Raw genomic sequence first — 72089 nt, forward strand, 5'->3', positions numbered from 1 at the left:
TCCATATTGCAACAAGTGCTTGAAGTGACAGAAATGCTGCAAAATAAGTATTTACACTGCATCACGCATTGTCGTATATATTGTACTGCTGCCAATTGCAAGATATCAACTACTTCGGACAAGGAAAAAGGGAAAATAATTCACGGGATAGAATAAGGACAGGAGGAAGTCCGGAATTACCTGAGCTCTCAAATGTATCCAGGTGACGTGTGGGAAAGGCCTAGGGCTGCATGGCGCTCAATGGATGGAAGCTGGAGACGTCGCGGTAACCTGCCTGGGGAGTCGTTGGCCCGCGGGGGGCATATCCCTCATATCTAATGTTCTTAGAATATTGCAAAGCGCGCGTCTGTTACATTCTTGCTGCGGAGCATTGCGAGAGATGTTTCGATCGGGTGAAGCGATCTTGGAAGGCCTGCAGCCTGCGCTGCTTCTGGTCTCTTTTCCGACGAGTTTTTTTGCACCCAATGGTACCTCTTGAATAACGTTGACAAATTTCAAATAAACCCATTCCCCTTTTCTCTATTCTTTCCGTAAGAAACACAGCTCACTAGGTTCCTAGCACACGCGCACAGTGACTTTGGGAGTAACACAGCAGGCCCGACTGACCGGATTTCTCCAAGTGACAAGCACGTGCGTTGATGAAATGACAACTGGAACAAGGGGAGTATCAGACATGGCGAGCGACTTGAGAATATTAAAAAAAACTGCGCTTTAAGGCACAGACACGTGGGCAACTTACAAGGAAAAATGGCATGCATCGGTGCGATGAAGGCGGCGGAAATCGTTTCTTACTGCAGTTTAAAGAATTTTCGCGAAAGAGGTTTCTTTTTGTACATCTTCGCAACTGCGTCCTTTAATGTTGTGTCAAGAGCAAGGAGTGTTAGCAACGGGATGAACAATTCTTGCATGTAATATGCAGCAGTGCTTCCCTGTGGCCGTCATCCTTGTTCTCACAGGTTAGAACAGGCAAACCCGTGACTTTATTTACATTATTTAACTAGTGTAAATAAAGTTTCTAGCTGGAATTTATAGCTATCTACATATATATAAACTGGAAATTTAAGTTTCTAGCTGGAATTCGTTATTTTCCAGCTGAAAAAGTTCCAGCTGGAATTTCTTGTTTTCCAGCTGGAAAATTGTGCCTTTCCAGCTGGAAATGAAGCTTCCATTTTCATCTGGGTTGTAGAGCAAGCATGTGTCCAGTGGCCTTTGAAGATGCGTTCGGTCTTTGGGTATATCGACGATCTTCTTGAGGCCATGTAACACTCTTCAGAGCGCTCACGTCGGCTAAAAGAGTCCACCCCTGTCTTGTTGGGCAGTCAAACTGTCTACAGTATATAGCATTTCCTTGGCTGGAAATGCAAGGTACGAACTGCAGAGTAGTTTGATGTACTTGGCTGCCAGTTTTTTCCTCTAATTACCTTGAGCCGTCTTTCCCGGAGTTCTAAGTCGGCAGGAATTTCATGGAACGAAACCCCGAGTTTATTGTTTCGCTGACTGGACATGCAAAACGGAAAGCAACAGCAACAGCAACAGCAACAGCAACTCGCCACTCCCTCCAGCAACTGCAGTCATCAACGCGTGACTTGTCAAACGGTAACACTAAACACACCACACTAATAATACAAGAAACAGCGCACCAGAAGGCATAATTTTTGTTGCAACGGCAGTCACAAGAAAATTTTGTGCTGCCTGCGTGCTAGATGGATGGATGAATGGGTGGATACGGCTGAACCCTTTAAATCGGGCGGTGGCTAAAACCACCTAGCCATGACTTATGAAATTTTACTCTTCTCTTGATTTTAGCCACCAATGAGATAACCTTCGCTTGGTTAATTCTACCCGCTTAAAATCTACTTTCTAGAGGGTCCTTTGACAGCGCCGCCATACGACGGACGCGCGCTTTACGGCGGGCAGAAAAACTTCTGACGCTTCAGGCATGTTCTTCAGAAGGCATTGTTTTGAGCAATCCACGCGTTTACCGACGCTCCCAGGTACCGCCACCGTCGCATTAAATAGATCGTCCCAATTGGCTCTACGGAATGTCACACACTTACGTAGCAACCAATACCAGAGAGACCAAAAGTCCAAGCCCTTTCGCGCGGTTGCGTCGGTTGCGTAGTCACGTGCAGCTAGGCTTTGGCGGGTAGCTTTGTTCGCGTTGGGTAACACATTTCGAGATGTTCGTGTACATCGAATATCAATCTAGCCTCAAGACGGCAGTGGTCGAACACACGCAGATTCAGACTATACACTCTAATAAAAAGGAGGCATTTAACCCATTGGACGCGGACGACTTCGAGCCGGCCGACACCTACCGCGTTCACTCGTGCAATGGAGACAACTCGGACTGTGAATACGTCAATGTCAAGATCATCCATATGACAGGTAAGCTGCGAGACGCGGTGTGAAAGACGTGTAATGAATGACTGTAATCAAGCACGATAGTGCGCACGTGCAGAGACACTAGTCGGAATGCACGCTGTCTGATAGCGCTGTGGGTGACAGTTGACAATGCCGACCTGCTTGCGCTTTTCACTGTGTGAATGGCGTCTTCGACATGGCGGCTTCGGTGCGAGTGTAATGCCGGCCCGCAAGCCGAAGTGAGAGCGACGCTCGTCGCAGACACGCGAGGCATTCAGATAAAAACAGATACGCTTCAGCATATATTAATGCCGAATTACTCAGACCGGCGCGCATTTAAAAAAAAGAAACAATTAGTTATTTGGTACGAGAAACGAAAAAAAAAAATCTCCCATTCGCCGTGTTCTGTTGCTTCCTTCCTTGCTTGATTGTGGACGGCCATTTCGTATTCGAGCTCGCTTGCGTTAGAAATTAGCTGGTAATCGTGCCGGTCCTTTACACGCCACCCTCACTTGATCCCGATATCAAATTTGGAGCGATTCTAGCCCGTATATCAATGCCTGCGTGAAAAAAGAAAAAGCTGCGGTTTAACTACTGCTGAACTTGGTCAGAGAGCGAAAGCTGTGTAACGTTGTGTGCGTTCCGCACACTGGATAGGCAGCGCGTTCACCCTGGCAGTTGATCGCGAAAGGTATAGGTCACCCAATGAACGCTGCGGCCTATTGCTGCAGTGCCGCGTGTCTGGCATAACGTCAGCGCTAATGCATGCAGTATAAGTGGTTTTTATTAAAGTAATGATGAAAAGGAAATATTTTTGCTAGCCCGGCATCTGCCATCGATACTGAAGCACCTGAGCTGGGGCAGCGGAAATAAAGGATAGCAGGCAGAATGGAGAAGTTAAATGAGAGGTGAGGGGACAGAAAGAGAGAATAGGGGGAGAAATATTATAGACAAACTATTTACACAATAAGAAATATGTGCAGGTTCTGCGTGCGATTAGTTCATGATGGAGTACAATGCATGCAGCCCACATCTTTCTCACCACCACGACACCACATACATCAAAGGGCGATTTTCCACCGAGGTGAATAGTTATTGTGATATGAAAAGCTTCTTGATTTAAGTGCACGAATGTCACTGTATGCATGCATACTCCTAACATGGATATTGTGCTTTGTTGAAATATGAGGTCCGTTCAATTCACCTGCACTACGTGAACTGGTTCTCGCGGTGCTGCACTTTGCCATTCGTTTTAGCGGTGCAAGATGGTGCCATCTGCACGACGCCATTCGTTTAAAAAATGTGCAGACATTGTGCAGGTCTAGTTCAGGAAAGTGCAGGAAAACTGTGCACCTCCTCAATGGTTGGTGCCGAAACGGTGCAGCTGCAGCCGCCATGGAAGCAGACGACGGCTTGCGCTTTGTGATAAGCGGCGGATATGCTCAAATTATTCCACTCGTCGATGATAACAGTGCCTCACACGGGCCCGCCGACTCTCATGGAACGTGAGTGGCCACCCGAGAAGGTGGGGACGGCAACCCTCTCCGGTACCTTGCATATCTCGATCATCGTGCTCTCGACGGACCCGTAACCGGCGTCTCTACTAATAAAGTTATGTTAGTACTCGAAGCCGGTTATGCTAACTAAAAAGCAATACACGTGCATGCAGTGCATGATGCATGTTGTTGCAACAACCGCTTAGCATGCAAGTCGGCGCGCGCACACATCAGTCGTGTTCAGTAAAAGAACACACGTGCGTTTCGCTTAGCTGCCATGAGGTTGCATCGAGGCTGAGTCATGGAAACACTTTGCTGCGATGTGCTGTTTGAAAATTCTTCACGCGGTTCTGGAAGCTGGCGCCTGTTGATTTGGGCGCCACGCTGCTGGCTGCAATTTGGTGGCAACGCCAAGGCTAGCAGACAACCAGGCCTGCACTCGACCATTCGTTTTTGAAGTAGGCAGCACTTGAACTGCTGGAACTGGCGCTGCACGCTCGCGGCACCGTCACGACACCGCTGCGGAACTTTACAGAACTGGTGCAGGGAGTGCAGGCGAATCGAACGGACCTATAAACATGTTGTGAAGGCACTCCATGGACTTCCTGTCGAGGCTCAGTCCTATCTCGAAACGTCCTTGTGTGGCTGTGTTAGCCGAGGAGCTAATGTTCACTATCACGAGTTTTTTAACATCTCTAGAGAGCAGGTGTAGTTTCCTTCATGGGCATTAGATAAACAGGCTTCGCAGTCACTTCCAACACGTTAGCGAGCCTCTCTGTAACTCATCCATGGGGTTCCTGAGTAAGAGAAGTAATTAATACATTGGAAGTGCAAACAGCAATTGTGTTTGTACTAGTATGAGGCTGTCTGTACTCATTCTGTGCAAAAAAAAAAAACACACCTCGTGTGTTTTATGGTTCCTTAAGTTTATACTCTTATTTGCAGAAACCCTGGAGGAAATGGTTTTATATAGAGCAAAGCGGCCCAGGATGTCAGTTGTCCAAGAAGAGGTTGACTCGCAGAAGCCCAGGGAAGAGGTAAGGACCACACTGAGTCTCACTGGTGAAAAGTTGGAAGTGGATTTCTTGCAACAGTAGCCTGCCTACCTCAGTAGCTTCCTTCTACTGGCCGAGTGCTTGCTGCCTTTCTTCGGCATGTAGTTTTTATCATGTGGCCTTGTTGTATCATGTCACATATTTTGCCTGTGTGGCCTTGACACTTTGTTTGTAGCGTTTAATTACTGAGAACTTTGGTAGCGATTATCATGCCAATAAATCAACAGTTATTACCATGCCGAAAGAGTGTTCCACACGCCAGCTTTGTTCACCCTCTGGTGAATCGCGGCTATACTCGGCAGTCATCTTTTTTAGAATTTCCCTTGTCGGCCAAGTGGTTATCACGTACTTCTCTGCTTCAGTCGCATGTAGAGCACTAGAATTACGCTGCCTTGTTTACGTTGGAGTCATTACAAGTAAATCGGGACCCGTGTAAAATGCACATGTAGGATAGCATGCTTTTCCTAGACCGAGGCTGCTTAGAAGTCAAGCTAACACTGCACACTGTTATGTTTGTGCGCTCTAGACAAATGTGTGGGAGACTGTGTGGAATATGACCCGCATTTATTGGAGGTCCCGATAGCCGTGGCTGTGAGCCGGCGGTGTGGGCCATTGACGTTGCTGGCCAGGCTGGTTGCCGAATGTGTTCTGTTCTTTTCTGCACGAGCGAGGCCAAGCTCCCAGCTTCATCTTCATCAGCGCCGCTACAGGTGGTCACCCCCTAGCGTGATGCGCGATTTAAAAAAAAGAATAAAAACAGGATCTACAAGTTTCTTCATGTCAGTATAGTTCGGGTCAGAGCTTGGGAAGGCTGTCGGGCAGGAGAAACGAGCCCGGGCGGTCGAGCCTGGCTGCTTCACAAAGGGCGAGGGGAGCAAAAGATGATGATGATGGAAGGAACGGCGGGAAAAGTCATCGAGGAATGGGAGGCGAGCTAGGCGTGCTTCAGTCGTACAGCCTATGGGTGGGGCCGGCAGTTAGGTTGAAGTGGGCCAGGAAATGCCGATACAGAAAATACAGCCGCTTAGGGATTTACGGGGAGAATGCAATGTTCGCTGGCCCAATCTGTGTAAACGAAGGGATGGCTTGGGGAAACTGCAGCCGTAGAAGTGGAGGCAATGCGTTGGCCGCTGGCGATGGCGAAACAACGGCGGACGGCACTGGGCTTGAGGTCTGCTGCGTGGGACACGGGCTGCCTTGTTAGGAAGTAGTCGAAGCGGGCGACGGCATGTACCGACCGCCTGCAAAAGTGAGCCCATTGTGTCGTTGGGACCGCTTGCTGGAAACAAAGCACAAGTCTGGGACGTGGCGCTCGGTATGGGAAGAAAGCAGTCGTACTGAGTCCATTGGCGGTGTTGGATGAGGCACGCTGTAATGTGTCACAAGCATGGCACCTCCTTCGATGACTGTTTTGTCTGTCGCAAAGGCACAGTCACTTCTGAAGACGCTAGGTGGGCAGGGATCCTTTTTAGGCAGTTCGGGTTGTGCAGGATGCGCGACAAGGCTCGGGTGTGGCTTGCATGCGTGCCCCACGACAAGGACAGATGGGCTCACGGGGGTTGGGCATGAGGTGGCAGAAGAACATGGGACTAGAAGCGAGTTGGGGCCCGGATCGAGAGAGGGTTTTTCTGGTGATGGTCCAAGCGCCGCAGTTGGCAAGCAGGGCTGAGCAGGAGGCGCCCTGGGACGGGAGCTCGCAGGTGGATGGCCGTCCGTAGGGGCCGGTAGAGCAAACTTGGGAGAGACGGGAGTGTAGGTTGAGGCAGCTGGTTGAGAAGGTTGACGCGTGCGTCCGTGGCACTTGCCGAACTGTAAGTGGGGGCACATTCGGTGGTGGCGATAGTGGACAGACCAGTGTGGGGAGCCGCTCCGGTGGAGTAGCTGGCAGAGGGAAAACCGAAGCAGGTGTGACGGGGGATTTGGCCAGTGGTCGCAAGTTGAGTAGCGCCGCAGCTTCTGAGTCTGGAACAGGAGTGCAGGAAGGCGGCGGGAGCTCCAAGCCAAAGTAAGGCTTCGGGCCGCTCTTGAAGTCGGCATAAATGTCTGGGCCAGGAGGCGGCAACCGCAGCTTTGCCAGGAGTCTGGGTGGGAGTTCGCTCGCAGCTGGCGTGCTGATAGCACAACAGCTGGCTGAACACATGGTTGACATGAAAGTGCTAGTCCAGCAGCACCAGCCACAAAACGGGGTCCCTGGCATAAAACGCTGGCAGGCCGGGCAGCCAAGAAAGGAAGGAGCGCTGATACGGCTGGAGGAGTTCAACGGATGCGATGGTAGGCCCGTACATGCAGCGAGAAGATGCTGCCGAAAGCCGGGTGCGAACAGCAGATGTGCAGCAGCAAGGCCAAGTGGAGGGACAGGACGGGCAGGAGCTCAGAGCTGGTGGGAGCGGCGTTGCGTGCGTCGAAGCTATTGTCCAGAGTCACCAGATGTGGAAGCGAACCACATTTATTGGAGGCCGCGGCTGGTGAGCCGACGGAGTGGGCCGTCGACGTTGCTGGCCAGGCCAGTTGCCGATTGTGTTCTGTTCTTTTCTTCTTTTTTTTTAAAATTCGAGAAGTGTGCCATGAGGCATAAGTTGAAAAAAAAAAGGAAGGGGGGAAGGAATGCACGAGATTGAAAGTTAAAAGAAGGAGTGAAGACCTGTTACGCTGAGGTAGTCGCAGAGGTTGCTGATGAAACGGTTGTTCTTTTCTGCGCGAGCGATGTCGAGCTCCGAGCTTCACCTTCATCAGCGCCGCTGGTCACTCCAGCGCCGCTACAACTGAACTGATGCAGCTGTGTGAATGGGAAGAGGAAATTTTGAAGCATCTGTGGAGAGAGGGTGCCTATTGTCATCTGAGTGCAAAAAGAACATGAGCTGGCCTGCTTTAACAACATGCATTTTTGATGCGAAATCATGTTTCAAGATCAACGCATAAATTAGGCAACGTCTGGCGTGCTTTGTAACAGTGCTTTTATACAGCCTTTGAGTACCGTCTGATGGTGCAGCAGCAGTTTACAGCAGCAACATTCTACTGTAGCACTGTCCCACCGTGCTCAACGTATGCATTTTAGCACTGTATAACGTTGAGAAAGGTCTGATCCCGCCTTCATCATGAAAGTAGGCGACGAGTTCACAGTGCTCTCAGCCCTGGATGCCACAAAGCTTAGTGCAGTGGTGCCACTCGTGAGCACGGTGGATGACAGCACTCTGGCGGTGCTGGGCCTAGGTTGTTGCTCATCAATGGGCAGTGCTTTTAATGCGAATAAATACTGCGCGAAGTCGACGGGACAAGGAAAGACACAAAGACGCAAGCACAAAGCGCAGATTCGCATCAACTGAGAACCGAGTAGCCCAACTTCATGTCCTACTTCAGTGCTTTAGAGTTGGCCAGTGCTGTAGGAAAGGATCGAGTCATGGTACTACCTTAATGTCAACCTCGTAATCTCAAAAAAAAAAATAAAGATATGATTGATATCAGTGCTGCCTTAGCAGCTGAGCTAGCGTAGCAGCAGACTGGGTGTGCCACTCCACAGCAACGATGCACTTTAAGCAGAAAATTGCTTATATTGCAGTTGTTACTCCCATCAGAAACTCAGTTATGAGCCAGTCATCCTCAAGACAGATCCATTTTTGACATTCCTTTATCCTGGGACTTATTATTTTCGAGAATAACAAATTTTAGCACACTTTTCTGGTGATGGTGCCAGGGATCTGCCATAGAGAAGGTGTTGGCTTGGTCCGGGTGGCTTGTGGGAGGCTCGGCATGGGAGGCAGTGCTATCAGTGCTGTCATTGGATGGCACTTGAGCATACTGTTGCTGTGCTGTTGGATGACACTGCGTTACATAACTAAGATATCTCCGTGTGCAGCTTCGATCTGCTGGTCACTACGTCACTTTGTTTCTTGCACCCAAGGGGCCATTGGCTGCCGTGACTGAGAACGGTGGCGAGCCGTGTGACAGTGGCAAACCGCGATCCTCAATAACTACAGTTGAGTTTGGTAACCGCGATTAGACTTGTGTGTTTAGTATCCATCAGGCACAGTTCCTACCTGTGTATGAGGACTAGGGGAACCAATCACAATTCTGAAAGTGGCTTTCGTATGTGCGAAAATGGGAAGTGGACCTGGTGTTCCATATTTCCGAGGGTGACAGCCAGGATTCGAGGAGACAACATTTGACTTCATGCCGCACGTCCTGGAAATACTTCAGCTTTTCCGTTTGGCTCATGTGTATGCACAGTGTGGGATGACCTACAGGAAAACAGTCTGCTGGGTTCTGAGCAAGTTACGTTGGTGGTCATGTTTAAAATGAGGTTGCTATAGAAGGATTATTCAATCTGAACTGCAATTCAAACAAACACAGCTTTGAAAAATGTGTCATCATGGAAGGAGCCTAGTGTAAGCTTTACCATTTTGCCGAGGTGGTTCACAAAAGATGGTCAAGTCTTACGGTTGTCTTGAAAGACAAAAGTTTGCTTTTTCCCTGCTCCATCATGGCATACCACCCACCACCTGCCCGGGAATAGAGTTTGCTTGTTTATGTTCACTAGTGTGTAAACTGTAATGCCTCGATACCAGCACTGCATGTGTGGAGCTCTCGGCAGCATTGAATATGCATGTGGGATGTTTTTTCAGTTCTAGCTTACGTGTTTCTGGATGGTCCACTTTTTCCGTTAGTCCTCGCAACAACTGACTTGGAGAAGGCTGTAGATTTTTCTTTTTTGCTATCTCTGCTGATATTCTTAATCACCTCCTTGCATTTTTATTCCTTGTTATTCTGGTGGTTTTGATAGCAACAATCTCAATATTTGGGCAAAATCTAGCCAGGTGGTCAAAAAAAACTTGTGAAAGGAAAAGTCTGGCTACTAAAAGGGAATCAAAAGAAATTGCCTTTGGTTAGTGTGTTTGTCTTTTCATTATAGTTTGAGGCTTCCGACAACACCTGAATACAATGTGGTAATAGCAGACAGTGACTACCAATGGTCTGCTGACCTTGCTGTAGCATGTTTCTTTTTTGGGGGGGGGGATCTGCTAGCGTGGCATGACTTTGCAGCAAATTCAATCTGTTGGGGGCTGCTGATACATATTGAATTCTTGCATTTGCTTAGATGAGTACTCACTCTGCACAGCAGCCACAAGGTCCAGGCAAGAAGTCCAGGTCATTTGCTCATTTACACATATTTGCATCACTAACTTGCGTATTCAGTTTGCATACCAGAAGGGCCTTGTGAGAGGGGCATTGAATGGGGAAGGAGGTATTATTAAGCTGCATTCAACAATCCACCCCGTAGCTGCCCAAAGCCTGACTGCGCTGTACTGGTGGTTGTGCGGGATGGCTTCAAGCCCGATGTTTCTGTCCGCGTTCTTTTTTTTTCCTCTGTGGCCGAATATAACCAGTTTCTTGATTCTAATTAACGAGAATTGAGAACAATCACATTGGTCGCCGTGAAACAGCGGTAGCAGCGCATGCAGGCAGCAAGTTCGCATGAACCCTCCACAATCCTGGACGCTGCCGGGTGCTCCGCATCTCTTATCGCAGTGATCTAAAAGGAGAGGATTGCTGCTAGTCCGGTTCACTGCCAGTTGTCGATGGGATTGTGGCATGATGCAGTGACTCTTCTCACGGCCGCGCTGCAGTGGCTCGCGATGGCTGTCGGGTGTTTTCATTTATGTGAGGCCTCGCATTAGCGCGTGCAGCGTTTTGCCTCGTGCTGTTAGTCGATTCTCAGAGGAACGGGCAAGTTAACTCGCATCACGAAGTGCTAGATACTGCCATTTGGAGATCTCGGTGATGTTCTGCCAGGAGTTCAGATGATCAAGACATTCGTAATTTCTTAGTGTTAGGGCGGGTCGAATAGTGAATGTGATGCGAACTTAATACTAAATACTATTTGCGCTATCTTAGTAATTAGATTAAGCATCTGAAACGAAGCAGTGACATACAGAGCATGCAATAAAACTTACAAAGTGACCAAACAGGTACGATGCTACGCACAGTAATCTGATATGTGCGCAATTAGAAATAAGCTCATACATTTAAAGTACAGCTGGCTTACTTTTCACGATGTGTACGACTTGGTGGGTCGATTCATTTATTGTCCGAAGGCCTGTGTTCTGTGTGATGTCAGTGCACGTTAAAGAACCCCTGGTGGTCAAAATTCCCGGAGCCCTTCACTACTGTGTCTCTCATAGCCTGAGTCGCTTTGGAACGCTAAACCCCCATAAACCATCATATAGGATCCTGCTTTTAAGATTTCCAATACTCTTTTAGCATTGTATTGCTCATGCCGTTTGCTTTGCTCCTATGGCCATCGCCACACAATCTTACTGTGACGTTTACATTTCTAGGGACCACAGCCCTCCCGGCCATCAGCACGGCGGCAGGAGAGAGGCCATGCTAAGTGGGTGCAGAGGCAGCGGCTGATTGAACGCGTCCTGCGCGACTATGAGATGGAGCCCATGCCTGCGAATAACCCCAAAGCCTTGGAAAATAGGCTGCGGGCCATGGAAGAGCAGCTGAGCAGAGCGAAGCCTGGCGAACATGGTCAGAGTTCACCAAGTGCAACCGGGAGTGGCGACAGCGTGCCCAAAAGTGCCTACGCAGTCCTCAGACAGAAATATGAGGCTTTGCAGCGGGACATTGAAGAGCTCCGGGCTCAAAACTCTGATCTCGAGAAAAGCCTCAAGTCTAAAATTTCCGAAGGCGGTAAGTGCTTGCGGCGGGATATGGGAGGAAAGGCTGCACCAGAGAGCACTTTGTGTACAAGATTTGTGACTTAGTGGATGGTTATGAGAGAAAGAAAAGGCACTTTGACGCAATAACAAGATTCCCAGTGCAGGAGTAGGATATATTTTACTAAAATGAACTCTTAGCTTTAGCAAAACAACACTCCATCAGAATAGTACTTTCAGGGCATAAGCAACAAAGATGTTCAGCACTTTATAAAAACACGTAGGCGTATTTCGTTAGCAATGCAAGCCCTAAATTGAGCGTGAATGTGAAATGTGCTATCATTTGGGGCAGCATTATCATGTACGGTAGCAATGCATGCTATGGGACTATGTCTTCTTACATTTCCACTTGACTTGTTGCCGTAATTCTGCACTGTTCCCACAGTTGTCTGCTCCAATTTGGATATCACTGTAATGTATCTTTTTGTGGCCACCTCCAGTGTCTGGCATGATTCGAACTCTTGTGAGGTTTCGTCAGCACTAGAGATGTAAAACTTCAAGCCATTTTGAAAGCTCGGAACGTTTTTTTTTTCCAGAAAAATTCATAATTTTAGAAAAAAAAAAACTAATGCATACCTTCTTTAACCACATTTATTTCACAATTCACGAGTAAGTAAGCTGTTCTGAAGCCTTTTCTGGAAAAGATGGTGACGTACTGCGTACAGTACAATCGACACATAGCATCAGTCTGACTTGTCACTGCTGGATAAGGAAATGCCCGCATGTGCTTTCCCACAAGCCTGTTGCACAGCTTCGTAGCCACATTACCTTTATGCAACTAGTTTCTTTCATTTGCCAGAGATGATGAAAGAAAAAATGACATGCGACTGACATCAGCAATTCGTCGCTACAAAGACCTTGCCACCATGTCGATGGCTCCAGATGCTGAGCAGACTTCGAAACAGCACATTTAGACCTCATGTTACAGTGTTTAGTGAGGTGATACAGTGCAGAAAACTTTGTTTGGAAATTTTAGTTTTTTTTCTTGTCGGCAATGAAAACCGATAAGTTGTTTTTTTTTCTCAGGAACTCTCATTTCTAGTCTGGTTCCTCGCTTAGCGCTGGAGTTCACGAGGTCTACCAGCGCTGGCCTCACTCATATGCGGGATGGTCAGTGGCACCTCACCGTGGTGAAAAATGGAAATTTTTGGAAGCATAAATGCGCCAGACGTGTAGGTGGTGTAGTAGTGCTAATATTCCACAAAGAGACAAATTGCAGCATTGACAAGTCCACTCAACTGACATTGGTATGTGTAATCACGTGGCCCTGCTTAAACGCTGTCCTACACCCGGCGATAAAGTGGCTGTAATTTCTATCAGGTGGAAGTGGGGGATGGTAATTGACATGGGCGATCTGCTGGAGCTTTCGGCGAGAGCACTGCCTCTAGGTAATATTGAGAAACTCTGTGCAAACCAGCGCCACCTGTCAGGCTGTACCCAGCATTTGGTGAGCGCAGCTTATGGAGATGAAAGTTAGTAAAATAGGCTTCACTGAAAATTACGGTCAAACAGAAGTTGTGCCAGCTTGTCTTGACTGTGATCCTGTGTTCCTGGTACTCCTGGACAGCATTTGCTTTCTTTATGTGCTGCTTTATTGCTATTCTTTTCTCTTTGGAAGACTAACTCTAATGTGAGGTTGCCTTGAAGCGGGGGTCTTGCACCCAACAGGATGTTGTTATGCGCCCCTACCATTTTCAATGCCTTTCCACTGCTGTAAAACGACGGGAACACATTCAGATGAACCACTACATGCTTGTTACTAAGGCACTGAGGGCAGCTTCATACGAGTGCGGTTGATATGTTTATATCATTTTCATCTTTTTTTTCTAGCTTATAAAAGCTGTTTTATCAATTAATATAGCTTCTGTCATTAGAATGTGGTAATCTATCGATACAGGCCAACTTCAGTGTCTCCTCGGTGGCTCTAACAAATGCATGCAGTGTAATCCACTTATAACGGTGCCAGATACAGTAAAGCCCGCTTATAACGAACATGAGCGTCACACGGCGTCCGTTCGTTATATCCTGAAGTTCGTAGTAAGTGGACCACAGCTTTAAAGACAGTTGCTTGTCAAAACACACATTTTTTTTTTTTTTTGCGAAAAAGTCCGTATTGGACGTCTGTTTTTTCAGTGCAGATCCGATGAGGGAGGTTTCCAGTTTATTTGAAGCAAAAGCGTGCTCTTTGCCAAGGCCCTTGGCATAGACAAGTTGTCTAAGGCTCTCTATGTAGCCCATTGCTACAGGCGTGCTTATGGGTGCTGGCTCCGAAGTTTCATCCTCATCTGATTCCCCCGCGTCACTCTTGTCCCGCACTTCAGAAACGATGCCTTCGTCCATGCACGGTTTTGCGGTGTCACTGTTGTCATCGGCAGAAATAAAATCACTCCAAGCAATGCCATGACCCCTCATGTCGGAGTCGATGACGCGCTGCCACAAATCGCCGCTGAGCTGGTCATCTTCCGAAGCATCAGGCATGGCATGAGATGCTGTGTCGACAAAGCCGGCCTTGCGGAAGCAGTTCCGCTCGCCAGTGGCCGTCACCTCCGCCCTGGCCGCTTTCATCATCTCTACCCCTGAATACAATGGAAATGGGCACAGTGTTCCCGTCCGCCATCCTGAATTACAACCAGGGCTCGAGATTTGAACGAAGCCAATGAATGTCCGCACCACAACAAGAGCGACAAAGGCACGCGGTGGTGTAAACGTGCAACATATACAGGTGGCAATCAAGCCATTCAAGCTAAAGATGCAGACGCACAGCGCCAGCGGAGAGACCAAGGGCGTCTGTGAGCGTCAGTGCAGCCACCTCTTGTCCCCGACTGAAGGCCTGCTTCACGGAGCGTGGCCTCCGCGATTGGCACCGGCGGCGGCGCGGTTGATCGCGGAGACCATGCGTGGATTTGCAAGAGAGTGAGGAGAGGGGAGCGGAGTTGTGAGGAGGGGCGGGAGGGCGATCTTGCAAGGGGGAAAGGGTAGCTCGCTTGAGAGTGGCATGAAATGGGGCTGATAGGGCGGCCATTTCGCCCGCGATGAGGCTCAAGAAAACATGCCGCGTACCGGGCGCACAAAGGGTTTGGAGGCAGGTTATCTCGCATCGCGGCGCCGGGTTTACACCATCCGTTCGCTGTAACCGATCAGCAGGGCTCAATGACATTCATTATACGTGTGATTTTGGGCCATTGAAACAATGCATATTTTGACGGTCGCGCAAGTCTCATTTGTTATAAGTGGAAGTTCGTCTTAAGTGGGGCCGTTATATGTGGGCTCGACTGTATAACAATATATTGCTCATAACGATTGAGTTCTTTAGAATTATCAATTCTCTTATTGCCCCTATGTAAAAATAAACCATATACAGTAAAAGCTCATTAATTCGAACTGAGGCCCAGTTCCCAGCACAGCCCTCTGCATTCTAATACGGGAAAACTGCCGCTAATTCGAACAAGTCGGCATCCGCTACGAACTAGGAGCCACTGGCTGACGCCGCTCCTCGTAGACAGAAGTTGATCCATAGCGAGTACAACGTGCTGCAGATTTACTAGAGGTGTAAAACAAAATGGAAAAGAAAAATATCCGAGCACACGAGGCTGGTGGAGCCTGCGCTCCGGTGCATGCCGAAGCAGGCTTTTGCTGCCGAGCACTCGCCCGCGCCACTGACGCAAGCCGTTAGAGGTTTTCAGTGTGCCGCGGTTGCTGGGTCGTGATCATGTGGTGTACACAACACAGTATGGCGGTTTGGGCGTGGACGTCATGCTTTTTGTTGGTGCTGTGAGCTACGTGGACAGCAGTGTGGAGCTGTTGGAGCCCTCTAGCGACACCGATATAATTGAGGCAGCATACTGTCAGCAGGTGCCACAGGGCTCACGGGTGGTGAGCATAGCCGACAGTGATGAGTCCGACTGCGGCGACGAGCCTATGCCACCGCCAAGTGTGTGTAGTGCACGTAAAGTTGCATCGGCGCTCGATATTGCAACACGCTACTTCTCTGCCGGTGAGAACTCGGAGTTGCGCTGCAGCTCTTGGACAAGCTGCAAATGGTGCTGATGAAGTCTCAGCAGAAGAAACGGAAGCAAATGGACATCACTGATTACTTTTTATTTTGACAACCCTTACCCGTAAACAAACGTGTTTTGGACCATAAATGGCGTCCTATATTCTAGCACTAATGCTTGCTGCTGAAGCGACTCCTAATGAGTCTGATGTGACTGCTTCGGATTCTGCCATGCAGTGGGGCGCAATGCCTGCTCATTCTAGCGCTCACTTGATAATTCGAACAATTTTCCGGTCCCCTTCGAGTTCGAATTAACGAGCTTTTACTGTGTCAACACAATTATCGGCTAAATAATGGATACAGTGATAGGATTCTGGCCGCCCGGAAGGTGTTTACGGCCAGAATTGGTTTTAGAGTTTGATAAAAATAAAATACATTGAAGCGAATGACGTAAAAACTCCGCAAACGGACCCGCGTGGTGAAATCTGGGAAGGAGCATTGCTTACAACCTAGGAAACCAAGAGCGATCGTAGTAGCAATCGCTGGTGGGTGGAGCTTGCTTGTCGACCACCATGCCAAGCTGCCTCACACAAACGTATAGTTTCCGCTCGTTCTTGCATTCCTGAACTGGGTAGCCCCCCACCTCCCCCACGACCACCACTGTTGTTGACATGGTTGAGGATTTACTTTTTTTTTTTTTTTCAAGGCATTAGCTTTTCTTGCATGTTTCCAGGGTTCGCATTGTCCGCAGTGCAGACCTTGGCACCACGCCTTGATGCTGTGTGCAGATAACATCATGGCATGTTTATCTTTTGATGGGAGCTCCAGAGGGGGTGGGGGCGGTTCTCTCTGTGAACTTGGCAGAGTGCCAAGACGCTGTGTGCCCTTGACAGGAGCACGAGCGGTGGTGACTATATGTGGGGTAATACCTACATGCATGTCGGAATATTTGCGTGTGTTCTTTTTGCGCTTTTTTGCCAGTCATGATACAACGATAATCGGTTATAACGATTGGATTTTTTGGTTTTCTCAAATCGTTATGAGTGGATTGCAATGTAGTTGGCTTTTCCGTGATGATATTCCCAGCATGTAAATGAAATGGTGCACCATTTCAGAGGGAAGCCCTGTCGGCACCGCTAGGAGTGGAGCCCGTGAGAGCACTGTCCCTGTGCAGACACCTGCTGCCCAAGAATCAAATGGCAAGTTGCAATTTTTTAGTTTGAGATTTCTGGTTGGCATGAGTGTGATATAAACAGCACTGTGTTCGTTAGGGTGCCCCATTCAAGCTGGTATCTGCAGGCAGCGTGAAAACATACGCTTGCTCTAACTGGAGCTCCTCTAAATGTATGCCATGACTGTTTGAATTATTCCTTCTTCCCAATGACAATTGTCGAATGAATTCAGTAACGAGGCTGATACACGAAACTTGGTAGTGCTGTTTGAAAGAGGCCTCAACTAGGTTGTGCAGGATCGTTTTGCTTCTGTATTGTATGCTGGTGTATTTGTTATGCCATGATCTTATACTGGATCGTGGTCTGTACAAATAAATAAATGAATAAATTGATCAAGGTTTAACACACAGTTTGGGCTCGGTTACGCCAAGAACTGTCATGCATTTCTTTGTGCACAACCAAGCCAGCAGGGCAGAAATAGATTTAACGCCAGCTATTTAATTCCTCAATAATTGAACTCCCATTAATCTTGAAATTTGGACTACCACTCGACTTATAGACCTCCTGCATGTTTGTAAACAAACGAGGTGGCGCTGCAGTCGCTAGTGAGCTAGTGGTAGGCAAAAGGTCGGGGAGTGGCGTCGCAGATAGGTGTTGAGCGCGGGTTTTCAAGGCTTGTAGGCGCGTTTCCAGTTTCTGCGAAACATAGCAATGGTCGATGCTTCCAACTTAATAATTTGTTGAAGTACACAAGCTCGCGTTGGCCACGTGCGGCCTATAAAGAGAAATAGTTTGCACTGTATTGTATATATGGTTAGTAGTAAACATGTAGAAAGCGTCCCTGCCGTTTATTTATGCGATAGGCATTGAATAAAACAAGTTTTGACACTCTGCACTAGCCGGAATGATTTTACTTCGGGACAATAGTGAGGGGAAGTGCTGGCCCTGTTTCGTTTGGAGCAGACATGCGCTCATTGTCTGCTGACATACGTACGTGTCGCGCTGAGCGATAAGTGGGGACAGCGTCGTGTCCCTGATCTCCTGTCTCGCTTAGCGCTGTTTTTAGCCGTATGATCACGCACCAGCCAGCCCGACTTGTCATCTTGTTAAGCTGGTCGATTCGGTGAAAATGTTTGATTTCTAGAGTTATTTTCTTTCCTAGCCCTGAAGTCTAGTTTCGTGACGAAAAATTATAGCAAAATATTGAGTACAAATTTATAAATTACGCTTTTTAGAAGTGTGGTCGTCAAAAATTGTGAGGTAATTTCTTTGATTTCAGTGCCGCATTTCTTTGACCAAAGCGAAAGCGAAGATGCCATAAACAAGGGAATAAACTTTAAGGTTCGTTTTGCGACCTCTCAGATTTTCTGCGACTGGATCACTCACCTTCGTAAATCGCATGAAAATAAAATGATTCCATTCGTCGCAAACTATTCCTGAGACGTTGAGGAGCGTAATAAATCTCTCGATTTTATTCCCTACACGTGCAGTACTGTGTTAGTTATTTCTTGTAAGAAATGTTTTCATGTAACTATGCATGCATAAATACTGATCATATAGAAAAAAAACTAATCGCGTCATCGTACAGAACAGGGCTTTATGTACATGCTGGCATAAAAAAACTGCGCACTATCTACTCAATTATTTAGACCTTGGGGGGACTTGACGACGGTGTTAATTATAATTACCCAGAACTGAACCAGGTATAGCTATAAATAAAAGGAATTACTGAAACTAGCGTAGGAATTTCATATTTGCACCAAGTTTAGTTACATGTTGCATGCATGAATAACGAAAACACTTTTCATTGCCGCGTCCCCTCTCATCTCGCCACGTGTCAGTTAGTAGCACAGTTAGTAGCACGCCTGCGGCTGCTTCTTTCCAAACAAGCTTCGCGATCATGTACTACCTCATGAAACATGACACATGCATGATGCAATGAAAAAGCATATGGCGTTTAGCACACTTAAGGTACGCTATTCTAAGCACACCAACGCGACCGCGCAAGATTGACACAACTTACCAGACTTCTTTCTACTCGAATGAAATAATTACGTCATCATATCAAGAAACAGTTTCAAGTAAATATTAAATGTCATAAAACGCGCCATTAAAACATGGTGTGCTATTAACAAAAGAACGCATTCCTTGGGGGCGAGTGAACCTGTCGGCGCCCCGTGCACTCCGGCTCAAGGTGATAAGTACGTGTGCAGCTGCATATGTCTTTTTTTTCCTTGAGCAATTATCAGCCTACTATCCTGAAGTTCAGGTGAATGAACGCAGTAACTTGCGTGCTATTAAGTGCATTGAGTGGCAGTGCCTATCGACTCCCAGACTTCGCGCTTTACTACAGTGGCCCAATGCCTCTTAGCCAGTTTCCGAATGCGGCATTTATGCGCGAGAAACCTATCGAGGCTAATTTAATATTTTTTATGCTACTACGCGGATCCAGCAGTGACGCAGCTGGTCAATACATGCTGCTTCTGCAGTGCACAAGCTTGAAGCAGCCGCCGGTAGCTGCGGCAGCTGCGGTAGGCACGGGCAAGCGGAACCTGTTTTGCCTACCATGCGAAAGTCGCTGCTAACATCAGCGCCACCGCATCTTCGTGACGTCACGGGGTGAAGGAGGTCCATACCAAGCTGCCATGTACCGTAAAAGCTCGACTATAGGTCGGACCGGAATATTAGTCGATCCCCCAACGTAACCAATTCTAAAAATGAAAAAAAAATCTTTTTTTCAATGGAAAAGTACCAAAAGACGCCCTTATCTTGAAACAAATGCGACTTGACAGGTTGCACAATGGTGACAGTATTTATTTTCATTTAAATGCTGCTCGTATGTACACCCGGCCAATTTCTAAACAGTATCGCGCGCCCATCGACTTGCGTGTTTGTTTCTGGCGCACACACAAGTACGGCGTCGTAGGGGAAAGCCCTCCCTCACCATGAATCACCGCACCCAGGATGGCGAGCCCTTGAATTGCGCCCTCGTGGGTCTAGAAGCACGCGCGATCTCTACCGCTTTCACGCGGACGCAATTGGCAGTCACAGGCAGCGATCTTGCACGCAGCGCAACCTTTCCTTCCAATTCTGGATACACTGCGGTCTGCCCACGAAATGATGTTTTCTTCTGATTGCTGCAAGTTGTAATACGCAGCTTCTGCCTCTGTCAGTACTGAATGCTCTTTTCGGATACTCCAAATTCGCGCTGTGCTGCCAGGTTCCCGTGAGCATCCACGCACTCAATCGCGTTTCTCTTGAAGGCGACGGTAAATTGCCGTCGGCTTCCGCTTTGCACCTACAGAAACGCAAAATGGCGGCACTGTTGCTGATGGCGATGGTGATGGAGGCTGCTGACTTCAGCCGCCCATTGTTGCAAGTCTTCCGTAGTTTTTCCGCCAATGACTGGTATATAAGGCTGGGGTCTACTTTTCACCATGGTTTTTTGAAAAAAAGTTGGACCTATATTCAGGTTTTTACGGTAAGGCTGTGGCATTGTAAGCTCGTAAAAGGGGCCATGACATGGTCGTTCTTTATATTGCAGTTTTGTGGTTCAGTAACTAATACAAGAGCTTTTGATTCAGTTTCCGAAATTTGGCTGCCCTGGATGCGCTCTATATTCCAAAAAATGTGATTGAAATTGAGAACGGGAAACTCCTCCCACCGGCAGCGACCGCCATAATGAATGCTATCGTGACGTCACCAGGGCATACACAGAGCAACGTCGTCTGCTCTCATTGCTGCAATGTGCGCAGCGGTCTCTTGTCCCCTGTACTTCGCGGGCGATCAAAGTACCAGTCGTCCCCCATATATGGGTGACTGGTGCCGCAAAAGCGTTTATAATAGTAACGCAGTTATTCTTCGGTATAGGTATAGGGTCTGGTTACACTAGGCCGATGGGACGGCGGTCGGTCGGTTGGCTGGTCGGTGTGCAAATGCCATCGCTGATGCACTGGTCTGTCAAGCTAGAGCGACGATGACGCCCGCATGACCAACGACCCCCGTATCGCAGCAGTGTTAAGAGTGAACTTAGTGGGAACTGGCAGAATGTGGTGGGGGACTAGTTGGTGTGACCTTCTATAAACTTAAGAATTTTGAAAACTTATTGTACCTGATGCTAGCCATGGCGACATACGCGATGTGCATGCACCAGCGAAGATGCGCTTTCATTCAGTGCCTGCATATAGAACCTATCAGTGAGGCAATTGAGCGATATGGGCAGAAAACGCCGCACGATGGTGCCGCTCGCCGCCATTGCATGGGCTTGTGCAGCCGAGCGAAAGCTTCACGCCTGAAAAACTGCGCTTGTGTACCTTACCCTTATCGAAAAAAGCGAAACAAGTGGCTACATATCATATCTTCACACTGCTTTACTAATCAGCGGGGAACTCTTGCCAGATGCTTAAATTTCGACCGCCGGCGAACCGCCGGCCCGTTTCGTGACGAGGCCTAGTGAGTACACAGGATTCGTGTGTGCGATTGCGAAGAGAATTCTCCAGTTTTAGCGCCTGAAAATAGCTGTAGAGCGTAATTTTGGCCACAGTGCCCTCAAAGCGACGACTGCCTACATCGCAGGGCGCGAATACAATAGGGAGGAAGTGCCGGTATGTGACCCGGTCTGCACAGCATGGGCTGAAGGCAGCCGGCAGCAGCCATTGGCGTCGACTGTGGACAACAAATCTGGTTGTTTTCATTAATTCAAGTAATGTCCGAATGTGTTTTTAGGTAAAGTGCTTTAAAATCAAATACTGATGACATAAGAGGAAGCAGATACAGTCGAACCTCGTTATAATGAAGTAGCATCGGGACCGTAAATTAGTTCGTTATACCCGATATTCGTTGTAACATTATGCATAAATATCGGCTCTGACAAATCCGCAATTTCGCTTGCGCAAATATTCTAAATACTAAAATGCATTATTCTGGGCTTCGAACCCACTATAAACGAGGTAATCCTTACCTGTCTCCTTGTGGTTTGTGGCATTTAAAACAAAATAGAGCGTAGTATGGGGAAGTAGAAATACAAAAGAACAAAGTTCGACAAGACAGGTCTGCGTTCGTTTACTTGAAGAAGGATGTGATCTTCGTCTGGTGGCTTTTCACAGCACTGAGCAGAATAAATTTTTCCACAGTGTCCATGCACCAGAGGGCCTTTTCTACCTCGGGAGTTTTGGTCGTCGGCAGTTTTTCCAAATAGCCTTTCAGCCTCCTGGCCATGTCTGCGGCGTCCGCACTGCTTATTGGTGGTTCGTCACGTTCGCTGTCACCTTCGCTACCACTGCTGCTGTTATCCTCGGGGACCACGACACGATGCACAATTTCTTGATCCGTCAGCTCAGGCGCCACGGCCAAGTTCTCATCGGCCGAAACGAGATCGTCAAATGCGATGCCTGGGACTGCCAGTCAATCCCTGGTTTTGTCCAGCTCTACCAGGTTTTCACCACGCTGAACTTCGTCTTCGACGGCAGGCAAAACAAAACCGGCATCCGTGAAACAGTTCCTTATTGCTTACTGCCTCACCTCATTCCAAGATCCATACAACATTTCAAGCGTCATCTTGATGTTGATGGTTGTTGATCTGCATCGATCGATATCGAAAACCAGTTGCATCACCAAACGCTTCCGGTAATTGCACTTGAACGAACGGATAATGCCCTCGTCCAACGGTTGCAAAGCAGAAGTTGCGTTTAGTGGCAGAAGCACCAAACGAACTGCCTTCAGCACGATTGAGACTTTGTGTGCCGAACAGTTGTCCAAGAGCAACAGGACCTTCCTGTGCTGCCTCTCCATGCCCTGGTCGAAATCTTTGAGCGTCTTCGAAAAGCTTGGACGTCATCCAGGCCTTTTTGTTTGACAAGTATGCAACCTGCAAATTACGGACTCCTTTCAGGCACCTGGGACGTGCAGACTTGCCGATTACGGTGAGTTGTCTTTTGTCTGAGCCGTCCATGTTCACGGCAACGACAACCATCACCCAGCCTTTGTTCTTTTTTCCTCCATGGCAGGTTTCATTCTTTACTGCCAGTGACTGCTCTGGCAACAACTTGAAAAACACGCCGGTTTCTTCAATGTTGTACACGTTGCGCTCGTCGTATTCCTGGAGCAGAGGCCGAAAGTTCTCTAGCCACTTTTCACGTGTCTCCACGTCGACAGCAGCCCCTTCGCCAGACAATGTGTGGCACGCGATCTCGTGTCTGTCTTTAAAACGTAACAGCCAACCGCTGCTTGCACGGAAATCGTCATGCCCTAGTGTGCAGGCCAGGCTGACAGCCTTCGGTTGAAGAAGTGCTCCCAAAACTGGCAAGTTTCGTGCCCTCACGTCTTTAAACCATGAAAACAAAGCTGCTTCCACGTCCGGGTGATGGCAAGGCCTAACTCGCTTACGGTCAGCTTTTGTAGCGTCCTCGGTGTTGCCCTCAACCTTCTCTCTTGAGGCTAAAACAGTGGATAAGGTACCTGGAGGAATGCTGAACTCCACTGCAACACCCTTTTTCTTGCGGACACTGTCCACAGCTCTCAATATCTGCAGTTTTGTCTCGAGCGAGACTGACTTCCGCTTCGTTGCCATTTCGACCCAGCGCTGCACTGTGATGATGCCGAGGGGGCCGCAAAGCAGGCTCTCTACGGGATGCCGGCTCGCCATTGCCGCCTCACTGTTGCCAGTGTTGCTGCGCTTGCCTTCACCGCTGGATAAGTGGCGCCACCCTTTGGCCCTTAGTCGTCATATGAGCTTTCAGTTTCTGCGCTCTGTTCATCGGTGGCGCTACCAGTCAAATGCGCAATTTATGTGCCAGGCCGCCAAACTTTATGCAACCTTTTCAAATGATAAAAAAAAGTGTGCTTGTGAATTGGCTTCCGATATTTATTTTGCTTTTTTTTATGCTACCTTAGCATTTTGAGCCTCGCGTAAACCTAATATTTCTTTGTTACAGCTGATATCGCGGTGGATCTCGTGTTTTCGGTTTCGTTATAAAAGAATAAATGTAAAAATGAAGCATGACCAACCAAAGTTCGAATTTAGTTCGCTATAACCGATAATTCGTTATATCAGTGTTTGTTATAACGAGGTTCAACTGTACAATTAGCAGGAAGCGGCGGTCCTACGCGAGGCGTTTTCCAAGCAGGCGATATAGCATCAGCAGTGCTTATTGCAGTGTTATCATAGTGTGTAAATGGGTAAAACTACAATTTGTGAGCAATACTATGTAATATTTTTGAGGTAAGGAGAGCCCACCTTGTGTTTTATGCCAAGCAAACGAGCAGTACTGTTTGCGCACAGCTATGTGAACAACCCCAGCGCGGCGCTGCAGTTGTTGTGATCGTTACATTCCTAAACCACAATGCGCACGCGCAGTTTAACACTAAATGATGTACTGTTATTTTCAAGCACTCATTTAGACGGCGGCGACTATTCATCGGTGCAAGCAGTGAAAGCATTCGTGTTGCATAAGGTTTTGCAAGCGGCTTGGTTCCTGCAAAAGGGTTCTACGAGCCGAAGGGAATCTATGTTCGACTTACAAATGCACACATGCAACGGGGAAGTAGTCTCCTTCGGCCTTTTTCTCTGCTCCTTTTGTGCCTCAAGGTTACTCTAGTGCCACCTTGTGATAATTTGAGTTTAATTATCAAGCCGATGAATAGCGGACAAGAAATTGGTAGCCAGCTACCAAACGGCGCGATTTTCACGGCGCACATCGGCGAATGCATGCATGGCATGTGCCGCTTTTCACATACGAGAGCACTTGACTGCTCAAAAGAAACCACACTCATAACATAAAAATAGCATGTTTATGAGCGTAAATAATAAAACAGGGGTCCATCAATATCTGTTTCCTTAATAATCAGAAAAGGGGTGCCATGAGCAAGTCCGCTTTCTTAAGGATCACTCAGGTCATGTACTAAGCGGACGGCTACCGAAAAAACAACACTGAAAATGCATTTTATTTCGATAAGCTAAAAAAAGAGAACTTATCGAGCGACCGCCGTCTATGGTGTGCATGCAAGCACCTCAACAGCGTGCAGCAGACGACGCAGGGCGGGTATGCCCCTCTGACGTCGGCAATCAGAGGTGGCCAGACCAGCAAGCAGTTCGAAGAAGAAATGGAAAAAATTCGTTTTGAAAATATTTACCGCACAGAATCAACTGAAACTTTAGCAAATTGATAATTAAATGCAATAGGCAGGGTAGCGTGAACATAGGCTGGCATGGCCCCTTTAAGTCGCACGCCCCAGGGCTAGTATTGGCTTACTCGGCCAGGCCTTGAAAGTGGCGCCGGGTCAAGGTATGACCTCGACAAACGGTCATTCACATGTTCGTCAGTAGAGTTAGTCCTTGGGCTAGTTGGTATTCTTGATTGAAGCTCATAGTTCTTCAGCGCAACGGCACACAGCCAAAGAAAAGAAGGAAGAAAAGAAGGATGAACACAGCGCTGTGTTCGTCTTCCTCTTCTTTCTTCTTTTCTTTGTATGTGGTCCGTTGCGCTGAAGAACTATGAGCTTCAATCACATGTTCGTGCTCGGGACTGAACTGCATTTTACATTACTTCCTGCGCCTTTTTGATGGGCGTGCAATGGTAGCATATTCACAGTTGGGAAACCCTTGTTGATAGATCATGAGTCCAGCCAGGTGGTTTTGTTTTCAGAGCTTTGCCACTAGCCTGTAGTGATAGCAGTCATCGGCCATGTATTTCAGCCAGCCAGCCAAGCGAGCCTGTAGTCGGCACGCCATTTGCATAGTTGCTATTTTTGCTTCTTTATTAATGCAGCAACATTTAGGTTGTGGTTTCACAAAAAACTTCTGGCTTCTATGTTACAAAATACCCGGATTGATCGAAAGAGGACCTTGTGACGTCATCACAACCTGTTCACCAGATCGTGAGCTGCCAGCCCTCTATGCACGGGACAATGAAATTAAATCAAATAGATTCAATGCAGTTGCCACCTGCCCACTGTGGCACTGTCTTAAGGGGAGGTGCTACTCGGAAAAACTTTTTCCTTTAATTTTTGTCACAGCTCAATGAAACTTGCACCATTTAAAGAGTTTGAGCTCTTCTTTTCAAATCTGCTCTCAGTTTCTTTATAGCTCATTTGGTTCATTTCTTGCACACCATACAATGCTAGAAACAATGCATGTTTGTGCACACTTCGGTGATTACAGGAAGCACAACAGAGCACTAAAAATTAGCTCATATTTCCCCAATTGAACAGTAGAATTCAATAAAGCATAAAAATATAGTGTTCCATTACTGTTCTCTTCTAGAAAAAATTTCGGATGTGAAGTTTCAGTTTTGCCATTCCCAACAAAGAAACTTGAAATTATATTACGGAGTATCTTTGGTAAAAGCTCTGAAAGTAGTTTCTTTGAATTCAGGACATGCTAAAGCATAACCAAGACAGTTTTCATTGTGATTGGACTACAATAAGTGCTCAAAGTTTAGTGCACAAACAGTAAAAAATGGGACAAAATGAGGAACAGAGAAAAATGCATTTGAAAGTTAAAAAACATGTTTACTACTGTACTAGTCAGTCAATATTAATGAAATTTGCACAGAATGCCAGCAAAGACGTCTCAGAAGAGAGCACAAAGCTAGAAGGCACCAGCCCCATACGTCGGCCCCTCACAGTCCCTGCGAGCAGACTCCTCCGGACGGGCCTTCTTCGTTGCGCAAAGCCCGCGTGTTGCGGCGATGGGCCCCCAAGCTTTCGTGGTGGCAGCATGCACTTTTCTGCAAGCCTTATGGTGCACCGGTTTCGAAAAACACATAATCACACAAAACCGCAAAAGCTGCTCATGTCTGACGGCGATCGCGCGCGGAGCGACCACGGACTTCACGTTCACAGCAAAGGTATCCCGTGCACTGCCGCGGGCGGACGCCTCATCACTGGCGTTGCATGATCGAGATACGCGGCTTGAAGAATATGGTGATGAAACAACGGTTGTCGAACACACGTCATTTCGGCAGTAGAGTTCCAAAAACGATGAGAGTCCTTTCCGTTTTGCGGCCGATTCTCTGACAGAGAGATCACATCGTGCACAGGCGGGGCACGCCGCGCCACTGGCGAGGCTGTGCATCATGCCAATCTGATAACTGTGCTTCCGCGCCCGTTTTCACGCTTGTTTTGGTCGTCGAACATCTTTATCTTTCGCTCAGATGCACTGACGAAGTCATCGATGCTCCGCAAGTAGCTTGAAGGATCCAAATCGGGTGCATCGCCGTTGCCGCAGTTAGGCCTAGTAGCAGATGAGCCTCCAGTCACCGGAGCTCTCCGCTTGCGCTTGGGGCGTTTTCCTTTATACTGATGCCTGGTCAGGAACTTGCGTGAATGAAAATCTCGTTTGTCGTTCACATCCATGGCGGAGAAAGGAGAAAAACCCGGGCAGAAGCGTTGCTTCGCGTCTCGGTGGCGGCAGAACGAAGAAAGAGCGTCTGCGTCCGACCGTGTGTTGGAGTGCGCCTAGCCAATGGAAGGGTTCCGATCATACCACTGATTTAAGGGCCAGTCGCGACGCTCGACTAGGCGGGAATGGACCTTTTTTTTTCGTATTTTTATCCAGAATGTGCCGCTGCCAAAGTGGCTTCTGATAGAAAAGGTTTGGGCCTACTTCCCCGCGAAAATTCAAGAGCGGGCGACGCCGTGGAGCGAAATGCTGCGTTCCCGAAATTCGGTCGAATTCGCACTTTCACGAGCCACCGCGAGTACTTTAATTGCATTCTTTACTAACTTCCCATCGATTATCGGCATTGATTTTTTTTTATACATAAAAGAAGAGGCTTGGGGGAATACAAAACGCAAGAAAACACAAAATTGACTTTTTCGAAAAAAATCTCGGTTTTTTCACCTGCATCTCTCCTTAAGGGAGCTCTCGGGAAGAGCAGCCTGCATCTTGCAAGCCCCCCCAGTGGCTGTGTTTTAAACAGCCATCTGCCGGGCCAATAGTGCGCTGCTTGACCACTGCCACACTGTGCCAAGAGGGGTATGAGGACTCCCCGTGATCTGTGAATGTAGGTAGTTGAGAGGGTTGTAATGTCATCATCACCATTGGAACACCAGTGGACCAGTCATAGGGCGCCGTCAAATATGAAAATCTGAGAACCCCCAAAATTCCAAAGGACCTTCAAAATTTTGGAAGTAGGGCCGCCCCCCAAACAGTGGATTAAGGTGTGTTAGCGGGGATTAGTTAGTGGATTAGTGGAGTAGTACAGTCCCTTATGACAATCCAATAATGCCTTCGGGCGTTGCAGGGCTCTGTAGTACAGTCGAACCCGGTTATAACGAACAGTATGATTTTCCGGAATTTGTTCGAGATATCAAATATTTCTCTCTATTCAAATCCGGTTTTAACAAATTTCACTATCTAGTTCGTTATGCAGGATATTGTGAAGTCCAGCAAAAATGCGGTAACGCAAGTAATGTCACGCCACTCACCACGCATATCTACTTCGAAAGCAATTTATTGCACAGCAATCTGCACTTACTTGCATTAGGCGATCTTGGTTAGCACAGTGCGCCTAGTAACATCAACGTGGATTACAATCTCAACGCGCGATAAAATGTCAATAAAATCAAGCCCGCTTCCTTGTATCTCTGCACAGTAGCGGCGCAGCATGTCTGCTGTGGTAAGTGCTTCATGAAAAGTAGGGCGAGGGCAATTGTCTTCTGAGCGGCGGCGGCTCGACAACGCCGGACGCCAGCACATCAGAAACGATTTGTGCATCCAGTGGGTGTGCCGCCACCGCTACCTCGTCATCAACCATCACAAAATCTTCGAAGCAGACATCTTGGGGTACATTGTCAGGAATGCGGGCAAGTTCTTCCCAAAGAGCGGCAGTGTCGCCATCGTTTTCAGCTGCATTCGCGGCTTTGGCAGCCGCCTGGCACAGTCCAGCTTGTCGAAGACAGTTCCTGATTGTGTCGCCTGTTATGTCCTGCCAGGCACGGCTGATCATTGGGATCGCGCCTAAAAGATTATCCTTAGCTCTTCACTCATCCTCAGCTTCAGCAGCAGCCGCTCAACAACGTGTTTCCAGTAGCCCATCTTGAATGCGCAGGTAATACCTTGGCCCAGTGGTTGCAACACTGCAGTCACATTTGGCAGCAGAAAACAAAGATCAGTGTTTCGGAGTGTGATGCCGCAACGATGCGCTGAACAGTTGTCCAACAACAAGTGGACCTTACGTCCGCTTAATGCAAGCTCATCATCCGAATCATGCAGCCATGCCCTAAACAATGCCCTTGTCATCCAGGCTTTGCTGTTAGAGTGGTAGGTGACTAGGAGCGAAGTGCGCCCACGAAGGCACATTGGTGACTTGAATTTCTCAATGACAGGTGAGCGCAACTTCGACGAGCCGTCCATGCTAGCCGTAAGGAGCACTGTCACACGTGCCTTGTTCATTTTGCTGCCGCGGCACTTCTCAGTTTTAAGTACCAAATTTCTGCCTGGCAGCATCTGCGAGAACAAAGCGGCCTCGTCCGTGTTAAATATGTCGCATGGTTCGTACTTCTTCGTCACCTCGTGCCACACCTCCTCAATCTACTTGTTGGTATTGTCTGTGTCAACTGTCTGCCTCTCTCCGGCAACTACCTTTCCAGTGATACCATACCGGTCCTTAAACCTCTGCAGCCATCCACTGCCCCCCGCAAATCCTTCGCTGTTCAAAATGCACGCAAAATCTTTCGCCTTCTGCTGCAGCATGGGGCCACTGATGGGTAGTTTCTGCGCACGGATATCCACAAACCATTTGTACAAGACTTCTTCAAGTTCGTCATAGGCTGGCTTCCGGATGCGACGGCCGTCAGCAGTTGGTCCTTCCCTTGCGTTTGCTTCGATGGCCACCTTGTTTTTGAGTATGATGCTCAGCGTGCTCCTTGTGATCCCGTAGTGGGCTGCGACAAGCGTTTTCTTTTCTCCGCGCTTGACGCGGCGAAGTATATCCACTTTGGCGCAAAGTGGCAGAGTTTTCCGCTGCTTCATAGCCATCTTCGAAGTGCACCAAAGGCAGGAGGTGCACCAGCACACTAGTACTCGCCACTAGGAGCAACCAAACCAACTGAAGGACTAAATGTCAACAAAGAAAATATGTAAGATAAAAAAGGAGGAGAGTGGTTGGCGAGATGCGCAGCCAAAGTCACATTACCCTTTTTCTACTGGCTATTTTTTATGACTGTCCTGTCCGGTGCCACGATAGGCCTGGAGCTGCAGCATGTAATTTGATCACGTGGTGAGCAGTTGCCGAATAGGAACACTGCACAGAAACTGGGCGAAGCTGCCGGGGGCTGCTCGACTGGTTGGCGGTCCTCCCCCTCCACTCTCTGCACGCTGTTTTGGTAGTCGTTTTTTTTTTATTTCTCAACTGGCGCCGCAGCACCGGGGAAGTGAGCAGGCGGGGGAGTGGGCGCATTGAAGCACCCCGGAGGCCTTTGCGCGGCGCCTGTGGGCATTCGTCGACTGTGCGCTGATGTTCGCTATATAGAATGTACAGTTCGTTATAGAAAGGACATTTCACATGAATAATGACAGCTTCGAGTGTTCGATATAAAGCATAATTCACTCTACCCGGGTTCTTTATAACCAGGTTTGACTGTAAATGGAAGGCACTGGAACATTCTTGAAGGCAATGACTCATGCTTACCATATAAGGGCTATCGAAACGGCTCCGACCACAATTTTCGGCAGGAAAATCACAAGAACATTAGACACTCAGTGTAGACTCCATGGCAAGCAGCCTAAATGCTGTTGCGTTTTCTTCTTTAAGAAAGTGGTTAAGAACGCCCCCCCCCAAGTTATTTTCCAAAGGCTTCTTTGATATAAGTGTGCACTTCCTTCGCTTCTGTCCTCACAGCATGCTGAACCAGTGCACTCGTCATATGCAGTGTGTGGTTCCCATGGCGAAGCCTTCTCATGTTTGACAGCACATTCAAAGAAGCTGCAGCACTACTGCATTGTACACTGAAAAAAGCCACGGGACCCTTACTATTGGGGACAAGCGCTTCGAAATCTCATGGTGGTGTGCACGAATTCAAGCATTTCATGAAACTGTGAAAAAATGCTGTTGCCGCTTGCAGTTTTCGTCTTAAAAGAAGTCGGCCAGTGCCCGGGTTGTCTTCAAATTAATTATAATTTGGCAGTTTCGAGGGGGGGTCATTTGATAATTTGAAATTTGATTAATTTGGATGTTATGTCCACTTCCTCAAAGTCCGAATTTATGAGGTACCACGAAATTTTTGATCGGTGGAAAGCCGCTACCGTATATCGCACCTGCAGCAAATTTCAGACAGAAGCAGCACCTTTATTTTTGCATCATAAGCATTTGTATGGAATAAAAGTTTTTTTTTTTTTTACCTTGAGGCTGCAGTAGCGTTTTCATCCTATCGTACAAAAGCTCGCTACATCTCATGTTGTGATTACTGGCTTGCTTTGTATTCGCAGGCCACGTGTCCGACACTGAGGACTGTGCACAGTTGGGTGCCCATTCAGGAGGCAAGGAACCTCTTTCTTTCTCTTATCTCTTCTTTACGTCTTTATCTTCTTTTTTGCAATTCCAGCAGCTGAGTGTTGATGAAGGCAAAATGACAAAATGCTTATGTGCTTTTGTCAGATTTTGGTGGGCTATTGGGCTGATTGGCACCAAAGGAATTGCCATAGTGTATCCCACTTGCTCACCACTGTGCACTGTGCCAGTTCGGAGGGAGTGGAGCGATAACTAGTCCACACCATGTTCTGGGCAATAGGGTCATGCCGGATTAGCCGCTGTCCGGAGGCATCAGGTATAGACAATAGGTCCGCCAACAAATAGTCTACTTCAAGCAAAGTGCAACAGCAAAATGCTGCAACACTGAGCCTAGTAAGAAACAGTGTAAGTTGGCCAGGTGGGAGGCAGTTGGCAAGTACAAAACTAAGTACGCCTTCATATAACAGGTACACAACAGCTGTTGATGTAAGGAATGAAATGCGAGTGTTAACTAATACAAGTGGTTGACCACAAGTAATTGTACATATTGTTTGATTGGAGGAAGTAACACAAAAGTAAAAGACTAAGTGCAGTAGAACCCCGCATTTGCTTTCCCGGGCGCTGCATTTTCCTGGCTGCTGCGTTCTTGTGGTCGAGCTCCGGCGTGACGCTCATAGAGTTCCATGCATTAGAAACCCTGCTGTAACGTCGTTTAACTTCGGGTACATTGCTGCATGTTGTGAACTGCATGTTGTGATTTGTTGTGAACTGGCACCCCAAGCCAGCCCGAGTAACAGGCAGCGAAGGCCATGTTTACTTTTAAGGTGAATTGACTTGGCTTGGCCTGGCATTGCTGGCGTGTCTACAGAAGGCGCTCTTGGTGCTCAGGCAGTCTGTGTCATCATCATCAGCAGCAGCGGTTGTTGCGTTTTTTTTTTTCGTCTTGTTTTGCCTTTTGTGCCATTTTTCGTTCCTCTATGCTTCTTCCCTTGCGCGGCTGTCTTCGTCCTACGTATTGTTGCATCGTTTCGTGCTTCCATTTAGGAATCATTTTGTGTGTATTTTCATGTATTTTCCTGCTGTGGGATGCGTAAGAAGTGAATTTGCTCCGTGGTCGTGTGCACGGGCGTCAGCACGCTCAATTGCCCACATGGCACCGTGCCAGTTGTTTCATGCCACAACATGAACTACTGTGGGTTAATGGCTGCCTCGTTCCTCTGCCTGTCCTCTCCAGTGTACATGCAGCACGTGTGCGGGAACTTGTTTGTTTCAGTGTAATGGCATCAAGAAAGCGCAAGGCGCTCTCTTTGCATGAGAAACTGAATATTCTCCACACTGTGGATGCAAACCGACTGGCGGCAGCTGACTGGCATTACGATCCTGGATGCCATGCACTATTTGGCCACAACTGCTTTGTGAAGTGTTTCGGCAACGTAGACTGCACAGTAGAACCTGGAACCACCGAGGACTGCGAACTCGGCACGGCCATGGAAGTGGTTGGCGGGAACGGGATTGCGTACAGTGATTACGTTTCTGTGGATGCTGCCCTTGCCACCTCCGAGATTATGACCATTGACCAGGTCGTGGCCGAGTGTGTGTGTCGACGCGCATAACAGTGGCGACAAAGAGGATCAGCCACTGCTGGACCCAACCTTTGCATCGGCTGTAGCGGCATTAGACCTTGTCAGAAGGTGCCCTATATACACGATTGTAAGTCGGCCCTTTTTTTTTTTTGAAATTTAAAATTCCAAAGTGGGGGTGTCGACTTACAATCGAAAGGAAACCTTCAACTGCCAATAAAAGCAAGAAAAACGGTCTATCAGGGACGCTACTGCGAGGTTACAAGTTTTTGTTTGCTCTACGCCTCGAAGCATAGCATTCAGGTATTCCGCGGGCTTTTTGGCAACGATTTTTAATTTCTTACTTTTACTGCGCAAACCTTTACCTGCTGCGATGGTCCCCGTAGGGGGGCGTCTGCAGCTTGCAGGCGTTGGTGAGTGGCGACACCACGGGTTCCCAAACATCCGCAGGGACATCCCCGCAAGGGGATGATGGTGAACAGTGCATCATCACGGACCCCAGCACCCGCGCCTAGCCGTGCTTGGCATCACCCTGTCCGGGGAAAAGGGGATCCTGGTGGTTGAGCCGATGCCGAGCGTTTGGACCCTTCAACGCCCCTCGGCGGAGGCAACACACCACTTTGCCCCCAGCTTCCTGTAGACGGCACCTCTGGCCTGACCCGACCGGAGGGAATTGGCAGTCGCCTTTTCCTGTCCTCTCCTCCATCTTTCACTCTCCTATGTCTTACAACTCTCCTGTCTCCTTCTCTTTCCTTGGTTTTTCCTTTTTTCCTGGCGGCTAGGGTTTACCTTGTGTGGCGAACTACCCTGGGTTTTGTCATATTTGGTTATAGCAGTGGTGTACGGCTGGCGTGGGCAGGGCTTGTTTTCAAGTTCCTGTCCCGACCCCTTGTTGGGCTCCATGGTGGGTAATTTTTTATGGCTTCCTCCCTGCTTATTAATGATCGCCCTCTGAAAAGGGGGCAGACTGATGTCATATCCCAGTTTTTCAACAAAAAGAAAACAGCTTTTCCGAAGTACCACATCGTTCACAGTAAAGAAACAGAAAAGCCAGCCTGACAAAAATCCCCGTTCCTTGTTTCAAGAGTTCTTACAGATTCCTTGGGCCCTCAGTACAAACTCACAAAGTTGGCTAGTGGTGACCTCCTGCTCGAACTGCTCGACATTACTCAAATTTTTATCAAAGCTTGCAAAGATTGAAACTTTTGGCGATATTCCTGTCTCTGTCACCACACAGATCATTGAACACAGTACGTGGTGTCATCTCAGACAGTGACTTTCTGCACCTAAAGAGGAAGGGATGCTTGAAAGACTGACTCCTCAAAATGTAACCAATGTCTATAGAATTACAATCCATAAAGACAACAAAAAAATTCCAACAAAACACCTGGTCCTGACATTTGTCTCTTGCATCTTACCCGAGTCAATCGAGGTAGGCTATGCAAAAATCTCCGTTCGCCCATATATACCCAACCTAAGACGCTGTTTCAAATGCCAGAAGGTCGGTCACGGCTCACAAAGCTGCCGCAGCCATAACACCTGCGCTTAATGTGCCTCAAATGACCACCAATCAGACAACTGCGATGCCGCGCCACGCTGTGCAAACTGCGAAGATGACCACGCTGCTTATTCAAGGTCTTGTCCTGCCTGGAAGAAAGAAAAGGAAATAATTACAATAAAGACAAAAGACAATACCACATTTAAAGAAGCAAGAAGGCATTATACAATGTCACATGGCACTTTCTCCTTCACAGCCCACACAAACTTTGCCGATGTGGTGCGCGGGCGCGGCGCATCACAGCGGCCTTCGGCACCTGCCCAGTTCACACGAAGTGATGTTGAGGCTGGGCCATCCGTGCCCCTGGCAGATGCAGCGAAAGCTGCTATGCCACCCCCACAAACGGGCCCACCGGTCGGCAGCCCGCAAGGCTTCCCCCGTTCGGGAGAAGTCCACCACCCCCCTGCCCGTGGGTTCCCCGTGGAACTCCAGCGCCTCCACTGAGGCGATGGATACAGCTAAGAGCTCACCTCGGCCGCAACGGTGGCGGTGCTCCCTTGACCGAAAAAAGGAAAAAATCACGATCACAGTCACTCAACAAGGAGGGAAATGAGGTTCTGAATACATCCCCTTAAAATTTATAATGGCGTTTCTTATCCACTGGAACTGCCGTGGAATATTAAATAACTATGGTGATGCAACAGATCTCTTACATTCTCTGTCTCCTGTGGCACTGTGCCTTCAGGAGACCAATTCGGGACCTTTACACAAAAATATTTTTAAAAAGTATAAAGTCTTTTGTCATGACCGTGAGCAGGCGAATAGGCTCTCTGGAGGCATTGCTGTTGTAGTTCAGAGCGGTGTTGCAACGCATGAAATCAAGCTCCAGATGAATTTTGAAGCCATTGCAGTCACTGTCATTAGCTTTAAAACAATCACCATATGCACAGTGTATCTTCAACCTCACACTAAACCATATCTTATTCGCATATTCAAACCTAGAAAAACTAAGGAAAAAGTATTTTAGTCAATATTATTATCAGTGCATTCCGTTTCACCCAGCGCTAGTCTTGAGCGATAATGCAATTGTTGACATTTCTGATATTTTTTTTAATAAACTATGAACGCCTCACTTTTCTTTGATACACCTCAGCCACTTTCTCACTCCAGAGAAGAAGGCTAAGGTGTCTATTTCATTGGTTAAGGGCCTCGACATCCTTGCCCTGCAAAGGATGGTCGCTGAGTTTACCTGACCTTCCTTGAAGCTTTTACCATTAGCCATTTTAAAAATATTTTTGCCCTTTACCTTCACTAGGTGATGTGAAATAAAATTTTAGGTCCTTCACACCACCGGTTTGTTATTTTTTGTATGAAATCCAGCACCAGACAATTTTCTATACCTTGTGTTTGGCGCATGATGGCCTTAGCTTCCTATGTGCCACAAAATCCAACACAAACCCAACACAAACTGCTGCGTTGGTTCAGTGGTTAGGGTGCTCGGCTACTGATCAGGATACCCGGGTTAGAACCCTGCCGCGGTGGCAGCGTTTCGATGGAGGCGAAACGCAAAGGCGCCCCTGTGCTGTGTGATGTCAGTACAGTACGTTAAACATCCCCAGGGGGTCAAAATTACTCCGGAGCTCTTCACTACGGCACCTCGTTCTTCCTTTCTTCTTTCACTCCCTCCTTTATCCCTTCTGGTACCGCCAAGATTTGAAACAGATACTGTGCCATTTCCTTTCCCAAAAAGCAATTTCATTTAATTTCACTCGCGTGAGTATGATAGTTAAGGAAGGGCCACTGTATCAATCGCGGTGTCTGCACCAGCGCCCAGCTAGCTGATGGAAGAGCCGTTACTTCAGTTGATTGCGTAACACGGCGGCTAGATGATTATACGTGTAACGGCGGCGCTTCTCTGGAATGCCGATGTTTGCTGGAAGAGCCGACGCCTCATCACCAATCACTTTTTGTTTGGTGGAGCTTGGAGCTGGTGCATTTGACTCGACTGCCGTCTGCGTGCTTCGCCATTAGCTCGCCAGGTTCGAAAAGCATACGGCGCTCATTCACTGCAGCGTTTAGGAGGGAGGCCGTCATTTACGCTGAAGAAACCAACAACTGCGCGGCGGGCTGCAAGTTCGACATTTCCGAACGATTGGTGTGGGAGTGGCATAAGGAGCGAGACAATTTTCAACTGTGACTCCAAGCAAAGAGGTTTCCGCCAGCCAAAGTCGGGATGCTTTCTGGAACTGGAGGTCAAGCTTGCAGCGTATGTCACTGAAATACGTGATCGGTCCCTTTCAGTGACATGCGAAATGATCACGCAACAAGCCCGGGTCTTCGCTGCGGAAGCTGGGATACTCCGAACCGACTGCAAAGCCATCAGGGCTTGGGGTTCGAAATTTATGTAGAGGGCTGGCTTCTCTTCGTCGGCGTACTAGTGTATGCCAGAAGCTGCCTGCTGCTTACGAGGCAGAAGTTCTCGCCTTCCATAGGCACCACCTCAAGCTCCGCGACTCACGGCGCTACCTGCTCGGCCAAATTGGCAATGCGTACCAGACTCCCGTCTACTTCGACATGACGAGCAACACAACAGTGAGCGTGTGGGGAGGTGGTAAGGTTAAGCTTCTCACGACAGGAAATGAGAAACTTTGGTTCACTAATATGCTATCATGCTTGGCAGATGGCACAAAGCTCCGACTGTACATTGTCTTAAAAAAAAACTATGCCAGAGGAAATGTTCCCGAAAGGTGTGATTGTGCGAGTGAATGAAAAAGGCTTTATGACGGATGACATAGTTATTGATTGGTACCGTCGGGTGTGGCTTTTGAGGCCAGGGGCATCCCTCAAAGATCGCAATCCGAGCCTCCTTGTGCTGGACTCGTTTCGCGGCCACCTTACCGCGAAAGTGAAGGCAGAGCTACGAAAAGAACATACAGATATGCTAGTGATTCCCGGCGGTCTGAGACGGGGCAGCTGCAGCTGCTAGACGTTGGCATTAACAAGCCATTCAGGGAGCTGCTCCGGCATTAGTATAACGAGTGGCTGGCGGTGGAAGGGCAGGAACTTAGGCCAACAGGGTGTGTGAAGAGAGCCTCCCTGGCGGCTGTGTTCGGGTGGGTGATTTCTGCTTGGGGGGCCGTACCGCGCGATGTCGTGGTGCAGTCATTTAGGAAGTGTGGGCTTTCCAGGGAGGACGTTGTGCTGTGGCACCGCAGCGGCGGCGATGACGACAGAAGTACCACTGAAGATGACTCAAGTGAGGATGAATAGCCAATCTATGCAATAAATTTTCATTTTTGAGTACGTCCACCGGCGTTTTTTTTTTGGACATGCGATTTGAGGGGTCGACTTACATTCGCGTCAACCTTTTTTTTCTTCAAACATGCGATTTGGGGGGTGGGGCGGGGGGTCGACTTACAATCGTGTAAATACGGTATGTTCACAACGATTGCGAGAGCCACACGGCACTGCTAGTTTTGGAAAAGCTTATTGTGCTCACCTGATGCGAGAAAATGCGACGGACAACGCCGCATGACTTTTTCAAGTGCAATGAACGTGTTCTGTTGCCCACTATTGTCATTTCAATTTGTCCTACTTCCCGGCTCTTACGTCTCACGTTTTTTTGTTGTTTTTTTTACGGTCCTGTGAAAAATGTATCAGCGGGGTTCTACTGTGTGTAGACACCAGTGAGCTTTGGTCATACGTTCACTGTTCAGGACCGCAGTCATTCCACTTGATGTATAAGGTCCTGGCTGGAGCCTGAGGTATAGCTGACTTCACATACATCCGCAAGCATCAACTTCCTCCATGCAATCTGCCTGGCTCGCACTTTTCACGCTCCTGCATCTTTGTTTTAAAGAAAACGGATGTAAAGGAGTACTAGTGCTCAAAACACTGATGCTAGACCTGGAAATGAAAGCAGTGACACCGGAAGAAATGGTGAAGAAGTGGGAGCTTAAATAACATCTTTCGGTACTTTTCCCATTAAAAAATTTTTTTTTTTTTCATTTTTAGAATTGTTTAGTTGGGTTCGACCTGTAGTCTGGTTTTTGCGGTAATTTCTATACTTTTCAAAACTCATAAATACTCATTTGTTAGTGAGAGTAGGCTATTGGTACAGGCCAAATTCAATTTGTTCCAAGTGCCCCTGGAATGCAGGCGTGGTTGGCTTTTCTGTGCCGATGTTCAGGGCACATAAATGAAGACTAGTTGCACCATTTCAGAGAAAAGATCGGCTAACAATGCGAAGAGGGGCGTTGCACCAAGCACTGTTCCAGCGCCGACATCTGCCGAAAAATCAAAAGGCAAGTTGTAATTTTATTTTGTTTTTGTCAGGTTTAGATATTTGATTGTCGTAACGTAGCACGTATATTATTCACGGCACTTTTCTTAGTAATATGCTCGATGCAAAGCGATATCTGTGTGTAGCATGTGTGTAGCAATCCAACATGCAAGTTAGGCTCGGTGTCAGGAGGAACTTTCGTGCATTTCTTAATGCACACCCAGCTGAGCAAGCCAGCTGAGCAACAACAAGCAATTTTAACGCCAGCGTTTTAATGCCATCTCCATAGCAAATTTCGGGCCATTGCACTAGCTCTTCTGTGTCATAAGCATTTGTGTGCAGGGAAATTCTTTTTTTGCCTGAAGTCTGCTGTAGTGTTTTTATCTGATCGTAAAAAAGTTGGCTGTATCTGCTGTTTTAATTATTGCTTGTTTTTCATTTGCAGGCTACACATCCGAGGCGGAAGACTGTGCACAATCATGTTCCCGCTTTTCATTTGCTGGCCACACATCCGAGGCTGAAGACTGTTCACAATCATTTGCCCATTCACGAGGCAAGCAATCGATACCGTTCTTCCTTTTTGCAACCCCAGCCGTGGCTGCTACACATGCACGGTGCAGTGTCGTTCTTTGCTAAAAAAAATTATGGAAGCACTTAACAGTTCTTATGATGTGTAAATGCCAGAGCATTGTTTGTCACTCAGTGTGTTGCTGAGTTGTGATCGGAGGCTTGGGGGGTGAACGTTGCTTTGCTGCAGTAGCTCGCTTTGCACATTTTGCTGCGGTGCGATGCTCTCATACAGTGAAAACTCGTTAATTCGATCCTCGATAATTAGAATTTTCAGATAATTCAAACTACACTACTTGATCTGGCCAAGCTGCATAGAGATCTGTGTATAAAAAAGGCTGTTAACTCGAAAGCGAGTCGGTTCCGCTAAGGATAATTCGAACTACGCGCCGTCGCCTCTGGGCGGCTTGGCACACAGCACGTGGCCAGAAAAAAAAACACCACCTCCGCATAGTTAGAGGCTGCGCACGTCCTAAATGGGGACAGAAGATGGAACCAGATAAAACCGTGCAAGAGTGGGTAAAGCCTAAATGGCGCCATCACCGGCGCGGCGGCTGGCGGAGCCGGAGGGTAGGGGTTGCCGGTCGTGGTGGTGGCTGCCTACCCTCATTTCCGCACAGCCTCCGAAACTCGCAACTAAATACTCGCTAATTCGAGCCCTGTTAACTTGGAAATACAGATCAGTACTGTCGGCGCGGTCCCAGGCAACGCCCATGGAAGGCTATGACTTCGGACAGGCGCTACAAATTACGTGCGAAAAACTTTTTTTTTCTTTGCGAGTGTCGTCCATCCTTCCACCCATCAGTCGCCAACGGAAGCACGCGGTCAGCCGCGGTCATGACGCTGGCTTTTAACATCGCCCGGCCATGGCCCGGCAGTCAGCCGCTGGCCGGAAGCGTCCAACATGGGCTAACAGCGCGGACTAATCAGGGCGCGACCGCGTCCGACTTCCGCCCGCTTCTACAACACGGCCGTGCCTGCCGAACCCACGGGCCCATGACCCAAGCGGTCTCTCGCTTCACCACGAACTCGTTGCTGCCGCTACACTGTGCCTCATGTTCACGGCAAACAAAAGTCGCACGAAGCTTTCGCTTTGTCTGAAGATGCCCACAGCACAAAATTTTAGCGATGAAACGCGCCAGATTTTTAGAATGTTTCTGGATTTTCAAAGCTGCTAGCGTTAGCCACTACGGGTCGGTTGACGTCAGGAAGCGCGGGAGGTTCAAACAGGGTTAGCTATTTTGGTTCAGAAAGGGGTCACAAAGAATAATTCGTCCTCTTTGTCGTCATTGAATAAATAATAGCTTAATTGTAAATGCACAGCCGTTCTTTTCAGCTTTTTGCTAAGCATATAGAATCACGCCGTTTCTAAATCCTGGTGGCAGCGGGTTTGGCGGCAGCCGCCGTTTTCCGCCGCTTGTAGTGCTGCGTGGCGGCGGTGCAGCAGCGTTCCGCCACGCCGCTCAAAATCCGCAGCGAAAGTTAGCTCCATGTGGGTCGCCCTTAAGGCGAACGTACTGAAAACGAGGCTTGCACAACCGGAGAAGCGCTGGCACTTTGCAAAGTTCGCTTCACCCCCTTGCTAGAGCTATCTTCAAGAAGTAAACGCACCATGAGGTTATTGGTGTGTAGTATCTTGGCGCACTGCCAAGAAATGCGTTGTGGACCGTGATGGTGCGAAACGGAGGGAGGCGTTGACTGACGCTTTTTTCTTCAAATTCTTAGGCAAAAATTGGGGGTGCGTGGGTTCATTATGTGAGTGGGTTCATTACGCGAGTAAATGCAGTACATATACCGTAATGCAAATGGCTCTTGTCAGTTTTTTCGAGGCCATTCCTTTTTTCCTGGTCCCGTGAAGTTCGAATTAATGAGCTTTCACTGTACTTTGTGAGCAGTGCACTGCCGTCTCCGGCCACACTTATAAGGACTCCATACGGTAGCCCCGCAATCTCACTCTCTCAAACCTGAGGACAAGTGACGTTGGTGGCAAGGACTGTCCGTTTTGTGCGATCTCTAGCCGCATTTACATGACTGTGACAGTGGCACAACACACCACTGTTTACATGCCCCTGAGTCAGCCATTCCCATCTTGAGGGTGGCCTGCTTTGTTTTCTCACTGAGGTGGTTTTGTACAGCCACCCCAGGGAGGAGGAGGAGGAGGAGGGGCCCCCCCAAACTTGTTTTTATTCACCAGAGAAGTCAACTCCTTCTCGGAGAGGGAGAGTCGCATTCTGCAGTGCAAGGAAGAGTGATGCTCTCGCATTAAAAAAAACCACAGCAGATTGAAGTTGATCTGAAGTTTTCCTTGAGGCATCAGTCTAGCAGCTTGTAGTACTATATGGCAGAAGCCATATAGTACTACAGAAGTTTTTTTTTTATTGGTGGTGTTAATCAAGTTGATAGTGTGATTACTCTTTGGCTGAAAGGTAAATTATTAAAAAATATAAGAATAGACAGGCACATGCTGCCGATGGGATCCGAACCCATGGCCTCCAAATTTTGCATGCGATGCTCTACCAGCGGTGCTGAAGTTGGGCAGTCCTTCAAAACGCAAGAAACTGATAACTGGTTGTTTATTTTTTTCTGATATCTTTGCTGGCCAGTCATCTGAAGGAATAGTCAGACTACTCCTAAGGATTTTTCACATGGCAAATGCTGATGGTTTATGAAGGCTTCGGAATGCTAAAACATCAGCCTTTCTGCAGCAAGCTACACTGCCCTTGACTTCTGTGGTTGCATTTTCAGTCTCTTTGGGCTTACTTCTCTCTGACATTTATGCTCAGAATATTTTGGACAGTCTCAAAAGAAAGTGCTCTCTGCACTTTGCATTTCGGTGGGCCTCTCAAAAGCATTCATTTGTTGAAAGCACGAAGTTCTGTATGGAGGACTTGAACTGAGTGATTCCTCACTGTAGCTGAGTAGAAATTGCGTCATTTGCTTGAAGAACAAATTCCATGTGAGCTAGAGCAACAAAAGGAAATGAATGAAAGTGGACATGCACTGGTATACGAAAAGCATTTGCAAATAGTGTGAAGAGTTCCTTCAAAGGGCAACTGGGGCAGTTTTTTGAACATTTTGAGCCAATAATCACATCAAATTATTTACAGTCCCCTTTCTGTGGTACAAAATCCGTGTTTTAAAATATTGAGTTCTGGTATTTTAAAACGGCAGAAAACAGGAAACAGAATCCAAAGTTGGGTTTCGGCCAAAGTATAATGTCACGACACACCAACCTATGACGTCACGAATACTGTCCCAAAGCTTATCTTCTGGGTGTTTATTGGTGACTGTAATCGGCAGACTGGATCATTATTTGCCTGAAGTGACTGAAAACAAGCTCAAAAGCGTGTCCTTCAGCGAACACAGAGCAAATATCGACGAGCGTGCCAACCTGTGACATCACACATGCAAGGTTGCCAGTAGAAATAGTCCCATTTGAGGGCATGAAATGGAGAATTTGAAAATTCATTTCTACTGCAACAAGACGCCGCCCAGCTGCGAAATTAGGCTCAAATGACCAGGAAACTACAGAGAACCTGCCCTGAAAGTTTCAGTAAAACCCATGGAGGTGCATTCGCGCACTCGACTGGCTGAGCTGCACACACAATCACACGAGACCTTGTCCAGATTTCATGGCTATCTGCGCTACCCGCTCTGGCATCAGTGCGGAGTCAGCATTTTTTGTTTTGTGTTTTTCCAGGCGATTCAGCGGCGCTGGGGTGTAGTTTTGCCATCGGCAAGCCCATTTGCGCCGTAAAGCCAGTATGTTTCGAAATTAGGAAAAACCCAAAAATGCCAACTCTGTGCTGATGCCAGAGCGGGGAGCAGCAGATAGTAGCCATTGAAACCCAGAGGAGGCATGGCTTGATTCTGTGTACAGCCCAGCCAGCCAAGTGTGCGAATGCGGGGAACGTTTGTCTTGTGACTGCAGTTTTCTACGTTCTTGTCTTAGGACTGGAGGTCTGAGCAGAGCGAGAGATGGACATTGAATAAAGAACTGATTGGGGCTGAAAAAAAGCTTAAAAAACAAAATACTTGCAAAAGTGAGTGAAACAGCAAGAAAAATGCATATATCAGAGGTGGGACTCTTGCACCAATTGTGCCATTTTGATACAAAACTTCTTGCTCCAAACTGCGCCAACCACGGAGAAGAGACGAAAATTGCTCCAGAATGGCCACAACGACCTCAGCATCTGTGCTTCGGCAGCAGTCGCGAACTTCGGGATCATTTGTTTTTCGGAAACAAAATGCAGCCGTTATATTCCGCACGGTGGGCGCTTCCCACACAGTTTCTAATAATTTTCATGCTCTTTTAGGCAGTTTGAGCAAGTGGTGGCACGCGCGGCCACTCCCGAGTCCTGGCTGTCGTCGCTGATGGCAGCGAGGAACTGAATGGGGTTGAGTGGGGCAGCGCAGGCAAGTGCGTGGCGTTTGATAACTTGCACACAAAACATTGAAAGGGAGGCTGAAAGCGCTGTGAGCAAACTCGGTGTTAATGGGGCGCTGAGCCATGTTGATTCTGAGGGCATGGAGGATTTAGAATAAAGATGGATTGGAACAGTTTTACGTTTACCAGCTCAAATTCTGTTACCACGTCGACCGGACAGCGCATTTAGGAGCATTTTCTCCCGTCATAAGTGTCGGTGTGGCGATGTATAGTTCGATGGTAGCGCCACCACTGTTTACGGTTTTATGGGAAAGCCTGCGCTGTGCTGCCGTCCAGGCGTTTCACAAACACTGTTGAGCCATGAAAGGAATGTGAACTGATAAACAGATGTCTTAGCCAACATTTTGAAATTTCAGATTCATTGTTGCAGACTATATATACTTTTTCTGCTACATACATCACTGTTAAAAAAACCTACAGTGCCTATTACTAAAATTTGCATTCATTAGGTGGTTTCAGTATGGGGTATATCTGCTTCAAAATTAAGCTGATGTACAGTGTTCGTATTGCTTTTTTTTTTGTGGGTTCAAGGCGTGCTTTTATGTTCCAATTATTCTACCAAAATTTGGATAGCCCTGCTGCAAACTGCTTCAAAAGCTGCTGCGATAGTACGCGATCGTCCACTCTTAGAATGTCGCTCCGTGCTACCGGCGTGCAGGGTGCCTCTGGTGGGCTCTGGAGTAACTATTGTGCACGGGCAGTGAGAGCCGCAGGTGGGGATTCGCGCGTCGTCTGCTACAGTGCGCTCTGTATTGCGGTGAAGTGGGCTTTAATTTTGCACTTCGTCCACATAATGCCGACTGCAGAAACGTTTGACTAAACAAAAGACAGCTGAGATGCCTATCAGCCGCTTTTATCCCATTGCAGCAACAGCAGCAAAGCTTTGACTTTTAAGTGGCATACATTTTCTCCCCAGTGTCCTTATTTGTAGGTTTCAACTTAACCAGGCAAACAGAAACATTGGTGCTGTTTCTGCAACGGGATAAAAGCAGCTGATAGGCTTCTTAGTAGTGTTTTGTTTAGTCAGAAACGTTTCTCCGATCGATGTTATGCGGGCGCAGCGCAAAATTAAAGCCCGCTTCACAACTATACAGAGCGCACTGTAGCAGACGACGCGCGAAGCCCCGCGTGCGGCTCTCACAGCTAATACGCAATAGTTTCTGTGGTGCCCGTCCGAGGCACCCCGTGGGTCGCAGGCAGCACGGAGCGACAGTCTTAAGAGTGGACGACCTTGTACAGTGCTCACCTGCTGACACGAAAGATACTGGTTCAATCCCAGTCGATGCGGTCACATTTTTATACAGGCGAAGTTCTATAGAGGCACGTGTATTGAGCGATGTCAGTTCGCATTAAAGAATTTTTACTACGGCATGCCTCGTAACCATAAAGTTGTTTAGACACATAAAACCCTGGCAATTATTGTACTGAGTGCTTCAAAATGAAATTTTATCTGCGTCAAATTGGTCGAAAATGAAATTTAGTTTTGCTCGAAGAAGCTCTGAAGTGCAATTTTGTCTGCGCGAAACTGCTCCAATGTGCCAATTTGGGCTGTCGCGGGTTCCTTGGGGCAAAAATTTTGAGGCCACTTAGGAGAGGAGCCTGGTCTTGGAAAAAAAAAAATTATTATTCAAGTCACAGTTATGAGATCTTCAGGGAACATGTATTTCTCTAAGCTGATTCTAAATATGTCATTTGATTTCACGTAAAACAATTCCTTGCACACTTACGTAATTTTTATTCATGCAATTTGTGAAGATCTTTGAAAAAATTTGCTGCAGGAAACTTGCTGATATGTATGCCATTGGAACCAAGGAGTGCAATAGGGGTGAAATTTTCTTTCAGCCTATCATAGAACTTAAGTTATCGGGTTTTGAAGTTGTAACTTCAGAAATGCAAAGAAAAGTGTAAATTTCACTTTCTGTAGTGGCAGCTTCAATACCCAATAACTCGTTGTATGATAGCCAGGATGATAATTTTACCCTTATTGCATTCCTTGGTGTCAAGAGAACCCAATGGCATATATTTCAGTGAGCTTCCCAAAGCAACTTTCTTTCAATGCTCTTTGCAAAATACTTGCATAAAAATTACATGAGTACCCAAGAAATCTTTTTACTTGAAATTAAATGACATTTAGAATCAGCACGCAAAAATACATGTTCCCTGAATATTTCCTAATTATGGCATTAATAAAATTTTGTTTTCAAGATCAGGCTCCCCGCTTAAGTCAGCTTAGGAGGAATGCGAAAGCATTTGTTTTGAGGAAAGGGCGCAGTAGCTCACATCTGGACATCTTGGTGGACACCTCATGGTGGACACCTCTACCGTGTCTACTGGAGGTGCATATGTCATCGGTCTGAACCTCTGTCACAAGCTAGTCTTTAGCTTCACTAAAACATGGAATCAATATGCAAAGAGAAATGCTATAACCCGGAACACTGTACGATGAGCGGTTGCTCAAAATTTTTATGCGAATGTAATCGGCAATGCTGCCACCACATTGAGGCCAGCCAGTGATGCCATCGCTGGGCTTGATCTGCACCTTCATGAATTAGGGGGTGGGAATGGGGGGGGGTTTAATGGGGACTTGGTATGATGTCACATTGCATCGGTGCCACATGACTAGGTGTGACGTCACATTACATTGTTGTCACGTGACTTGGTAAGACATCACGTTGCATTGTTGTTATGTGAACTGGTCTGACGTCACATTACACCATTGTCATGTCACTTGGTATGATGTCACATTACATCATTGGCACAAGACTTGGTATGATGCCACATTCATGTGATGTCAAGACTAATTATTGAACGTGCGTAGTTTGTACTAATTATACTATTCAGCCTGTCACATTACCTAATTACATTACTTTGGCAGGTTAGTGCTAATTAATGATGTGACATCATCTTCACCACGTGACTTTTTGGCTCGTGATGTCACATGGTGACTGACGCTTCTTGCAGACAGGACCTTGAGATTGAGGTATCTAACGCTTTCGCATTAACCTGTGTTCTATATTGAAAACAGAGTGTGGCCTGTGTTGTAGTTATCGTACTTGAGTGTGTGAAAGACCCATGCTGTGGAGGTTTTAAAGGGTCTGGGCATTACCAGTGGCAGGCATTAGCATTGTTCAATGACGTGCTTGACGTCTCCATAGTTGCGGTGGACGACAGGAGCAGTCGGAAAGTAATTCCGGTCTTTTAGTGTGTGTATGGAAAAAGGGGGAAGATGGCTCTGGGAATAAATGGGCTTGTCGTGGTTGGTGTGGCAGAAATCGGAATTGGCTGCTATGAGGCTCTCATGGTAGGATTTACTGATGAGGATGTGGTGCACACTTTTGCACGAGGACACCGGGTCGGACAGGTCAGCTTGTGCCATTTCCCACGCTGGCAGCAGCCGGTGACCGTCTTTGCTCTGTGTAAATGTTTGCACAATCACTGCGGTTCTCACACTTGTGCTAGAAAAACAGGTTTCAGCTCATATTTGCTTTTGACTGGTATCCGTTTTATGAAGCCAATTAATGTTTGTGCTTGTGGAGTGACCAAGATAAGGAGTGCATGAAATGGCATTTTTGTTGCACTTGCCAGCCTTTTTGATACAAACTAGTGTGCCAGAAAGAGAGCTGCCTTTGCAGCTTTTTGATGAAATGTTACTCTTATTTTTAGGAGCAGTTATTGGCTCTAGTGGCTAGTTTTTGGATCCGGCATCCCTAAAAAGACGAAGAATGACACAAATAATGGAGGCCCTATAGCCTCTTGTCTTTGTGACAAAATGCAAGCATATTTGACACATTTGTAGAGCGTGCATGTTTCGTTAAGTCAGCAAACTTTCTGAACTTTTCTTTTTGGTTCTTTAGTTTTCATTACGCTTATGCCAACAGTGTTTTGGCTCAAAGCGAATTTGAGTTGAGTAGTAGTTTTCTTGGAATAATTTTTAAGCGAGTATATCGAATACTTCTAGCGTATAAAATAAGTTGAATGGCACAATATGCATTTTAAAAATCATGTCTTTTTTTGAACACACAAGGCTATTACCCAAAAGAAACAATGCACTGCACTTCATTGCACTCACTGAAGTGTGCCGAAGTCCAGCAAAAAAGGTCACCGAAAATTGGGGAGTTGGCCTACATGCGCAGCGGACACATTTGGGAGCTGCGAGACCTATTATGAGACCCCTGAGTGCTGGCCGTGATTGCGTCCTTGCGCAGCTTTGCTTTTAAGCGACGACTCCATGAACACCAGTGAGCGAGTGCGCAGGGTTCTCCATTAGGGGCAGCCAAGTTTCACCTCAGTGCTATCCCCCCCATCCAGGCCACTACGGTCAAAACGCAGAGCAAAGATGACGTCTGGTTGTAAAACACTTATTTCACTGTGATGGTATTGCAACATGTATGAAATATTATTGAGCAGTAGTTTTTAGCAGTATTGTCAGGAAACCTGCGTGGCCATAACCTTGCACTTGAAACAATGGGATAGGTCCAAAAGAGATAATGCATGGGGGAAACTGGGTGCCTGTGCAAATGCTTATGCCTGCTAAGCGTACGTACGCACTGTGCGCCCAGTGCCACCCTGTTTCAACTATCGGAAAGGGGCACCCGTCACAACGTGCCTCGTGCTAGCTTCCTCTCGCACTTGCATCGTCGCGCTTCATGCGCGAATTTCACTTGGGAAAGAGTGGCTGCGGCACCTGCAGTCTAACTCGCTCCGCAGCGGTCAAGGGAGCTGCGCGCCCTCCGATCAGACCTTGATCCGATTCCATTGGAAGCCACTGCACATGCACATGTTGCCCTGAGGACGCCACAAGGCGCCAGGCACCGGCCAGCTGTTTGCACCCCTGCCCCATCAGGACCAATCAGCATGTGCGCACTAGCGACACACGGAAGCGGATCACGGCCGCTGAGCGCGGTTACGACGTGTGCGAATCGTGGGTAGCGCGGCCGCGGACATCTGGCAAGTGCAGATCTGGGCACCACGCTTCTGCCTGCTCACATCTGTTGCCGCAAGCATGCTCAGACCGGTTCCGGCATGGCATACGCGCGGAAGCGCAGGCACACGATGCGCAGTCTGGGCTTTGGTTATGCGCGTGCCGTGTTGCGATCCCAGAGTACGAAGCAGTTGTTATAGAAACGTTAGTCGCTCGGGACGAATACTTCGAGATTTCGAATACCAAACATTCAGTTCGAATCGGACATCGAATATATTACTGTCCGACCGAATATTCGAAATTATCGAATATTTGCACATGCCTAGTGTTCATTGTTTATAAAGTTCACCGCAACCGAGATAATGCAACCCACAGAGGTTGGGTATTTGTGAAAGAGAGCGTGTTTCTTGGTTGTGGTGACCATCTCGTGTGCTGCCCAATACATTAGATAATTTCAATGTACTAGGGTTCCTTGCTTAGCACATGGAAATCAGAGAAAACGCGTACCTCGTCGACAACAAAATGTCTCTTGGCAGGGCAGTTTGTGTACAAATGCTTCCAGTATCAGAACGGAGGTGTGCTTAATTTATGGGGGAGAAAAATTTTTTTTTTACAGCTGAAATAGCAGGAGAGTTGTTATCCAAAGCAAGCCTGATTAGTAAATCTGCATGTTGGCTCTATTCCACAGCTGAGCCCGATTTGGATGAAAGTTTCAACACTGATCGACCTGAAAGTGTGTACAACATGCGTGGTGATGAAGATCCTATAAAGGCCGGCACCCGTAGAGAGGACGGAAAGGTAATGATCTTGGGACTTTATTAACGCCTTGTAATGTGGGTTAGTGCACTTTGCATGAGTAGCGACTATCGCCTGTGTTAGTTTTTGTTTACATTTGGACAACGGAGCATATTTTCTTAGCATTGGAAGTGCATGCAGGGCCTTTGCGTTTTTTTTCTCTGGCATGAACACACAGGCTTGCTTGGCTAACACTTGTGGTGCTAGTGCCAGTGTCTTGAAAAACAGCAGCAGTGGCTTGGCCTTGTGGTCTCTCTGTGGCATTTCTGTAAACTGTCCACATGCAGACCAATAGCAACATTCTTCTCACTGAAGCATTAACAAGCTTTTACTGTAGTAGGTCATGGAGTGAAAATGCTTCGCAGCTGATGTTATGTGGTGTGCGAGTGCTGACTGCAGAGGCATATGCAATTTATTGGCAGTACGTAGCTGTCACATAAATGATTGAAATGCTACACAATATAAGTTTGACAACCCTTCCCCGTAAATAAACATGTTTTGGAACATAAATAGCGTCATATATTTCAGCACTAAAGCTCGCTGTTGACGCAAATGCATTCCAGTACTTGTTCCTTGTGCATAACTGGCCGAGCAATTTATTTCATTTGCCATTAGGACCAGATGAATTTAATTCTCAGAATATGCCCGCCACAAATGCATAGTAGCACATAGCTCGCAATAGCGAGTCTAGATGCAACTGCTTTGGGTTCTGTCCGTGCAGCGGCGCGCTATAACCGCTCATTCTAGCGCCCATTCTATAATTAAATTCACTTAATTCGAATAGTTTTCCGGTCCCCTTCGAGTTCGAATTAACGAGCTTTTACTGTAGTAGGCCATGCAGTGAAAATGCTTCGCAGCCGATGTTATGGGTTGTGTGAGTGCTGACAGAAGAGGCATTTGCAATTTATTGGCAATACATAGCTGTCAGATAAATGATTCATTCATTCATTATATATTGCATATCTTGCGAAATACAAACAAACATTGATGGACCCATAGCCACTGGCTAGTAACGGGTCCGTAATCAACATAGTATACAAAATAAATGCAGCACGCGAACAGATGAAATGCTCCACAATATGCACAGGCTGAAAATTGTTAAACCTATTGCAAAACCTTGTTAATGCAAAGCCCTTCGGACCGTGCAAAATATTTGAACTAAGCGTGCTTTCAAATCGTCCAAAATCAAAGCAAAACAAAATAGGCAGGCACACTGGCTCTTCAACAATGCTGCGCTTGACATTTAATGATTTAACTGCTAAATGGTCACGCCACTGCGAGTCAGCCGAAATTCAGTCATGCCACATCTAACGCCTGCAGAATATGGCCGCGTGTCGTTCTCCCCATTTAACTCAGGCAAGGCTTATCAGCATTCGCTGGCACAATTGTAGTTCTACGTTCTCTGTGCACATGAGGGTGGTGGCGAAAGTTGGATATGCTGGGTTAATGGCGAGTTCAAGGCTCGCCTGGACTGCCCACTGACGTCATCAGGGTGGGGGACGGGGCGGTCAGTCCGCCCTAATCACTTGTGAGCTCTTGTGAGCAACGTTCTTTAAATGTTTCTAGATTATAGGATTCATGCAGAGCTTTCAAGTTTGCCTAGAATACTTGCAAAGACCGTCTCTACAGATCTGTTGCACTAGAATGTGCCCACTAAAATCGTTTCACGGTCCCTTTAAGATTTTGAATTTATGTAACAAACCAAGCAAGCCCCATGTGCAGAAGATGTTAAAAACATAGCAAAGAATCGTCCAGCACCCACTGTTCAGCATCTTCACGACGCTTATTGCAAAGGGAACGAAGGAGGGTGTTCAACACGTCAATCATATTCTAATAAACTGTTTGAATTATTCCTTAGGCGTTTTGCGTGTTTACATGGTACAGATGCCTGCTCGACCATGGGCATTTCGGGATTCTCACACCTGGACCTAACAAACGCCTGTCGCACAATATTTCATGATTAATTTTCTAATTTTATGTGGGTGCTTGCTTGGTATTTTATGGTAATTTGGAATCAGCATGCAAATAGACTGGCAATTACAATTTCATATTTGTGACTTCATTAATAAAAATACTTTTTTAAGAGCAGTTTTCCCCTTTAAAACTGAACGACATGCCACTGCTAGTTCATTGCTTTTGCTGGTTTTATTCCTTTCATTGTTTGTGATGTCAGCGACTAACAGCGATCATGGAGCCTTTTCAGTCTTTATGTTAAGAGTTTGAACCTCTGGGCAGGAAAATTTTCAGATTCAATTGTGCTGGCAAAAAAGTTGGCCCTTGTGGTTGCACAAGCATAGTCATTGCCAGGTAGAGCCATAGAGTTGATTTTTACGAAGAACTGAAGTTAGACAGAGTTCGGGGGTTGCAGCAAGGGATGTTCAATGGCACTTGTACTGGGGTGCTTGTGGGGGCTTTTATTTTTTTTTTTCAGGTTTACGCAGGGTGCGATCACTGGATTTCCTGGATGGATTGGGAAAGGCTCTTTAAAGCCCCGACGGACAGTAACTTCTGCGCCCAAGCTGCCAGCATGTTCTGGACCGAGGAGGAACTTGTCAAGCGCAGCGTGACCGGCAAAGTTTCAAACGCAGCCGTGGCCCGGGGCACTGCAGTACACCGGCTGCCGCTGTCGCCGGAGAAACTCGGTGCCATCAAAAGTGCGTCAGTGTTCACAACCAGATTTCTTCGCATAGTGCTGGTTACAAGCTAGATAAAAAGCTGAAGGGGAAATCTTGTTTTTTCGCTCATGTATTAGTGTTGGCTACTGTTAAGGAGAGACACTGGGCTTAAAATTTTAGTTATTAGAGATAGCAGAATGAAATTAGGTGTTTTAATTTGCAGTGTAATCAACTTATAATGATCAAAATCTATAGATTTATCAATTCTTCCAAAAGAAACCACATATAACACTACAACTATTGGCGAAATAATGGATACGATAGGATTCTGCCGCCCGGATGGTGTTTACCACCAAAATTTATCTGAAAGATTGATAAAAAATAGAATATTTTGAAGTGAATGATGTGAAAACTCCACAAGTGGACCAGCGTGGCAAAATCCGTGAGGGAGCATTGCCTGCATCTTTGGAACCAAGTGCTGTGGCGCTACCATCATCACAATAGCTGGAAGGAGGAACTTGCTTGGCCGCTCCCACACAATCGTAGTTCCTGTCCGAGATGGTTGAGAATTTACTTTTTTAAGCTGTGCACCTGCGCCGAATACAGCGCCAAGACACTGTGTGCCCTTGACAGGAGCACTGGTGGCTACATGCATGGGGTAATACCTACATGCATGGGGGGGTATATGGGTGTGTTCTTTTTGCTTTTTTTTGCCGGTCTAGATATAACAATAATTGGTTATAATGATCGGATTTTTCGGTTTTCTCAACATCGTTATAAGTGAATTGTACTGTATTTCATGTTGCCAGAATTGCAATTCGTTTAAAGGAGTATAGAGACCTAACATTTGGGTGCGTGTTTTTTTTTTTGTAATGACGCACGCGTAAGGAATTATTATACATGGATTACCACCTGATATTCCCCTGTGATTGCTAAATAATTTATAATCGAATTTCTTTCTTGTGTTTCGGTTTCAACAGCCGAACGATGGCTGTGACGTCAAAGAGTGGTTTTACGTCGCATGAGGCATAGATAAACTGCAATATAATCACTTCTTCCACATTCCTTGTCATTCTGGCTCTTGAGAAAGGCTGCCTTCAGCACTGTGCTGAATTAAAACAATGAAGCAGCGATTATATTTGCGTTTTTTCGTGCCTCACGTGACATAAAACCACTCGCTGACGTCACAGCCATCGTTTGACAGTTGAAACCGAAACAGCATGAGAGCAAAAATAGGATTCTAAATTATTTAGCGGTCGTAGCTGAATACCACATGGTGATTCGTGCATAGTAATGTCTTCTGCATCATTTTAGAGAAGAAAACACACCACCAAAATTGGGTGTCTATACTCCTTTCAGTATATCTCAATAAATTTCATCTAACAAAGCTTTGCTAAGGCCATCGCTTGTCCCCTCTGGTCCTCTCATTCATCCATGGTTATCCACTGCTTTGTTTTTCCATCACATTGAGAAACTTATGGGTGGAATAAGCGAATCGTAAATAAGCAAAGGGGTTGTGGTTCATGTGACCTTGCTAGTGATATCATTTCATGCAAATGGCCATGCAATTGCAGGAAGGGGACAAGTGGTTATATTTTATGTGCTGGCCATCTGCAATTTGCATGCTATTACGATCACAGTGAAATTTCCGCTACAATGCAATGGTCGCAATTCTTCATCAGCAAACAATATAAAGGAACGTATTTATTCCTACCCTCCCCGAGGAAAACTAAAGTAGTGTTGAACAGTCTCGGAAGGGAATTGCTGTTTATGACAGGCAGTGAATGAAGCATTGAAAGTGGTAAGGGAATACATCTGCTTACACTTCATTTCATGCATCAGGTGCAACACTGTGAAAGGTACAGAAGTAGTCTGCATGAAAAATAAAGGGAGGCGTGTTGCTGCATTCTTGTTTTGTGGCTGAGTGGTCAAAGGCACCAGAAAGCGAAACTAGTCATCACCAATATCAGCACATTTATTCAAGCTCATGATATATCATGTAATAAGCCGGCAGGCAAGGCATTTATTGCGGATGGAGGCAGTGCAAACTAGAGTGCTAGCTTGGATAGTGTTGTACTGTATGTATGAAACAAGAGTATAAGGCAGGTGGTGGCCGCACATCTGGACCATGAGAGAGAAATAACTAGAAGAATATGAATGGGGTTGATTGCATTTGGCAGGTACTCTGAGGTCATGAATGACATTTTACTACTGTCCCTCAATAGGGGAGCAGGTTACAGCTGAATGTTACCGGTACTCGCCCATGGAGCAGAGACGTGGAGGCTAACAAAAAGGGTTGGGCCTGACTTATGGACAAGGCAGTGAACTACGGAAAGGAAAATGATACGTGTAACGTTATAAGGCAGGAAGAGAGCACAGTGAGTCTGGGAAGAAACTCGACTTAATGACATCCTATTTGAAATCAAAAGGAAGGAATGGGCATGAGAAAGGAATGAAATGCAAAGGCAAGATAACAGATGTTCCCTTAAAGGGGCTCTGAAACGCCTTCCGAGGAAAGCACATTAACTCACCTGATCACTGCTCTGTGTTGCCATGAAAACCAGAGCCAAATAATACTCTTCTACATGCAGAAGACGACCCACAATCACGCGTCAAAGTTAGCGAGTCCTTCCCAGTGACTTTTTCATGCTCGCACCTTCCTCCGTCCCCCGCATTTGCGTGAGAGGTGGCCGTTGGTTAGATTCTTTCAGACGTCAGGCAGATACCGTGACCACGGCCAATAAGCCGCTTATCTCTGGCGGGTCGGGAAGCTCCACTCCCACGGGGGGGGGTCGGCGAAGGAGCGCCTACCTTCCAGCGTGCAAAAAGTGATGAGAGGAGAGGGAAAGGCGCGAAGAAGCTGAAATTCAAATTTTAACTACAGATAACTCAGCTTCTGCAAAGCGCATTTAAAAAATCCTTGCTAGGCACTATTCGTGAAGCGGCGTGCTTCAATATCCCAGGCATGCCGCAACTTTATTAGATCCCCCTTGACAGCCCTTTTAAGGACCATCCAGACAACGGACGAAGGTGGTGATTCTGGATGTGGATGGAGTTCACATGAAAAAAAAAGTTCTGGCACATGTCAGATGGCAGATGAGGTGAAATTTCTTACGCCCGTCCGTCCATCAACAAAAGCTTACGGTCCACAAGTTGCGTCCCTGCGGCACTCGGGTTCATGTGCGCCGGCATTTAGCATCATTCACTTCAAAAGGCATTTGCTATATCACGGAAGAATCTGAGAATCTTGTGATAGTCCCGGCGATCTAAAGCCAACGTGCTGAAAACGCCCTGATTGTCAGGAGTGTGTTCTTTACGCAAAAATGAGAACAAAAGTGGGGAGTGAGTTCACCATGCGAGTGAGTTCATTACGTGATTAACTGCGGTAGCTTCCTTTCAGGGTCGTATAGCTGCTTGCGGTGGACAGATGTGCATCAGCGGAGGTTTGAGTCCCAAAGGGTTTCAAGGTCTTCACAGCCATTCACCAGTTGCTAATAGCTCTGCTTGCTGGGCACATGCTGTGGAAACATGTTCTGATCTGCGAATCTCATTTTCTCCTACAGATCTGTTCAAGATGTACACCGTCAAGGACGCTTTTGCAGCACGAAGAATGAAAAACGTACGCAGTCACCTGTCGGCTTTTCTCTGCTACAAGCGTCAAAGGCGCTCACGCCGGTTAGAATTTTGTGGTGCTACAGAACCTAAATGCTCATAGCTTGCTTTGATTTTGCTACTAGTAAATCGGGAAGCTAAACTGAACAAAATTTTTTTATTTTTTCCTGCACGACTGTCACTGCCCATTATTTTCCATAGGTAACGATGAAAAGGACTGGGAGCGTTTGTTTTACACTGGTGCTTCGCTGATGAAAGAAGTGCTAAAGAGAGTGCATTTATTTTGTTAGTCAGATTTTGCAGTAACATTGCTGACTTCGGTAAAAAAAAAATTCTCAATTTTGACAACCTCAAAAATGCTCACATTCTTGGCATTATGTTTCATTGCAAAAAAACTGATCACATTTGTTTCCTACAGTCCTTCAATGCCGTTTGCTGATTGCTGTATTGTTGTACAGCTGTCTGCCCAGTACAATTACTTTTTATTATGTAAATGCTGAATGGTGTCATCCACCAGTATCATAGCTATTGATAGCTCTCTATTTTTATGCATCCCTGTTGCATGACACCCACCAGGGATATTTCAGGTGCTTTTTTTTCACCAAAGGCTGAAAACCTGAAAGGAATCACTTTACAGCTACTACATGTGACTCGGGTGTTGGGCTGTTAATGTAGTTTCGCTTTGGATAGAAGCTTCGTTACTCTACATTGCTGTGTAGAAGGTGGCACCAGCAATTGTTTTCCAAGTTTATTTTACTGATCCTGATGCAAGCTTGCCAGGAAAGTTTTAACTGATTTCTGTCAAAGAAAGAATCACCAGTAGGTTTTTCCTCACTATTTTGGTTTGATCCACAGCTTTGTGTTCTCCCGAGCACCCACCAGCAATTGTTTTCCAAGTTTATTTTACTGATCCTGATGCAAGCTTGCCAGGAAAGTTTTAACTGATTTCTGTCAAAGAAAGAATCACCAGTAGGTTTTTCCTCACTATTTTGGTTTGATCCACAGCTTTGTGTTCTCCCGAGCACCTTGTTCAAACTTTTTTAACTTTGTTGCCGGACCTTAACGCATTTTGAATGGAGAAATACTGAACATATTTTATAAAACCAAGATCACAAACATTTGTCTTTTATTTTTTATATACATGTATCAAATGATCACCATCATCACCACCTTTATCAGCCTACATCTTTCTCTGTATGTTTGCAAGCTTGTTTTGGCCACCGTGTCAACTTGGTTAAACTACTCCAGTGGTTTTCAAATTTCTTGGTGATCAACCTCGCCTCCCATGCCTTTTTAGGTATGCGTGTGCCATTTCCGCCACATATCTGTGCACCAAGCACCTCCAACTATCAGGTCTTGCATCCCAAAGCCCATTCAGGTGTTTCTGTGACATGGACATTTCTCAGTTACCTAAAATGCTGATCCCTGACGGTGTCTGCTTTTAGCTCACGTAACTTGTTGAATACTGCAATGTCAAATGCACAGTGTTGTGTTTCTACCATGCTACTGAATCATTAATTCAGGTGCCATGTCAAAGGTGCAATTTTGAGTGCTGATGGTGCTGAACCTTCTTTGTAACGGAAGTTGTTTTTATGTTTCTTGTTTTTATTCATCTTTGTCATAAAATGAGTCAAAACTGTATCAGGCTCAGATTACTCTGTGTATAATGTGTATTTTGTGTTATGTGAACACTGTGCACTCAACTGTTTGAATTTCACATCTGTATGCAATATTCAAGCTGTACCGCTACTGCCATTGTTGAGGCAATTGTGGCTGCAGAGTCATCAAATTATACAGGGTAGTTTTATTTGTGCAGCTGTCTCACCAGTGTGGTATTAAAGGTGCAAATAAATGATTTGATAAAAGTCATGCGAGGCTCTGCTCAGTCCAAGTGACATCCACAAGCACCGTAAGTGTAGATCATCTGGACAAGCTTTGCGTTGGTGTCTGTCTGCTAGAGCTGGTGAAAAAATTTCAGAGGGAGTTTTAAAGAAGGCCTAGACATAGAATGTGGAACTCTTGTTTTTGTCCGGCATCAACTTCTACGCCCCATGCTGCTTTTTCCACTGCTGCTTGGGAAATATTGACACAGGTGTATGCATTTGTACAAATGCCACAGTGTGCAGTAGGCTCTCATTTCAAACTTCAAGGGCCAGAGATATTTTTGCTCTATGAGGAGTGCACCTCACTATGGTCCAGGGCTAAATATGATTTGTTTTATGGATACCTGTGTACACAACATCTTGGAACAGCATTTCTACATGCAAAGGCAGCTAAAAATTATGAGGTGCACTTAGGTTGCTTACATGCGGAAATGTGAAAACTGTGTGCTGTCCGCCACCTGTGCTGTCTGCTGGGCTAGCGCCATACATTGCGAGGGGGGTTTTTGAGAGGCACGCCAAGCACCGAGGAAATTTACTGGAAACGGAGGAAATCTGTTATTCACTTGATTGCGACATCTGCAATTAACATACTCATAATTCTCATGTAGGCATTAGTATATATCTCAAAGATATGTTTTTAAGTACTGTGCATTCACTAAATTCACCTTTATTCAGCTTCAAATGTCGGAAGTGTCATGGCAGAGTGGCAGCATCTGTCTCGCACGCCAGCGACGGTGGCCATGTAAGGAGGCTTCATCGCACAATGAGCCTTTCATGCATTTTCAGTGTGCAGGACCAAGTAGACGCAAACGAGGAAAATGCACGTTGGCGTCGTAATGGCGAGATGCCTTCTAAAGAAAAAATACCAGAGACGCGCCAATCAGCGTTGGAAACGCAGCTGGGCTTGGCACGCTGATGCCGTTCGATAGCCGTTATCGCTGTGGATGTGCAGTGATTGTTGGAAAGTGTAGCTATGTGTGTGGACACTGCCCTCCTTCAGACCAAAAAAGGGGGCCTACCCCCCCTCCCCCAATCCCCTCCCCTGGATACGTGCAGCTGTTAAACCTCATGTGTAATAAGCAGAGCAGGTCTGTTTTTCTGCTACTGACCACAGGGACATTAGCTCTACACGCTAATTCAACAAAACGCATCATGTCAGTACCACAACCAGGTCTGAGAGCCACCTGACATTCGTTCACAAGTTGTGCAGCAGCGGTTTGCACTGCGCACCGATGCTGTTAACGACATCTTTGAAGGCCACGAATGGCAGCCATCCTAGTAACGTCGCCTGTCGTGGACAGAGCGAACCGCTCTCTTTAAACTATCTATACCGCACTCAGATCAAAAGCATGTCGATTTTGTTACACGCCGCTCCATCAAGCTGCAGTGCGACCTCTCTTTCATTCCTCTGTTTCGGCGCTTGTTGCAAGGAAAAGGGTATAGCCATTGCCAACCTTAGCGTCATTATTTTTGAGAGCGATAAACGTAAAGAAAGTGCTTGCCATGGTTCCATAACTCTAGTCATTACAACGCATCAGCAGCGGATGTTGCGTTTGCACCGCCATGCGCTGCAAAGCTTGACTTTTTTGTTGCCTGTTAATTAAATGGTGATTAATAAGTTCAGTTATCTCCCAAATTATAACGATTATAATAGTAACTAAAGTTCGTGGCTGCTGAAATTTTGTTCCTGAGCCAATTCTCTTTCGATTTAACTTCCTCTCTTTAGGAATTTTTGAAAGTGTTTGCTGAAACACCCGGCATGTTTGACATGTGCACCAATCTGACGTCTCCTTTAGGGTAGCAAAGTGATTATTCTTCCGGTTAACATCCCTGCCTTTCCTCTTCCTCCTCTCTCCAGGTTTCTCTTGGCAGCTAAACACGACCCCTGTGATTTTGTTGTCTCTAGACTGATAATTAGTTAAAGGGGCTTTAATAAATTTGTAGTACGCCTGTGATGTTAAAAGACGCTGCTTCACAAATATTGTCCAGCAAGAATTGTTTAAATATGCTTTGTAGAAGCTCGGATATCTGTAGTCAAAATTTGAACTTGAGCATCTTCGCACCTTTCCCTCGTCACTTTTTGCACGCCCGAAGGTCGGCGCACCTTCGCCTGCCCCACCCCCGAGGGCAGAGCTTCCTGGCCCGCCAGAGCTAAGCAGCTTACCAGCCGTGACCGTGGTAGCTGCTTGACGTCTGAAAGAATAAACCGATAGCCATCAGGGAACTACGCTGGTGTGAGCGAGCATGAAAATTCAGCGGAAAGGGCTCGCTAACTTTCGCGCGTGATTGTGGGTTCTCTGCTGTGTGTAGACGTGTATTTGTCACCTCTTCGTGCATATTAGCGTGCACTCCCACACACCCTTAGAGAGTGTGGGGGTTGCGGTCTCTGTCACAAAGGAGGTGCCCTCGATTCAGCGTGGCAAGCTCAGCCGGAGACCAGCTACCAGCTGGCAAGGGTTGTCGTCGTTTGGTGTCCAGCTTTCGCCAGTCGCAAGCCATATCATGGGTCGAAGCCAAAGGTTCACAAGCAAAACTAAGTTTATACAGCAAAGAGACAATACAGAGAATTTCATGATCACTCGTACGAGCACATACGAAGTAATTTGCAAAAACAATGCAACTCGTGTATACTCAAGAGAGATTACAAAACAACAAAAGCCTTGTGCCTGAAGGGAACTAACACGAGAGAGACAAACGAAATACAATTTGTTCACCGGGCACTGCAATAGTCCGACGACCAGAGGAACACGATGGTGCCCTCTTGCAGGTTGGCACACGTTGCCTCGCTGGTCCATGGCTTGGCGAGGGGTGTTCTCCCGGGAGTCGATCGGGGGCGCTTCTCTGAAGCTTGAACGGTGGCTCGGATAGTGTTCAGTGCCCTTCATTTCTAGGCGTGGTCTGCGTCTGTTCGTACTTCGTGCCAAGGCAGGCGCACCCATACACGCAGTATCAACTGCACAGTTCTCGCGTCGGGCGCGCGACCCCATTGGTCAAGTGCGAAAACCGGGTTCCAGAAGTTTCCAGGGCCTTTTCGTCTCGCGCCGTCGTCGACACTAGAGAAAAAAATGGCTATAGTTTAACCCTGGTTGAATTGCGAAAGGTTCGTTTCCTCAGCACGTCGTCTACGCAGCGCCTTATTCCGACGCTCTTGAGAACTCAAACCGGTGTCTTCCGCAGTTGAAGAGTCACTCCTGGGCGTGGCACGACTTCTAGCCGCATCTTCGTTACGACGCTTCTCGAGTCGTGCGGCGCGCTCTTCTGCCGTCTCTTGAGCACGTCTCTTCGCTTCGTTCTGTCGTTGCGTCTCTTTCGCGCTCTCCATAACAACTACAATAGTCCAAGGTGATGCGCATATATATATACATACTCTCAATGTTCTCTTACACCCTACAAACAAATACCCACGAGAGCAGCAGGTTGGACAGCTGTCGCCGTAGCTGAGTTGGTAGAGCACCGGACGCGATATTCGGAGGCCGTGGGTTCGTATCCCACTGGCGGCATGTTTTTTTCTGCTGCTTTATAAGGAATTTTCTCTAAGCGATAGATTAATGTATTATCATCCCACTGATAAGCACAAACCATAAAAAAAATTAAAACATTCCCCTATGCACCTTGGTTTCGGTAACTGTTGGCTCCCTTTATAAGTTTGTCAAACGAGCCTGTCATTTCCTTTACCTTGTCTGCTAATAGCTTAACGAGGGTCTCGGTTTTGGCAGTCATGATGCCATAGGTAGCATTAGAGGACTCACAGTTTCTGCCCTCGCCGTTAAATGACGTGCCACGTCGCACTCGCGGTATTGCTGGACATGCCACGTCTGCTCCTATGGATGAGGGTGGCACTGATGAACACACTCGGGTAGGGTGCCTGGATGGGCCAGCGCCGCTTTCAGGGCGAAGACCGCTCTCGGCGGGGACATGTTGGGCCTTACTCTCCCATTAGGCTGCATTAAGCGCAATGCGGCGGCTTGCCGTTTCGAAGAGAAAACCGTAGCTATCGCGTGGAATTCAGGATATTTGGTATTCTACCGAGACAGAGTGGTACCGGAGATTGTTTGAACAGTGAATCAGAGGTAGTTGCCTTAAATTATACTACCGCAGCTAATCTGCCGAGGAAGTTTGCGCCTTATGAACAGTCGATGCACGCATGCACGTTGGTTCTCTTCTGTACCATTCATTTTACGCTGTGTTCCTTCCTAGCATATTCCACTGCAATATCTTGACCCAGATACTCTACATTTTGGTTACTTTTCCGGCAATCATGATTACGTTTTTCGAGCTGCAGTTGCATATTTGCCAAACAGAGCCATTAAACATGCTTCTAGTTCGCAATGAAGTCAACGCGAGAATTTTATGACTGCTAATTTCAATAATGGTGAGGATGCAAAGATAAGTTGTGCATTATTCCTCCGTCCAGAGCAGAAATTGTTCTAAAAAGCAAGCGTTTCGCATGCCTTACCTCGCATACCTTTGGGTCAACTTTTGGTCCAGCCGCCTGGTTTCACCTGCGATTGGCAATTTTTTCGACGCGCTGTCACGAGCAAAGCCAAATAGCTGATGCACTTTAAGAGTGTGGGCAGGACACCCGGGAACACAACAGTCCGTCGTAGCTGTATCTCTGACTGCTGCATCACACAACACGAGCTCACTTGAAGCAAAGGGGCGTGGCCCGTTCTCGCCCCGGTTTTGCAAGTTATGTGCGTTCTGCGCCGCCTTCTTCCGACTAGAGGTACCTCATCGTTACGTGTCGCGGCCTCTCTCCCCCCCGATTACAGCCGCCTCGGTACACATCGCACGTTCTGCACCACGCTGTCAGAAGTGGCATATTAACAGAGCACAAGCACTTGCACTGATGACGTAAGCCAAGAAAGCTGAAAGGTGAGTGTGAAAACCTGCTAGGCCCACCAGAATTTGCCGGGTGGTTTCTTCACAACCTGATCACAAAAGTTTTCCAATAAGGCAGCCGTATTTTTTAGGCGCTCTTACGGCTAAGCGAGTCTGTGAAGCTCTCTTCGCAGCGTTTTGTTCAGTTTACTATTTGTCTTATCTTAATGTCACGAAAGCATTACTACCATCACCCTCTCTCTACTTCTTTGCGCCAGCTCACTACGAATATCATGGTGCCAAACCTACCTTCTGTGCGTCAGTAAGCAAAGAAGCCGCGACTGCGTGACGGGAACGAAAGGCAGCATTTTTCCCCAGTAATGCTTTACTTTCCTTCCTTTTCGTATCTCTTTTAAAGAAACCACAACTGGGCAAAAAAGGCTGTTTTCATTGCCGTCACGCAGCCACGTAGGTAAAATTCGTCGCGCGTGTTTCTGGACAGTTATATCTTATAGATTAGTTGTTTTTTTCCTCTTTTGATGACAGGAGCTGCAGGGATGAGAGCCCGCATCTTCCTACGCGCTTTGTTTCAAACGTCTTACAACCAGCCCAGACTCATTCCTTTATGAGAGATCTATGGCCTTACCCGCCGACTATCGAGTGAGGCAACAAACCGGCGTCTCTTGGCAACTGCAGCAGACGGTTCCGCGGAAGCGAGTAAGGCGGCCTGCGTTGCTCCGACTCCTCTTTGTTAGTTTAGCCTGGCAGAGACAATGGCATTCCAAATAAGTAGTTATCAGGGGCTCATTTTGTGAGGTCTCTTTGTGAATTAGTCGCTTTTGACGATTTTTCTTCATGTTTTGAAAGGAAAAGTAAATCGTTTAGTCAAATTTGCCCTCGAATAAAGCAACGCAGTCACTATGAATCAGGAATACGTCGTCACATCGCATCTTTAGTCTATGTGTAGTCAACACCATCCAAAGAGAAATGCGACCATCTTAATTATTTTTTTGTGGCACAAGCCACTGAGAGAAGTAGTTCAGAAAATGTGGCCATTTGATTTCAGACTTGTCCTCAGCTTTTCAGAAAACTCCAGAACAATGAGGCGACAGATTACTTGGAAGAGAAATTTGACATTCATACGTGGAATTTTCACACGGTGCAGCATAGAGACAAAGGCAATTCACAGAATGTTGGAAAGTGGATGTTAACTACACAAAAATATTATAAATAATATATTTGGCAAATCACGCATGCTCCGCGCTGCTTATATAGACCTCCTGCATGTTTGTAAACAAACGAGGTGGCGCTGCAGTCGCTAGCGGGCTCGTGGTAGGCAAAAGGCCAGGGAGTGTCGTTGCGGAAAGGCGTTGAGCGCGGGTTTTCAAGGCTTGTAGGCGCGTTTTCAGTTTCTGCGAATCACAGCAATGGTTGATGTTTACAGCTTAGTAATTTCTTGAAGTACACCAGCTCGCGTTGGCCACGTGCGGCGTATTCAGAGAAATAGATCGCCACTGTGTATTGTATACATGGTTAGTAGTAAACAGAAAGCGTTCTGGCGTTGATTTCTACGCTAGGCATTGAATAAAATAGGAAATTTTTGACACTGTGCTCTAGCCAGAATAATTTTACTTCGGGACAGTAGTGAGAGGATGTGCTGGCGTTCTTTCGGCGGAGCAGACGTGCGCTCACCGTCTGCTGACATACGTAGGTGTCGTGCTGTGCGAAAAGTGGGGACAGCGTCGTGTCCCCATTCTCCTCTAGCTGTCCCGCTTAAGCGCTGTTTTTATCCGCAGGATCACGCACCAGGCAGGCCGACTTCTCCCCTTGTTAAACTGGTCGATTTGGTGAAAATTTTTGATTTCAGGAAATATTTTCTTTCTTAGCCCTGGGGTGTTCTGTTTCGTGACGAAAAATTATAGCTTAATATTCAGTAGAAATTTATAAAGTACGCTTTCGAGATGCGCGGTCGTCGAAAATTGTGAGGTAATTTCTTTGAGGCTTTCTTTGAGTTCAGGGCCGCATTTCTTTGACCAAAGCGCAAGCGAAGAGGCCAAAAACGAGGAAGTAAACGTTAAGGTTCGTTTTCTGACCTTTCACATTTTCTGCGATTGACATCACTCACACCTTCGTAATTTCGTAACGCATGAAAATAGAATGATTCTATTTGTCGCAAACGATTCCTGAGACTTTGGGGAGTGTAATTCATCTCTCGATTTTTTTCCCTACACGTGCAGTATTATGTTCGTTATTCTTGTAAGAAACGTTTTCACGTAACTATGCATGCATAAGTACATGACCATCTAAAAAAAGAAGTAATAGCGTCATATGCAGAACAGGGCTTTGTGAACATGCTGGCATAAAAAAATTGCGCACTTTCTACTCAATTATTTAAGACCTTGAGGTGACTTGACGAGGGTGTTAATTATAATTACCCATGAACTGCACCAGGTATAGCTAAAAATAAAAGACATTACTGAAACTAGCGTAGCAATTTCATATTTGCACCAAATTTAGTTTCATATCGTGTGCATAAATAACGAAAACACTTTTCATTGCCGCGCCCCCTCTCAATCTCGACACGTCTGTTAGTATCACGCCTGCGGCTGCTTCTTTCCAAACAACCTTCGCGGTCATGGACTGCATCATGAAACATGGCACATGCATGATGCAATGAAAAAGCATGTGGCTTTTAGCACACTTAAGGTACGCTGTTCTAAGCATGCCAACGTGGCCGCGCATGAACTTGCCAGATTTCTTTCTACTCGAATCAAATAATTACGTCGGTCATGTTAAGAAACACTTTCAAGTAAATATCAAATGCCATAAAACGTGCCATTAAAACATGCTGTGCTATTAACAAAAGAACGCATTCCTTGGGGGCGAGTGAACCTGCCGGCGGGGGCCCCGTGCACACCGGCTCAGGTGATAAATGCGTGCGCAGCTACATACGTGCTTTTTTTCTTGCGCAGTTATAAGCGTGCTATGCTGATGTTCAGGTGAATGAACGCAGTAGCTTACATGCTGTTAAGTACATTGAGTGGCAGTGCCGATCGAATCCCAGACTTCGCGCTTTAGTACCGCGGCCCATTCCCCGTTAGCCAGTTTACTAATGCGGTATTTATCGCGAGGAGCCTATCGGGGCTAATTTAAATTTCCTTTTATGCTCCTACGTGGATCGCACAGTGACGCAGCTGATCAATACATGCTGCTTCTGCAGTGCTCAGGCATGATGCAGCCGCCGGTAGCTGCAGCAGCTGCGGTAGGCATCGGCTGGCGGTAGCTGTTTTGCCTACCATGCGAAAGTCGCTGCTGACATCAGCGCCACCGCATCTTCGTGACGTCGCGGGGTGAAGGAGGTCCATACAAGAGAAACTTGGGGCCTTGTGAACAGCCTTTACCATTCAAATCGACAAAAGCAGCATAAATGCCGCCGCGGTGGCTGAGTGGTTATGGCGCTCGGCTGCTGGCCCGAAAGGCGCGGGTTCGATCCCGGCCGCGGCGGGCGAATTTCGATGGCGAAATTCTAGAGGCCCGTGTACTGTGCGATGTCAGTGCACGTTAAAGAACCCCAGGTGGTCGGAATTTCCGGAGCCCTTCACTACGGCGTCCCTCATAGCCTGAGTCGCTTTGGGACGTTAAACCCCCATAAACCAAACCAAAACCAAGCAGCATAATTCTATGTAATTCGATGATCCTTATATAGTCCATATTATCACTACCAAGGAACACCAAATAACTGCTGTCCCTTTAAAGTGCAGCCGTTGGCTGGGAAACACGGCAGTCTGTCATAACTTTGATTATTGTGTAGTCGGAGCGAGTGAATCATGGATAAAATACGCCCAAAACTGCAAAAAACACTACTGCCACGAGTGAAACAAGTATGTACTGTCTATTTCCAGATGAGTAGCATTATTACAGTCACCACGCGACCGCACAGAAACCGTGCTTGACGCATAGCGCACTGCACGCAACTGACGCGTGAGACCCAACATGCCTCTGCGACGGGGAAACGGCGGCGCGGGATAGTACAAAGAGTGTCCCCACCCTGAAAGCGGAGGCGAGTGAGCGCGGGCATCCAGGCACCGTACTCTCAAGGTTCGCTTACACCCAACAAATACCCACGAGAGCAGCAGATTGGACAGCCGTCGCCGTAGCTCAGCTGGTAGAGCACAGGACGCGATATTCGGAGGTCGTGAGTTCGGATCCCACTGGTGGCATGGTTGTTTTTTCTGCTGGTTTATAAGTAATTTTCTTCAAGCGATAGATTAATGTATTATCTTGCCACTGATAAGCACAACACGTAAAAAAAAATTAACATTCCCCTATGCACCTTGGTTTCGGTGACTGTTGTCTGCCTTCATAAGTTTGTCAAACGAGCCCCTCACTTCCTGCACCTTGTCTGCGTGCGTGCGTGCGTGCGTGCGTGTGTGTGTGTGTGTGTGTGTGTGTGTGTGTGTGTGTGTGTGTGTGTGTGTGTGTGTGTGTGTGTGTGTGTGTGTGTGTGTGTGTACCCCAGCGGAGCACATCTGGCGGAGCGACGGCAGCGGCGTCGACGGCGGCGCCATCTGTTGGAGTGCGGCTGCGGTGTTGCTAGGCAACGGCGGCTCAAGGTCGTCCGTGGGCCCGCGCTTACGGCTGAAGTGCGCGACGAGCCGAAATGGCTCAAAGGGAGTAGTAAAGTTTTCGGTTTAAAAGTGGAGAGGGCATCACTTAGTGGGGTCAAGGTTGCGCCCTCTATCGACAATGAGTAGAGATCACTCGGACGTTCTCGAACAATCGACGGCACGCGCGGCCGTGTTCCCTTTTGCTAAAAACTTCTAGCCTCTGTACTTTGGCGCCGCGCCGGCGGGCAGAGTGGAAAGGGCAGCAGCACACGCAAGGCTACGCGCTCTGCGGGGTTCCTTCTGCGCTGTTTTAGTTTTATTTACGACGAGCGTGGGCGCGATTGCTACCGCACTCTTTGGCACTGCCCGTTCCTTTAAGAATATCGTGCAACAATATTCACAAAACACAAAATTCGTGCGCACGTGCTTTCTCTCAAAAACTCAATTGTCAAAATCAATACAGACCGCCACTCGGCAGCACATGAATGCAATTGTGAACAGGGAGCACACAAATTCAGGGCATGTTTGCACATATATTTCTTGTGCTTTCGTAATGAGCGCGTGAGGCTCTTCACGCTTGCTTTTTGTCGCAACGAGAGAGAGAGAGAGAAAACTTTTATTTCTTTCCAAGAGGTTCGCGGGGATGAAGACTTCCTGGTCGTCTTGCTTGGGTGCTGGCGACTGAGTCTTCAAGCAAGAGTGGGCCCTCAGTCCAGGGCTCCACTGAGTTGTGCCGCTTCAGTTGCGTGCTTTACCAAGGCCCTCTGGACCTCAAGCTCGCTGCTGAAGAGACAGCTCTCCCATTGCTCCGCACTCGGTGTTTGTTGATTGTGGAATGCTATGTTTCTCTTGCATTCCCAGGTGATGTGATAGAGTGTGGGCGTACTGCCGCACCAGGGGCAGTCTGGTCTGAATTGCGTTGGTGATATCTTGTTGTATGTGTGTAGGTTAGGGAAGGTGTTCGTCTGTAGCCTACGCCATCCTACAGCCTCTTCCCTATTTAGTGCTTTGTGTGGTGATGGATATCTCTTTCTGATTCCCCTATATAGTTGTAGGGTCTCTGTGTAGCCCCCCTCGCATATGAGTAGCCGTGACTCCGAGACGATCGATAAGCCTGCTCGGTAAGTGAGCCCTCGAGCTAGACTGTCCGCCCTTTCGTTTCCTGCTACGCCTGCGTGGGCTGGCACCCAGATTATATGTTGTATGGGTATTCTTTCAGCTGAGGCTGCCGCCTCGCTGATTATTCTGAGGGCAGTGCCGCTGATATTGCCCTTCGTATAGTTTCTGCATGTTTCTTTCGAGTCCGTTAGGATATTTAGGGAGCGACCTTTTCTGTAGCCTTCGACTCGCGGCTCTTTTTCTCGGTCAACTTGGACTTCTGCCCCTTCGCCTCTCGAAAATTGCGGACTCACACATTCAACACTGATTAGAGTCGGCATGCACATACGAACAATGCAGTCGACAGGCTACACGGCACATACGTCAAAATACACAGGCTCATAGTAACGAGTGGTGTGAATGAATACTCTTGGTCACGTTCCAGAATCTGTCTGCGCGACCGAAAAACAGTTGAAGCAATGTGCACAGCAGCACGATGGACGTGTTTATAACGTAGCTGTCCTAAGCTGACCTTAGCAGAAATTCCGGACGCCTTGTCTTCTTGCGCTGTCTTGCTTTCGCGTTTCGCTGCTTCGTTGTAACCACTCCGAGGCCTTCCGGCTTCGCACGGCTTTTTCTACTGTAGTGCCCGACCTTTCCTGCGAAAAGATTGTCCCTTCCGCGGAGCGTTCATCCGCGGGACTCTTCCGTTCTTCCTTCTTAGCTATCTGCTTCACAGCTGCTGTTGTTGCCTGAAAAACGATGGCACCTACCCACGGTGGGGGAACACAGCTCCCTGTTGTTAGCCTATCAAAAGATGGCACGTACCCACACTGGGGGATCGGCCAAGGATCGGGTGGCTATTCGCCTGTACTCAGGTAATTGAAATGAAAAGTACGCGGGAAAGCAACACCGGAGGATTCTTCCTCATGAACAGAAGGATAAAGGTTTTGATTTCAAAATTAGCATTAATAATAATAATTAAGAGGGAGTGAAACAGAATTATTAAGTCAAAGTGTAATAATTGACAGAAAAGAAAGTTTTGTGACCCTTAGCATGGCAGTCTGTGAGGGTCTAGCAGGAAATTTAGAACAGCGGTACAAACAGTTCTGTGGCTGAACCCAAATGTGGTGGTACCAAAGGACAGAAAGAGCGGGCTGCTTAAACTAAGGCCAAGGGGCCGCAAGGGCTCCTCCAGCAGTCTTCTTCTCAAAGAGGTGTATCGGCGACAATAGAGCAAGAAATGCTCAATAGATTCAGGCTCACGGCAAAATGCACAAAGGGGAGAGCGCCAAACCCGACCTGTGTAAATAGAAATTTAGAGGAGGGATACGGCACCGCAGCCTCGTCAGACATACTTCAAGCTGCCGAGATCGACAAACTTACCTGTTCCAAGGATATCTGAGGTGCTGATAATACGCCGATGTTACAACTGTTGTGTCTTGCGTGCTTAAAAACACACGTCGTCGAAACCTAATTGCTGTAATATAGGCTGTAGCCGTAATGATAGGTAACACGTGGCCGCTTAGGGAAGCCTTTGCGAGAGTATCAGCAATCTCATTAACTGTCACGCTGCTGCGACCGGGAACCCATAGTAAATGAACAAGACTCAAATGCGGAGGAACCAGAGAAAAGAATGTGTTGAAAATGGCACCGTCAACATGCGCGGCGAGGGACGAACACAGAGATAATGAGTCGGTAATTACTGCCACTGTGGTAATAGACGAGTCTAGCTTGCGTAGAGCAAGTACTACTGTCAGAAACTGCTTGAAAAATAGGGATGAAATCTAGAATCCGCAGTGAAAAGGACCAGTCTAAATTCGAACAGAATATTCCCACACCTGCCTTTTCATTACACTACGATGCGTCGGTTGCTATTGCAATATTTGTAGGTAAGGTTCTTAGATGATCGTCTAGTAGACCATATAGAATACAGGGTGGCAAAACTTTTGCATTTTGGGGGTAAATATCGTCGAAAACAATGTGGACAGCGAACCCTCTCCGTAGTACAGGAAGGATGTCATGAATTTTTCGCATCTAAGGGCTGAAGTAATCTATGCGCAAACACTTCTTGTGGGGTATGACAACGAGACCAGTGGGCACTGAAAAAATTAGGTCGGCTGGAAACAGAAAATGCTTTGTGAATGGTGGAAATGAGATTCGTAGATTCTTAGGTAAGTCTGCACAGTTAAAAATTGAAGTCGAGATAAGAGAGGGGGAATGCCGGGTTCAAGGTACAGCACATTGGTAGCCGCAAAAAACGCAATGCCGTCCGCGTAGACGTAAGTGCGTACAGGGCGGTGGAGAGGAATTGAGCTCAACAGAATAATAAAGAGCACAGGAGAAAGAACAGCTTGCGGTACATCTCTCGTTCGTTTGTACCTCTCCGAATGAACACCATTATGGACGCTAAAGAATTCCCTATTATAAAGAAATGCAGATATCCAAGCAACTATATAATCTTGAAACTGAAGAGCCTGTAGCCTATTTATTAGGATGGAGTCTTCTACACCGTCGTTAGCTTTGGCGACGTCTAGCGTAACCAAAGCCGCGACCTTGCGTTGACGACGAGCAAGGAGAATTCTGCTCTCAAGATCAGCATGCACATTCCATATCGAACACCGTGGCCGGAAGCCGCGTTGGCACGGGCTGAGTATAGATTTGCGGTCCACGAAGGCTGACACGCAAAGCAGTAATACCCTTTATATTAATTTTAACACGTTTGATGTTAAAGAAATTATCCTAATATTATCCAATTCATAGCCTCCACCCTGATTTTTCAGTAAAGAAATCACCTTGGCCAGCTTCCACTCAGGAGGTATCCAAGTGTGTTGATGGAGTAGTTTATGAGGTGCAATAAGGAGTCGGGAGACTCCTCATAGGGAATCTTGAGCATCTTTGTAGTGACACCATCAGGGCCAGGAGCAGCCGCTGGTAATCTCTGTACAACTTGGGAGAGCTGCGATAGAATAACTTGTGAGGCATTATTATTTGGCACCACTGACGCAAACAACATTGGTCGTAAAGGCAGTAGAGACGAAAACCATAGACGGAGCTTTTTCCATGCTGCCTTCCTCCGCCTGCAAACTCTTGTAGAGTCCGCATTCTACCAGGTGATAAGAATTCCCTTTTGTTGGCCGTAATAATAATAATAATAATTGGTTTTTTAGGGAAAGGAAATGGCGCAGTATCTGTCTCATATATCTTTGGACACCTGAACCGCGCCGTAAGGGAAGGGATAAAGGAGGGAGTGAAAGAAGAAAGGAAGAATAGGTGCCGTAGTGGAGGGCTCCGGAATAATTTCGACCACCTGGGGATCTTTAACGTGCACTGACATCGCACAGCACACGTGCGCCCTAGCGTTTGGCCGTACCAGAAATTCCGCCTTTTTACGGCGTTCTTCTATAGCCAGACATCCTTGTTGACTGGTGGACCTCGGCGATGTTAGACACTGACGCTAGGGCAGAGCGCAACGTCTTCTGAAATCTGTCCTAATTTATATGTGACCGCAACTAAGAACACGCAGGAGTTACACGACATACGATATCAAAATGAATATGCATATGGTCGCTTGAGGTGCCGCAATCAACAGTCCACCAATTCATTACGCCTATGCCAGGACTATAGTGAACGTGAGATCTAAAACAGATTGAGTCTGTGCGCGAAAGTAAGTGGCCGATCCTGGATTTAAGCACATAAGGTTGTGATCAGAAACCCAGTCCCGAAGGCGCTTGCCGCATAGATTATTCCTGAAACCGCACGACACGCGGTGAGAATTGAAGTCGCCAGCCACGAGAACTGGGTTTTTACAGTTAGCGAGTAACAAGTCCAGATGTTTAATATCCTGTACTCGAGAGGGGAAATAACAATTTGCTATGGAAAATGGAGAGAACCCAGGAAGTACAAATTCTGATGGCGAAATCTCAGTCAGGAGACATTTGTTGAAAAGATACCTTAGCCCTGTGGCAAAATTTTGAAGAGACTAAAGTTAGTAAACCACCTCATCTTGACTAGCGATATATAGGAGAAATGAACGGTAATTTTTAAAATGAATATGTTTGTCGGTTGAAAGCTGGGTTTCTTGCAGAATTATGCATCTGGATTAATCTGGTTAGA

General features: G+C 47.1%; 1 protein-coding gene across 2 annotated transcripts; it reads left to right on the forward strand.

The window, feature by feature from the left end:
* Positions 1-2047: 2047 nt before the first annotated feature.
* LOC144132607 (uncharacterized) lies at positions 2048-57433 on the forward strand. Of its 2 annotated transcripts, XM_077665137.1 has the most exons (10): positions 2048-2388; positions 4806-4897; positions 11248-11605; positions 16741-16824; positions 31226-31276; positions 38549-38629; positions 39053-39160; positions 49231-49340; positions 51769-51991; positions 55516-57433. In XM_077665137.1, exons 1-10 carry the CDS (start codon positions 2181-2183, stop codon positions 55665-55667), a joined length of 1467 nt encoding a protein of 488 aa, XP_077521263.1. In that variant the 5' UTR covers positions 2048-2180; the 3' UTR covers positions 55668-57433. The 2 variants fall into 2 exon arrangements, with proteins under 2 accessions (XP_077521263.1, XP_077521264.1); XM_077665138.1 differs by lacking the exon at positions 31226-31276 and having other exon boundaries at positions 2092-2388.
* Positions 57434-72089: the final 14656 nt, after the last annotated feature.

Source organism: Amblyomma americanum, chromosome 5 (assembly GCF_052857255.1).
Source record: "Amblyomma americanum isolate KBUSLIRL-KWMA chromosome 5, ASM5285725v1, whole genome shotgun sequence".
In the NCBI taxonomy this organism is placed as follows: Eukaryota; Metazoa; Arthropoda; class Arachnida; order Ixodida; family Ixodidae; genus Amblyomma; species Amblyomma americanum.

Excerpts from the sequence above, each read along its gene's own strand:
- LOC144132607 (XM_077665137.1), top strand. The coding sequence starts at position 2,181 with ATGTTCGTGTACATCGAATATCAATCTAGCCTCAAGACGGCAGTGGTC. Across the intron at positions 11,606-16,740 it reads GTCTAAAATTTCCGAAGGCG|AGGGAAGCCCTGTCGGCACC; the intron begins GTAAGTGCTTGC and ends GCACCATTTCAG. Across the intron at positions 16,825-31,225 it reads TGCTGCCCAAGAATCAAATG|GCCACGTGTCCGACACTGAG; the intron begins GCAAGTTGCAAT and ends TTGTATTCGCAG.